The 59,742-nt window shown below is 41.4% G+C and overlaps 3 protein-coding genes across 3 annotated transcripts; 2 read left to right on the top strand and 1 right to left on the bottom strand.

Annotated features, from left to right (window-relative positions):
• Positions 1-11,171: 11,171 nt before the first annotated feature.
• Positions 11,172-23,778, top strand: LOC310911074 (embryonic protein UVS.2-like; the record flags this gene model as incomplete). The annotated part of the gene is made up of 11 exons (XM_083864252.1): positions 11,172-11,240; positions 11,400-11,424; positions 12,311-12,448; positions 13,743-13,860; positions 14,407-14,585; positions 18,218-18,299; positions 19,209-19,336; positions 21,036-21,151; positions 21,558-21,783; positions 22,878-22,996; positions 23,548-23,778. The coding sequence occupies 11 exons, from the start codon at positions 11,172-11,174 to the stop codon at positions 23,776-23,778; spliced, it is 1,431 nt and encodes a 476-aa protein (XP_083720378.1).
• A 4,474-nt stretch (positions 23,779-28,252) lies between these two features.
• Positions 28,253-40,522, top strand: ZFYVE19 (zinc finger FYVE-type containing 19). Its single transcript, XM_083863799.1, has 11 exons — positions 28,253-28,452; positions 28,995-29,116; positions 31,459-31,512; positions 32,011-32,171; positions 33,398-33,543; positions 34,438-34,552; positions 35,109-35,318; positions 35,811-35,890; positions 36,600-36,710; positions 38,123-38,265; positions 39,655-40,522. Exons 1-11 carry the CDS (start codon positions 28,399-28,401, stop codon positions 39,725-39,727), a joined length of 1,269 nt encoding a protein of 422 aa, XP_083719925.1. The 5' UTR covers positions 28,253-28,398; the 3' UTR covers positions 39,728-40,522.
• Positions 40,523-44,515: 3,993 nt separating this feature from the next.
• Positions 44,516-51,854, bottom strand: PPP1R14D (protein phosphatase 1 regulatory inhibitor subunit 14D). The gene is made up of 4 exons (XM_083864227.1): positions 51,408-51,854; positions 47,268-47,363; positions 47,050-47,082; positions 44,516-45,028 (listed from the first exon to the last, which is right to left on the bottom strand). Exons 1-4 carry the CDS (start codon positions 51,588-51,590, stop codon positions 44,960-44,962), a joined length of 381 nt encoding a protein of 126 aa, XP_083720353.1. The 5' UTR covers positions 51,591-51,854; the 3' UTR covers positions 44,516-44,959.
• Positions 51,855-59,742: the final 7,888 nt, after the last annotated feature.

Raw genomic sequence — 59,742 nt, 5'->3', positions numbered from 1 at the left:
GAAGCTGCTGGTTAGTCATGACTGGAGCTTTTAAAACTCCCCCAGACATCTCTGTTCCAGATGAAAAACATTTCCCTTACTTTAAGAAAATAAATTTGCTATTGGCCTTTTCAAGCATTCCAGGAACACCTAACAAACAAATTAGCCACAACTTTGCAAACACATAAGCGTTAGTTTTCCTCATGCTTCATCTTGGGAAAGGACTTGTGTGTTGAGAGACCTACCCTTACTTTGTTTGCCTTACAGACCTCTATAGCTGTCAGTACAGCAGCATTTGATTCTCTCTTTCCTAACTTCACCTCTACAGCATCCCTGCAGGGTAGGGAGGTACTTGCTGCACTGGGTAGCCAGATACTGGAGAACATTCCAACTCCAGCAGAATTAATAAAATAATTAATAAAATAAATTGATTGATAAGTATTATTATTAATAATATTAAAATAAATTAATAAGAATTAATTAATAAGAATAATTAATAAGATAATTTATAGAATTCTCTTTGGCATGAAGTTCAGCTGAAGGCACAAAGGTCACCAAACCAAGGGAAGCCATATACCTACAGCAGTCAGTTGCCTAAACACTACCCTACGCTGGAATTTGAACAAGGTATCAGCTGCCACAAAAAACGTTTGTGACAGAGCAAGGAGCATCACTGAGCCTCCTACATCCTAGACTGGCAACAGCCTAATTCAGGAACTGATTCCTTTTAAGGAGTTCCTATTCATTTTAAGACACCTTAAATCCTAATGGTAGAACAAGAAAAGCATAGACAGCCTTGTGATTGGCTGTATCATCCGATTCACAGTTGTAGAAAGGACCATTTAGAGGTCCACAGGTTTTCACCTGCCCTCTCCTGTGAAGGGCCCATGATTCTCAAGCTGAAGAATTTGGCATGCCAAAAGCTCATTTGCAGGAGGGGTTTTTCCCCTCTGCAAATTTCAGTGTTCACATGGCATTTTAGCATGAGGTGCAAAGTGTATAGGCATGTTTAAAAGCAAAAGAATGGCTCGGTGTTGCATGAAGTAAAGATAAGCTGCAGTTCCCCCTGGGCAGTAGGAAGTGTTTTTATCAGGAAATAGGAGAGATATCAAGAAAAGGAACGTGTAGAATGTAAAAAGAATGTATCAAGTGTAGAGAAGTAGTCAGCATATTCCTGAATGCCTTGTTAGGGGATGGTAACAATAGGAGATTTATTAATAGTTTCTGGAATTATTTATAGCTGGATTTTACATATTGCTTCGTGCATATAACACCTGGGTCTTCCCTATGGAAGGAAGAGATTTTGATGTTTCTGTGATAAAATAATGTGTTACCCTCCTCATATATCAAGCACATTTTGTGACCATATATCCCTCTTATTGGGAAAGTTCTTATCTAAAATCTATTTCAAATCTCTGTTAAAGATCCTTCTGTACAAAGAAGGAGCACTTACCCATTACTTTGTAGAGCTGTAATCAGTCTGCCCACTTTTCTGAATGCAAATGTTTTTTGCTCAGTTCTGTAAAATCCTGAACTCCAAACATCATCTCAGCTTATTGTGTCATTATTTTTTGTTCTTTTTTGTGTTTCTTTATAGTTCTTTGAAACAGTGTTGTTAAATGAGGCAAGCTGTTTAATGCCTGTGACAGACCCTCTCCCAACCTGTTACATGACAAGAAAATAAATACACTGAAGATGATATAAGGAGTCACTGAACTATCGGCATGATCTGCTTGTTCTCAGAGCACCAAGAAAGAACGGGTTTCTATTTCATTATGGGAGGAGGTGTTTCATGAGGCTTCTATTAAATGGACAAAGCACTTCCACCAACAGATGATGGCATCTTCTAGTGAGATTTTGTACCAAATGGGTTGTAAAAAAAAAGAGCACATTTTTGGTAACCAAGGATTCTTACAGCCTGATTTTTCACCTAGATCTTATATCATGCACATCCCTGCACACATTAGGTAGAAAATGTTACAACCTGCAAGGATGGCATAAATGATAAAGAAGAGCCATTGTAGAAGCATAACTGTAATGGTTGCACCTCCTGCTCATTAGATAATAGTAGGAGCAGGAGCATTCAGATATTAAATTTAGGACTTCATCATTGAAGTTATACAAAATTCTCACTCATTTCCACAGGATTTTTCTTTTGTTTCAGTACAATAAGAATACATCAGATACCCGATTTATTTTACTCTCAAACTGGAGAAGAATTTTATTTTGTATGAAGACAAAATTATTTCTAATTAGAATTCATATTTTTTGAGAATGAAAAAGATACTAATATTAGTTTATATTTAAAATACAATAAAGGTAAACAGCATTGTTCATGTAGTATATGGTTAGCTTTGAATCACTGAGAAAAATAAACTAACAAGATTTGGAATCACTTCATACCAAATAAACTGTGAAAGCATCTATATTTATAGGTTTCCAAAATTAAAATTCAAATGAGATTAATTGCAAAATCCAGCCTAAGAAGTGACTGAAAGCTGAATTTCATCAAAAGCCATGTGTTTGGCAATAAAAGCAGGTTTTGATAATTTTAACGAGGGAAAAAAAGGCTGAAATAAGCAAGTTTGAACTTTTGGCTTCATTTAAACAAAGCTGCTGTATTTCATATGCCTTTAGTTATAGAGCATGAAGGCAGTTTAATTTTTATGTAGGCTTCTTGCAATAGAAAACTGTTTCTGCCAAAATGCCAGGATACATAACTGGATTCACATATGGACTTCACAGATTTCAGGAATCTTCAGAATCATTTTTACTTTGAACTCATGCCAAAGACTTGGAACTGTACAGACAGCAAAGCTCTGCTAGTAGATTCTGCTGACATTTGGAATCACTAGTGATTTTTTCTCAGGATGTCAGAAAAGGCTTTTGATAATAATTCATCCCTGTCATGAACAATAAAATTCAGATGATCGTTTCTCTCTTTACAGGGTATTTTTTACTTGTTTAAGTATTTTTTTTCCACCTACACAGACAGTAAATTCTTTTACAGGAAGGAGACACTGACATGATAATGCTTGCAGAGTTATGGTGTTTCCTATAACCTGTGCTTCTGGCCAACATCTTCTAATGAATTTATCATCCATTGTGGGATCTCCCCTCTTCAGAGTAAAGTTTCTTCTCAATGTTGACAACAGGGATGAAAAATCAACTAGCTGCCTTCAAGCCTAGAATCTGTGGTCCAGAAAGAATACTAGTGGCACTAAACTGAGATACACTTTTATTCCAGCATAAATTGTACCTCACAGTGTTAAGACATAATGAAATATTGACTTGATTAACCTTCTGCTGAGTTTCTGTGTTTCTTTTTAGTAAGTGGAATTTTCCTTTCCTCTGTACTTTTAGAGATTAATGAGAGATTAACATCAGTGGTTTGTTTCTCTGCTGGGCACTTTGTGAACTTTCCTAAGATCTACGGGTGTACTTTGTGCTGTAACTAAGTCCAGATCTGCTTGTCCACTGCAGCTTTAGCCAACTATCTCTGTCCTGCCCTCTTACTCCCTCTCCCAGGTCATCTTTCCAACCTGACCACTGATCCACATTGCCTTGCATTAGATCTATATTAATGTTCCAAGACACCCTTTGGAATAGTGACAGTGTTGTTGAACTGTAACATTGGGAAACAGGCAGAGACCATCTACCTGGGAATCTATAGCAAAAAGAAAAATGACAGTGTCACCACATTGACACAGTATCTGCCAGAGATGCTTCACTTCTCACACAGGCACACTTTGTGTCGTTTTAAAAACTACCCCACATTCAACAGCTTCTGCTCAAAACAAGTTTCCACCGAGAGCAGCTGACAATACACATTAATATTGATAGGAAAGTCCAATCACTAGGCAAAAAAAAAATTCTAAAACATCCCCTAAACAGCATCCTCAGAGGCAAGTCTGTTCAAGCTGCCTATCCTGTCAGGCTAGGGCAGATGTCAGTACCTGGAATGGTGTCTAGGGTGTTGAACACTTCAAACCAGCTATATGTAATCCCAGAATGACTAGTCATAAACAAAGAATAGTGTTACACATTCCCTTATGTGGTGTCATATGCAATCCATGTGTAGTTTCTGCAATTTACAGTCCATACAGGTATTGCAAGCTGCCACAGGTGACTGACACTCTTCCTATGGGTTAGGGTTAGAGCAAGTCCCAGTCTTCAGATGATAAATGAGCTCCAGAGGACTGTCTTTCATTCTGTAGGTGCTGGTCTCACTTTAGTAAGACCGAGGCTCCTGGATAATTACCTGAATCGAAAGCCACATGAACAAGGGAGTAATTTACCATTCATTAAACTGTGCACTGGGGATGCTGTATGGACAGGAATGATGGGGGTACACATATTGAAAAAAATGCCTGGCAGTACATTAGTCAAAGGATGCACTCTCGTGTATTTCTGAATATTTGATTGGAGTTGCACACAAAGTGGGTGACAACAATGCTTCAGAGCTGATGATATAATACATAACCATCATTTTGACAGGAATCCAGTTCCATCTCAGACCCATCTCACAGCAGTGGATTAGAGGGGGTGGGGGAAGGACATTCATACCTTGGCTTTACCACAAAACCAAACAAGAAGTATTTTGCACAGACTGTTTAAATGCTTGTTACAGATTTCATACACTCTTAAAAAAAAAACCCTTGCAGAGGAAATATTTGTTATGTTTGTTTGGTTTAGGTGCTTGCAAGAGACACTGCCCCTATGCAAAACTCTGTGCTTCAGCCTTTATGTACTTAGGCTTTTTTGCCTGTATATGGGGATTAGCACATACAGTTAATCCTTTTTCTGAGCCTAGTGAAATGTGGTGGGACCATTACTGCCATGAAAGGGATCTTTCATCTCCTTCATACTATTCTCCACTAATGGGCTGTGCCTTGATAATTATAGCTCTGAAAGGAAAAAAAAATGACCTCAGTTTGCCTATTGTAGAGCTACCATGGAGATAGGACACCAGCATTGCCCTGGAGATAAAAGCACAGGCAAGTTATGGATTCTAGTAACTGTTGAAAAATATATGAGTTATAAAGCAAAATGCTAAAGGTCTCAGTTCTCCACTGCAGCAGGGAAAGTGCTAAATTTGCATAGCAGAACTGCATAAAATGCTGGGGCAATCCCACAGCTGTCAGAAAGCACAGGTTCAGATACAGTAGACTCAGATTCTGTCACCTTATTTTTCTGTTCCTTCTTTCCTTGCTTTAATTTTACTGTTCATGAGGTACCCGGTTCTTCAGCTGACAGAGACACAATGTAACCTTACACAGTAGTTTCAGCTCCTTTTAATCTCCAGGCGAAAGACAGTGACCAACTGAATATTTTTTCCCTAGTACAAGAACATTGGCATCTAAAATATCTGACTTAAATATCAACCAGCACTAAGATACTACAGCAGGTTCTCAGATTTCCCTCTTTCTGGTTTGACCTTAATTTCTGTGAGATGAGATAAAAGCACCCAGATGACTTGTAAGTGCTTACAAGAGAATGCTTGAAAACTGTTCCTTTGCCAAATATCGAAATATCAGGAATGAGTAGCAATCCACATAGAGAATGAGGACATGGGACTCAGTTCTCATTCTACTACTGAGAGACCCTGGATATGCTTTTCCAGGAGTCTGAATTTCGTTATTGATGAAATACAGCTACTCACCACATTTTTCAGTGTAATGTTTTAATATAGTTTCATAATTATTGGATGAGACATGCTAAGAAAGTTCTGAGCATTATTATCCGCTTGTAAATTTTTTGATGTTTTTTAGCCTAGCAGTGTAGTCCCAAAACATGTACTGTTCTACAAATACTCAGAGAAACTGAACCTATTCGATTTCTGAAGTATCAACCCAACAGACTTATGAAAGAAATGTTTGCTTTCTCCCAGGTGCTCAATGCTTACCTAGTAAGAAATTTCATCTGAAAGTGATCTCTTGTGTATGAAACCATTTTTCTTTCTTGGCCTGAAAGTTGCTATGGAAATGCATGTACATGTATATATGTTTGTGTGTTTTTATGAAGTCCAAATTCTGGTTGCAGAGAGAGAAATGAACACTTGTAATATAAACCTTTAAAAAGACTCCCAAAATCAAAGAAGTTAGACAAAAGACAACTAAAGGAATAAAAACTTGAAAATGGCAACAAAATATCATTATCTGAGATGGAAATAAGAAGCGTGCTAGACATTGTAAAAATACAACAATGATGCTTGGACATAGGAAGCAGTGTAAGTAAAGAATGGAAGATCTGAATAGTGAAAATAAAAAGCAGTGTAAATTCTGACAAATAGCATCATGTAACATGGGTAAATGAGAATTAAAACAAAACAAAAATCAAAGTTGATGGAATCAGTAGATAAGCAAGTAGTAGAGGAAAAGATGAGGTTACTCCAGCAAAGCTGTGCATCCCTTAGGCTGATGTGCTACAGAGCAGAACACGGATGTTTCTGATAAAACATTCCTTACAGGAGCTGATCTGAGAAAAATATCGTATTTAGAAAGGATGTCTCAGAGGAAATATCACTGCTTACAAGAAAGGGTTTTAGCACAAATCAGTGCAGTAAGTAGTAACAACTTACTAGGAGCAGATGATGTTCACCCAGGAGTTCAGAGGCAGCTCACATATGAAACTGCTCAGCTGCTGAGTGAGCTCAGTAAGTGCTGCTTAAATCACCACAGTGCCAGAGCTACAGGAAAGTGCTATCAAACTTTTAAAAGGATGCAGGATCAGCAATTGCATTTCCTCTATACTGTATCTTTGGCCTAGTCTTGGTCTCTTTCCTGGACCTTGGATCTATGTTGTGTCCTTGTCTTTAGTCTTGTCTGTGCCTTCAGCTTCTGGGTGCAACTCACATCAAACAGGCTGTGCTCTCCTAGGGAGCCCCCCTTATAGAGTAGCCCTTTTCTAGCTATTCCCGTCTAGGCCATTTGTCTTGGTTTTCTTTCAAGGCAAATCAGGAAAGGGGTAAAGACCTATGCTGTGTTGTTAACGTGGAGCTAGAACAGAGTAGGAGCATTATTTGGGTTCTGTAGTAAAAGCTCCTAGTAGGATTCATCAATGAAACAAATCTTGAGATTGAGAATCTTTTAGAGAAAATGGTTCCGTTAAATGGCCCATTTTCCTAATGGGCCATCAAAGCACCTCAGAAACACATTGTGGCATTTGCATGCATAATCTGTAAGTATCTGGGGGAGGTGTGTAGTCACACGGTGCAGAAGCTAAACCAAAGTTTTGAGATGGTTTAGGCTAAAACTGATGCATCACTTCTCAGCACAGCTTACAGGACAGATTCTTCATGCCCGTAACATTTTCTGCAGGAAGCAGTTAATGGTCCCAGCTGAGACAGGGATCAAAGGAGCGAACAGGCTGTGAGTGGTGATGGGACATTCCTGACTGTTTCTGGAAATGTGATCCACTTGCACAAACAGCAAACCACTAGAGAGCAGCAGTAAATCAGGACTTCTCTATGTGTCTGAACATAAAACAGTGCTTTAGTGTGATGTTTGCAGTTGGACACTGGTCTCAGACCAGGTTTTACCTAAACCAGAGAAGCTACAGACCAGCCAGTTCCATCTGGCTCAGTCCTTGGTACATAGGTACTCAAATACTGAAAACAACCTTTGTAGCTTGTCTCCAGGAACTCAACTTTTCCCATGCATAAAGTTCAAAAGTTATAGTAAAGTTCTCTTCAGCCTACAGCTACTGCAAATCAGAGAAAACTGACTGTGCTGTAAATGCTTCAGCTGATTCTTGTCTCTAGGCATCATCTTGGGTTAAGGCTCACTCACCCCTGGAGTTATCTCCAGTGCAAAGTCTTTGGACTTGCACCTCTCCTTTCTAACATTATGGTATCATTCTGAAACTGGAAAAATAAAAGACAAGTGGTGGTAAAATAGGAGAGATCACACTGCTGCAGGAGGTCTGGGAGGAACAGAGTCTGCACACATGTGGTTTTAAACTGATTTCAACATAGTTCAGTATTGACACTGGTGATTCTTTCTTGTAAAGAATAAATCTTTTAAATAAAAACATACCTTAAATGTGGAAATATGTTAATATATGCGGTGGAATTAAATGCTGTAACATACACCTCAACTGACTAATTATATTAAAACTAGCATTCAAAGGTTTTTTGTATCAAGTCCATGCTTTGCTCAAAACCTTTTCTATGAAAGGTTTGTTTTTGCTGCCTGGTAACTGGGACAAAGTAAGGACCAGGGAAGAGATTAAAATTTTATTTTTGTGATTCTGACCTTTTCTGCAAAAGCCAAAACACTTTCTCATTTGATCAAGGTCAATGATTTAATTATTCTAAACTGATTAACTGACTGACAACTCAAAAGCAGGAAAGCTCATTTTCTTCCCTCAATCAGTTAATGAGGCATGAATTGCACACTTTCACTAATCCTAGCATCCTGAAAGACATAATATCTGTAAGCAGTTAACTCTTAAATATCATAATTTTAAACACAATGGAACTTTCATGTTTGTTTTTATTTTTTAACTCTTTACAGCCTGTTATATAGTGTAGTATAATAGCTTCATTTAATGACTATGAAGTTATTTTAAAATGACCTTCCGCAGAATCTGACTTCTCCCTAGATGCAGAGTTGCTCAAAACAGCCTTAAAAAGAATTGTCATGTAGTAAGTGAAATGTTTTCTATAATTGTTACTTTAAAACTTAGGATTTTTTTATGTAGTAAAAACAATTGTCCTCTTTAAACGTGTAGTGATATCTCTGATTCCTCCTCAAAAAGTAATAAACTTCCTAAGGTGAATACACAGTTGAGTTATGCCAACTGTTTGTTCACTAGAAATTGCCAGCATAACCTTTGAGTGAATAGCTGGGAACTGAATTTTAATGTGATATTCCACAGGATGCTTAGACAATCACATGGCCATTCACCCTCCTGAATTTTGTTTCCCTTCACAGGAAGGGAAGCCTTCATACGTTGGTTCACTCTAATGCTTTAGACAGGGAAAATGCCCCTGTACTTTCTCAACATGGAAAAAAAAAATGGCAAATACTATACTTAATGGCTGTGATGATACCAGTTACTGATACAGAACCCTCTACTTAAACATCTACAGGTGTTTGTGTTTTCTAACTTTGTCATTTAACATTTTGCCAAGAACAATTTGGATTACATGGTGAAAGAAGTGCCCATTCTCTGTCATGGAATAAAGGTGAAACTAAGTAAGCATCCCCAAAAATGTGAGAAACATAATATTAAAATTTCTAACAAATAGCAGTGATAAAATATGTGGCAGAACAAGGACAGTGTGGCTAAGAATGAGAACTTCCAAATGCAATGTAAGAAAAGGCGTGTGGGAGAAGTAAAGCAAGTTACAGCTGTGCAGTCAAATTATTTGGATAGATAATGAAACCAAGACCTTAACAGTATTCTGGTAGAATATCAAAGCAGATAATGTAGACAAGCAGCATAAAAAAAGAAATTTGCATCTATGAGACAACTCCTGATAATATGTTATCAGGTAATACAATATTTTGGTCTATAAATTAGCCTTGAAAAAAACCCAGTTGTTTCTGGCAGTCAGGAAAACTAATTAAACCATGGGATAAATCTCTTGATTTGAGGTTGGTTTTTTTTTTTTTTTATCCTCCCATGGGATGAATGTGCAAAACTGTATGGCAGAACTTCAAAGGGCTCTCCCATCCCTGCTTGCTGCACACCTGGAGTGACCCAGCTGCAGGCTCTCCACAGTGATCTGGTCTTGTTCTCTTGCTTTTATTGCCTAATAACTTCTGCTCTCTCCTCTGTCATTTTGTGATGTGTAGCAGCAGAAATATGTTCCTATGATTCTCTCTGTCTCTCTTTTAAGCCTGATCTTGAATAGACACTGATGTTGCTTGGAATTGTACTGGAGGAGCTCTGGTTAATGATATAACAAACTAATGAAGACTTCTGAACTTCATCCTCTGATCAGCCAAAGAAAAAAGGGTCCTTTTTATCTGCACCTCATTATTTTTCTACATGGAGATGATAAATGCAGATAAATGGTGGAAGTCATAGAAACGTAGAATGTTTTAGAAAGTTGAGGAGCAAACTCAGTTTATTAGTAGGGTAAAATGAAAATATTAGTAGCAAAGCTTTACATAATATCAGCTAAAATTTTCCTAGCAAAGTACTCCTTAAAAAAAAAGGACCAGCGCATATATCTCTCTGGAAAGGCACTTGCCATCTTGATTTGCTGTGAACTACATAGGTTCCTAAAAATATTGTCTTTGTGGGAAATGTCAAAGGTTTTCTTGCTCGTTTTTTAAAGATCTAATAGAGTGAATCTACGATTTTCTATAGCTTGTCAGTATTTGTGCAGGGGCTGAAGCTGGGAGAAGGAAACAGGATCTGCCTGCCTATGGTGATGTTCATGAGGCTTGCACATGAATATTCTAATTCTTTGGCTTACTCTTACAGTGTGAGTTTTCTAGGATTCAGCCTGCTTTTCTAGTCTTGTTTCTATTCATGGACATCAAAGGAAGGAGGGCTTCCCAGAAGCTGGGAAGCTAAAAACTCTGTGACCTGATGGTTTCATGTATTTGCAGACTCCAGAAAGACACACAATTTCTGTCAGCAATTATTAGATTGCAAGATACCATGTTGATAAAACAATTTCTGTCAACAATCAGATTCATCTCTGACTCCAACAGATTTTTAGTGCTCCTGGCCAGAAATGGTTGGCTGGGAGCTGTGCACAGAGGGGACAGGCAGCTAGATGGGCTCTGCAGAGCAGGGTGTCTCCTGGCAGCAAGCTGAGGAGTTACTATTACAGGTAATCAGTGTGGATGGATCAAAGAGTTCCCTGAGATGGGTTTTGCTGTAAACAGACTGCTGCCGGATATCCTGTCCCTTGGTCAGCAGCGAGGGGACCTGCAGCAGCTCATGGCTTCTTCTTAGAATTAAAGATGAGTCACTTTAAGGTTACTGAATTTTCTTTCCTATTGCTCCACTTCCTCTGTTTTCTAAAGATAAATAAGAAATGAGAGCCTGGAAATTCTCTTGAGAGGTCCTGCAGCTTGTTTGTTTTGTGAAAATACTTCTTGTTATCTAATTTTGTTACGCTTGTTAACAACAGGAGCAGCTTTCCCATAAAACCTGCTCCAAGTAAACTAACCACAGTTTTGAGAACTGAGCTGCACAGCAAAGAAGATCATCTCGGAAATTTGAAGATGAAATACTTTCTTCTGCCAACTCATTTAGCATTTCTCTGTAGCTTTGCACTAAGTAAACCTGTCCAGGTGTGTCCCTGTTCTGAGATGTTGAGAATTTACATTGCTGCTGCTGAGTTGCTCTATCTTAAAATTAATTAGAAACTCTTACTGCTGTGATTCCACTTGATAGAAGTTTTCTGTATGGAGATGAGCATGTACTAAAACATATGTGCTTTTTTTTTCCAGATAGCTACAAGAAAGAATGACTTAGGTGAGTTTGATTGTAATTATTATATAAATAACTACAGTTTTTGGTGGAGCTACATCTGTATACCTCAATATCATGATTTGATATATTTTTCTCTTTGAATTTTTTTCCACCATCAGTGGAAGGTAATTCACAGAACTCAAATGTGTTTTAAAGTCACATTCAGTGTGATTTTTTATGCTCTTGCAATAAAGAAATTAAGAAGAATTATTGAACAATTGCTACATGAAATCTTCTTTTTCATTTGTAGCCCTAGCAAATCAGAATATTTTTCACTTTGTTTTCTTTCTTATGTAATATATGGTACTTTCCTGTCTGCTACACCCAAGAATTCTACAATTTTTTTGCCTAATAACAAATAGCTTTTAGTCTAGTCTATGAGAAATGTATTCCCAGTATTTTAGAGTCAGAACTGAGGAGCACATCACCATGTCTTATGTCAAATTAATAGATTGCACACATTCAATATGCATGATAAAAGTAATAATTTATTTTGCATGACTAATCCTGTTTTTAGAGGTCAGAGGTCAGTTATGATTTTTTCTTCAATTCCACAAGCTCTAATGAAGAGAATGATGACTTATAACACTTAGCATTCTCCTCTAAAAGCTCTCAAAGCTTCTTAAGCTAAAGTTTATTTAGTCTCAACTTTGATTACAGCAGCACTATGACATTTGTATTAATACTAAACTTTTGTATCCAGGAAGCAAGGCAGACCTAACCAGCCTTAGCATACTAATCCTTCCTCACATTATTAGGAAATGAACTTCAGTGAAAGAAATTTCCAAAGATGCAAAATCTTGGTTAGTGTTTACCTCCCATCTCCCTTTCTGCACACGTATTTTCCTTTTCAGTGTCTTGTATGTTCTTTATTTTCTGCACCTGCCAGGCAGTGAAATGGCTGTGTATGAAGGAGACATCCTCTTGAGAAGAGGGCGACGCAGTGCAATTAACTGTGAGAGTTGTTTATGGCCCAAGTCACAGGATGGACTAGTCAAGGTTCCAGTTAACATCTCTTCTGATTTCTGTGAGTGCATGCAAATGGATGCTCTAAAGTTAGCCTTGATTTTCCAGTTCCTATACTACCTGTTATTTTATGTTTTTCTGGCATGCACCAAAAGCAACCTTTGCACAAGTGAGAATTTATTGACACGTCTCTTTTTCTATCCTGTTAACCTCATGGAAGTTTGGCTAAGACTACGAACAGATCACACTAAAATATGTGGTTACTTGGGCCAATAGCCAGGTAATTAATTTCAAACATTAGCTTGTTCCTGTTAGCTACAATGTACTTTGATATTTAGCAAGTATATTAGAAGAAGCATGATTTGTTCACATTATGAATGTATTTTTTGGTCAAAATTACCACTAGGAACATGTTTTTGAACTCAATAATTTTCTTTCAAATCTCTCATAGTAATATTCCCACACTAGAACCCCTGTAAAGGCAAAAATAGAGGAAAAATACTTTGAGATATTTTTTCCTTTGTTGATTCCCTCTAGTCAGTCAATAGCTTTGTCCTGTGCAAAAGGCTGCAGGAGTGAATTCCCTACAGACACTTCTTCAAAGGTCTTAATTTCAGTGAAAATGGCATGGAAGTAAAATACAGCCTGATCCTGATTCCTGTTCCTCAGGGAAAGGAACTGAGGAAAGCTCAATCTCTCTGTTATCTAGGCTGCTTCTCTGCCCAGGTACCTCCAGAACTGCAGTATATGCTCTTGTGGATAGGTGAGGTTATTCCCTCTATCTCCCTCTCTCCAATGTTTGAATATTAGGAAATTGAGATACATGTGAGTTGTAGATGATTCATAACTGAGGAAGCCAAATGTTCCAAAATAGATAAACACTCTGATCTTTATTTGGTACCAAACACAGTGATCTTCAGAGCCTTGACTGTCTCAAGTGATTCCAAGGGGGCTGTGGCAGGCATTTGCTCTTTCTGAAAAACAAAATAGGGTTTTGGTGCTTAGCTACAATCAGCTGGCTCATTTGGGATACTTTAATCAAACTATTTGTATCTGCTCATTTGAAACTGCTTCATTTCTTCTGTTTTGTCTAATAGAAGGAACAATGTCAATCTTTTGCTTTCCGTCAGCTGTCGCCTAAATAATATGCATATGGGATAGCTGTAATTGTTATACTTCCCCATTAAAGTCCAATCACTTTGAAGATCCCTGAATGTTTAGTGCCCCCTTTTTACTATATTTGTATGATAAAGAGCTAATGAGTGCTGTGAGGTTTTGAAAGAATGCGCCCCATCAAAGCACCTTGGGTTTTGATTAACCAAGAAAGATTTCTCCTGCCCCCCTTCTCTTTCTAGCAATAACAGAGAGGTCTTGGATTGCTGATGCTTTGCAAGAGATCTCCACACTGACCTGTGTGCAATTTGTAAATCGCACTACAGAAACAGACTATGTTTATGTTGAACGAGGGCAGAGGTAAGCTTCCTGTCTCCTGAGAGTGGCAGCACTCAAAAGGTCTTTCAGATTCCTTTCTGGTTTGTTCTGGATTTAAGTAATTGTATCTTTTTTTTCATCCTAGAAGTAAAGATTTAGAGAGAAGGTGCAATTTTTCCTTTTTCTTTAGATATAGTGGTCGTTACATCAGCTAATAGGCTGCAGGAATAAATGTGTGTGTGGATTTAAAGATAATTTAGTGTAATTCAAACTAAGAAATTTTCCTTTATTGTTGTAAAAATTTTAATAAGTATAATTGTTTCAGGTTCTTTGCTTAACACTTTATACTGCTTTGCCTTAGTTTGATATAGCAAATTTGCTGGTTTAAAAATTGCCATTCTCATCACAAAGGCTTTATTTCCCTCCCATCTGGCACCTTTCAGAAGTCTAACTGTCTCATGCCAGTGACTATTTGCATGTCCCCTGCTGTGGCTGGATATCTAGAGAACCTTGGTGACATAATTAATACATCTATATATTTGTATTTGCTAAATGTGCTCCTTTTGGTTATTGATTGCTTATTCTTAGCTGCTGGTCTTACTTTGGAAAGATTGGAGGACGCCAAGCAGTAGGCCTGGTGAAAAATGGTTGCATGGATAAAGGAGCAATTCAGCATGAAATGAACCATGCACTGGGTTTCATCCATGAACAGGCACGGAGTGATCGGGACAGGTTTGTCAAGATTATGTGGGAACACATCGTGGCAGGTATGTCCACTAAATCTTAAGAGAAAATATATGCTTACAGTTAAAGGAGAATGTTTCTCCTGTGAACAAGAACGCAAATAAAGAACCATGATTAATGCTGCCTGAATTGCAGCAGCAGCAGCACATTCAGTGTGATGGAATTTCTTGTTTAGTGTTTGCACTAAGGGGATTTCTGTGGCTACAGCTATGGCAGTGTGAAAGATGCAACCTAAAAGTAGCTCTATATTCTTATTTTGATTGCCATCTTGAGCCCAGGCCCCAAATACTAGGATCATCAGGATTACAAAATGCTTCAAAGACTTGGCTAGGAGGCGAGACTATGGGACCTTTAACTGAGGGGAGTAAAGTGTGACATTCAAGATCATGTTGGGGAATCACACAACAATTCTATCCCAGGAAAGCCATGGAAATAGGGGAAGGCAGCCAGTAGATATCTTGGCAGTGAGTGAAGTGCACATATCCTAAAATGTGTATGAACAAGGGGCTCAAAGTGGAGGCATTGGAAACACATGCAACCATTAGCATTTCCAAATACTGGGACCTCATTTGATGTGAGAGAAAAGAGTGAAATTATTTCCTCCTTGTGAGCAGGATTGTATACACATGAAAAGAAGGAGCCATGGGGAACAATCAGGAGTGGTAATTCTGTAGAGGAAAAACAAGTGGATACTCTTTACGGAAAGGAATGCAGAATGAATAGTTTGGGCATGTGCCCATGAACTGTGTGCTGAGTACATGCACTCATCATATACAAGAGCTCCAGGCTCTAGGGAGGAAAGGGTAGAGAGAATGGCAAGGGATCTAAGGGAAAGTGAGAAAGTGGTAAATAGAAGGAAAACACCAAAAGAACGTATGCAGGGAGTCACTTGTCTGACAGCTGTTAGAGAGCTGAGTAATCCATAACGATTGTAAAAACACAGTAGTCTATTTAGTTCATTATAGAAAATAATAGTAAATGAGGCTGGACAATTGAATACCAAATTCTATTAAGTCTCTTCAACAAATAAGATACTCAACTACTCAATATCATGCACAGCTAAAAATACATCCATCTTTTTTCTCCAGATGGAACTTGATTGTTTTTATTGCAAATTCCTAACACACTGTTCTCCAAACTTTCTTCATCTATTCCCATGATATCATAAGTAAATTCCATTTGTGTTGTTCTTTATTGAGGTTTCAGCTCTAGTGTTAAGGTGTAATTTTTGCTGTGAGTTTGCCATTGTACAACAAGGGTGTGCCACATTTGAAATGTCAGCAAAGGATGTGCTAGGAAAGAGAAGTTGAAAACATGAAGTTATATACATTAAACACACATAGTCTTACACTGGTTTTGCAAAGGGAATTCCACAAGTTCAGATGTTGTAATTCCTGAAGGATACAGATGTAACCAAGCTCTGATTCAGGTACTGTATCATGAAATGATAAATGAGGGGGAAGAGGTAAAGAGGACAAGGCTATGCTAAAGGAGATGAGGTGTATCATTGGTGTTTTGAGTGTTCACCATGGGTGGAGAATGAGATGATTGGTGTGGCAAGTGAGATGGAATGCAGAGTGTGCAGCTCAAGCACTGTAGGGAAAAATGCAAAGATATCCAGGGAAAAGGAAATGGAGAAAGACCTATGTTCATGAGGACTGTAATGTTAAAACTTGCTGCTGTCAATGATGATGGCAGAGTTCCTGCTGACCTTGGTGGTGCAGAAGTAGACCTCAAGACCTTTTCCAGCATCTCAGCTCTCTCACACAAGCTGTTTGTCTCCTGCCAGGACTTTCATATTGTGAATGTTTTCTGGGTTTTGTTTTTATCCAGGAATTTACCTTGGAAGCCATCCTACTTCTTTGTTTTGACAAAATGCAGCCTGATCGGTTGCTGTCCACTTAGCTACTTGAAACTCAGCTTGTTTTTCCTACATTCTGGGAAAAAGAATATATTCAGAGTCTTAACCATAGTTTCCTTTTCAGCTCTTCTGAGTCATTGCACTTATATTCTGGCAGAAGTAGATTATTTTTTCTTTTTTGAGAGTGGAAAAGATGGGTAAGTCCCCAAACATGTGCAGGTCCTAGACAGCCAGATCTCTTTGGCATGTGATAAGGTAGGTAGTAGCGTAGGTAGTAGTTTGCTGGCAGCACCTCGGTCCAGCCAGGATACTGTCACTTTTCCTTTATTTAAGCAAACTAATTCAGCAAAGCACTTCTGTGCCAAACAGTAGCCATATGCTTCAATGTTTCACCACATTTAAACTGTGTTCTCTGTTCATCACCTCAAAAAAAGCTGCACACTTGCTGATATTTCTTTCTGAAGCCAGTACAGCAGATAAGAGGGACTGAGATTAAAACAGAGTCAGGAAGGCCTATGCTGTTGAGAAACAGTTAAGCCTTAACTGAGTTTTACAGCTATGAAAAGCTCCCAATTCATGTTTATCCCCGAATTTTCCATTAGCTGGGATTTCAAATCTTCATTTTGCATATCTTAGCCCTCAGCCCAGGACCAGTGCTGAAGGACATTACTGGCTGAGATTTGCTCTGGTTGCAAGCCTGCCAGCTGAGTTGTATAGATCTCAACTTTGAACTCAAGTCTAACTTTGAACTCTTGTCCAGATGGTCTGTGGTTTACAAACCACATTTGTAGTTACAATAATGAAGGTACAGAACTGGAAAGGAGTGCTCAGTGGATAGGGCTTTAGTCCTAATGCCAGGCTGGCTACATTCAACTGCCTGCTCTGACAGTGCTTGTTTGCCTGTCTCACCGTGGAGAAGAGACCCAGCATTTAATTCATATTCACGATCTCCAGTCAGTGGGAAAAAGAAGTGCCTTCTTCACATGAAACTCCCTCCAACTGTGTCTCTCTTTCTTTCCCTCTCCTCTGACTATCCTGGAAGCCTTGAGGAATAGCTTCTGTGCCTAACTTGGAGAAATAAAGCAAGGTGACATGAAATCCAGTCTCTGTCCCTGTATCAGTGTAACACCTTCTTAACTCATATTGGCTTTTTAAGACTTAACAGATGAAATATGATAAGAGGCTCAGCAGCTGTTCTGACAGAATTTGTTTTTCTGCTTCATGTGAGTTATATCACTTCACTCTAGACACTGGTGATGTGTATGACCAGAGACAAAGCCAGAACATGTCTGGTAGCATGGGCTCTGGGGCAAGTAAAAAGGAAAACATATTCCTTTCTTTTGTGGCATTATATCCCTGTGGTGGAAGGACTCAGCAAGACATCACCATAGCTCTAAATTTTTCATCTAGGTGGTCAGCCAGATCTCCCTCTCAAGGTATGGATTCAGCTTTGGGGACATATGTTGGATGCTTATAGTAATCAAAATAATGCATTGACATGAATTTGGAGACACCCTAATGAAAATGAACAGATGAATACTTTTGCTTGAAGAGTAGAATGTATTAATTGATTATATCAAAACTTATTTGATTAACTTTACATTCTGAAACCTACTAGACTGTAAAAATGGGTTCCCACAGATTTCAAAAATCTCTGGTGGTTTTGATAGATCCAAGATCTCATGAGAACACGTATTAATATCCTATGTTACTCTCCAGATTATGACAGCAGGCAGTGTACTGTTAGAGCAGTAATAATTGTTCTGACTGAAATGTTGCTTTCCTACCTTACAGGGGAACAAGGGAACTTTGGAAAAATGAATTCCAAAAACCTGGGCCTCCCCTATGACTACTCTTCAGTGATGCACTATGGCGCGTAAGTTGGTTGTGGAGATATCTTTCCAAAGAAGCAAAAGCTTTCAGATCTTCTGCTCAGATCTAGGAAGAAGAAGTTGCTCTGTGCTGGCAGAGACTTTTGCTGTTCATATAAAATTGAGTGCATGGACATAATTAAGGGTGAGCATACTTCCTTTGTCAGCAGGATTCCTGGAAAACAAGAGTTGATATGGATAGAAACAAAACATAGGACAACATATTCTTCCAGTGTACTCTTACCTCTTGCTAATGGCCTCTGACATGGCTGTGGCTCAAAGTCTAACTCTACTGAATCATTGATCTAAACCAGTTCTGAAGTTTAAATTATTTTGTAAACATAGTAACAGCTGATCATAGACAACAACATTCAAATATAGAGGCAAGAAAGATGGATTTTTTTAATATCATTGAGATGTTGTGTGCTGCCTTACGTTAATCTGGGAACACTGTCTAAGGCTGCATTTTAGTCCATAATGTACAAGCTTGTATCATGTATCTTCTCCTTTATTTCCACACGCAAATAACAATTTCTGAACAAAACCATGAAATAAAACTGGACTAGCAGAAGGCAGGAAATTGCGATAGCAAATAGGCTATTAGTAACAGAGAGAACTATTTCTGTTCCTCTGCCTCAGGAACCAAGAAGGTGGGATTCAGTCCATTTTGCTGGACATTGCTAGAAGGCCTTTTCACTCAGGACAGAGCAGCTTTTTCTGCTTGCTTGCTTTGACCTGCTGAACACCAAATATCTGCCATGCTGGTCCTCTTCAGGGAAGGCCACTGGGTCTCTGAGAAGCTTCTTGTCCATTTCCATTAAAATTTATGTGGTACATGAAAAATGATTATGCAGTTAGAGAACTTCCCTGTCTACAAAAAGCACTCTAGGAATGTGATTTCCTTATTTCTACAGGTATGATTTCTCCAGCACTCCAGGAAAACCAACTATTGTACCAGTTCCTGACCCCTCTATACCTATTGGGCAGAGAGAAGGGCTGAGTAACTTGGATGTAGCTAAAATCAACAAGCTCTACAAGTGCAGTAAGTGCTGTAGATAGAAGGCACATGAATACAGCTGATGTCTGGAGGCACTGGCAGACATCCCCCAAAGGAATGAAGCCCACTGTCCTTTCATTACATCTCTCTCACCCTACAACAGGAAACAGAACTGCCCCTGTGCCAAACTGCTGCCTTCTTGGAAAGGACTATTTACTTTCAATAATTCACTCTCATTTTGAGTTATCCTCACCTAAACCCTGCTCTTTGAGATAAGCATAATCCATCAGAGAACTCATGGTTGCTACCTCTGTCAAAATCTCATTTCAGGAAAGCTCTGAAGGTTGCAAAGCATGTAAGCTCTCCTCAGCCATGAGTATAGCTTAGAGTCGTGCATCAGTAGTGCCAGCAGATTTGTGATTTCTCTTAATTACAAAATGACTGCAGGGCTGTAAGTATGGGTGCCTTTCAGCCAGATCAGAACACCTTTGAGGAGAAAACCATGGGCATTGTGTATAGATATCTACTTTCTTGCCACATCCATTTCTTAATTCATCCCTGTGGTACCCTAGAAATACCTAGCATTTGTCTGTACAGAGGAACATCAGCCAAGATGCACAATACAGGTACAACATCATGCTCCTGCACTGCACAGGTTTTGCTTCAACTCCCAGGACGAAGGCTAATTGATTTATACGGTATTTGACTTTTCTGAGATGTTATTCAATTAGTTTCCACCAAAACAGCAAGAAGCATTAACAAGACCTAAATATTAGTGTACTAAATTCTGTTCTTGTGTTAGAACTCAGTTAACTAATTAGAATTTAGAAGGAATCAGCATTCATTCAGTTGGATTGTTAGGTGCAGAAATCATTGCTGAGAGGGGTTCCTCCAAATTCGCAACTGCACATAAGACAATTTTACAATTTATGTGACTCAAAAATAGTGATAAAAAGTATTTAGTAATATTTATTTTTGACAGCGAGGCTGGGAATTAATCACACTTCAATACCATTACTGTGTCATTTTATTGTTAGATCTGTATGTTTTGTAAGAAAAGGACTAATTTTTTTAAAAAAGAGAGAAACTTGGGGACTAAAAAACCCATTAAAAGTCTGGTTGTCTCAGGAAAAGTAGGAAACAAGAGAAAAATGTCATAAATTCCTATGAGCAGATGTCATATAGTCATATTTTGTAATTTGGGGAGTTACATAAAATGGAAAAAATGAAGATGTGGAAAGACAAAAGACAGATGAGATCAGATTTTATATACCAGTCACTAGGTCTGTAGGTTGACTTCAGTGCTCTCTGTTACTGTTTTCCCTCAGTGACTACCTCTCTTTTCTTTGACAAAATATTGTTTTCAAACTTTATTTTTGTGCACACTTATGAATATACACAATTGCTGATGGAAATTGATGTACTGCTGTCATTGAAAGTACTTCTGTGATTGAAGTTAAGGAAGTTCACGGAAGATCCAGGCCTTTTTTAGTAAACTAAAATATGTGAGTGAAGCCCTATTGTCTTTAAAAAAAAATTGTAGCTGAAACAGGTAAGTACTTTAACTACCTTTACTTCACTTGCAGGTTTTCAATAACATTTACACCAGGAACAGCAATACAGTTGTAAGCATTACAATTAATCTATACAAGCTTGACTGCTGTAAATGAGACTTGTCAGGCGTTATGGGAATATTTCTGTGCAGTTTTCATTCTCTTCAACACTGTTTGGTTCTTCCTTTCAGACTGCTGTAGCTCTGTGTTGCCTAAACCCAAAGGCTCCTTCTCTTCTGTCAATTACCCATCCCCGTACCCGAACAATAGCAACTGTCTGTGGTTGATCCGCATCCGTCGAAGTAAGGTAATTTTATTAGGAGAAAAAAGGCTACACAGTATTATTTTGTTACCATAAGTAACCCCTGGGAGTCAGTTCATGGGTCAAGATATTTATTTTGTTATGCAGTAAATGAAAGTCTCAACGATTTTCGTAAGAATTAAAACTATTAGAGAGATTATTTCACTTGATTTTTATCCAGTTCAGATTGGATGGCTTTTTAAAGACAAGCAGTAGTAAAACATTAGTCTCTGGTATTTCAGTAATAGGACAGCTAGGTGAAATTCTGTGTTCTTTTTATATAGAAAGTAAGGTTTCAGTAATACATGAAGAGTAAAATCAGTATGAAGGTTCACTTGATATTCAGGTAGATGGTTTGAGACTTTCCCGGTGTATAACAATAAACCCAACTTTTGCTTTTTTGTTTCCCTAGATTTTCCTGCACTTTGAGGCTTTTGATCTCCAACGCTCCTCAGACTGTTCTTCTGACTATATAAAAATTTACAACGGGAACAGCAAGAGCTCCCCTGTCTTGCTGGACAAGTACTGTGGGAAGGGTCCACTGCCCTCCTTAGTGGCATCGGGATCGACAATGCTGGTAGAGTTTGCAAGTGATGAGAGCATTACAGCCACAGGGTTCAGAGCCTCCTACAACAGGGGTATGAACACTCTTTTACAAAGCTTGGAGAACAGCATTAGCAGTATTTGTACAGAAGAACTGAAAACTTTTACTATACACTACAGAGTAGATCTTTTTGCTGTCATTCTGCACACTTTCACAGCAATTGGAAATACAGAAGGCTAGGCAACAATGGGGTTGAAGGTTCACAGGAAACAGAAAATTGGATGTTGCACAAGTCTCATGTTAGTTATCCTGAGATCTCACTCACATTCTTCTGGGAGCCTCTGTTAGGCTTCTTCATATCTCCAGAACAATTTCTTTAAATAAAAACCATGCAATGAGTGAAATTAATAGGAGCAGTGCAGCCAAAGAGCACAAAGACTGCAGAATCAACAAGAGACCAATGAGATGCAAAGCCAGTATCTGGGCAAGACATTATTCAAGGTTTTGTGGGATTTTATTGTGCAGCAGGGGAGGTACTGACCTCGGGTACCTTACACTTTCTGACTTAAAAGCTTTCGTTATGTACACAAAACACAGTGCTTCCTGTAGTCGTGTGAGGGGTGTCTTTATTGCAAACACACAAATGCACTCTGAACTGCCAGACCAAATTCTGTGGTGCTGTGACATGCTGTCAGCAAGAAGGCAGTAGACCCAAGGTTGCCTTATTTCAACTGAAAATCCAAACTTCTTTAGAGCATAAATTGAAGAAGTCTTAGAAAACTGTTATATCTACTCTTTTTACTTTATTCAATGGAGTAATTTCTAGAAAGCACTAGATCTAGCTTGATAATGCAATCTTGAATACTTGAGCTGATTCTTTTCTGAAGGGCAGTTAGTGCCATCAGAATGCTATGCTAATATGGTAACAGTTGATTGGAAAGTCAGATACAGCTTTAAATAAAGTTTTTCTCTATCCTCCAAAGAATATTTATCAGACCTGTTTCTAGTTCCTTCAGTACAGCTGCTGATACAAATACTATGTGAAGAAATAAAGTACTTCAGCTGTAGATTCTCATGGTAGCACATTGTTTCTTGGTTTGAAGAAATAATACAATAGGTTGTAAGCAAGCTCATTTCTACTGACAAACGCTCTTGTTAATATATCTGGTTTTCTCCTTTATTCCCCAGTGCATTGTGGAGCCACTTTCAGAGATTCAAAGGGAGTGATTACCTCTCCAAACTACCCCAATAAATACCCCAAAAACCGAGCATGTTTCTGGGTCATCACTTCTCCAGTAGGATATAAGGTAAGGCAGAGATGAATTCATTTGTGGGTTTCATCACTGTTCTCTGATGAAACCTGCTTCCTTTGAAGAGTCACTTTTTCAGAAGACATTCTCAGAGTAAAAATCTGGAAGCAAAAATTCATTTTAAGAATTTATGCTGGATCTTGGTATCTGAGGTGCTCAGCACGGGAAAACCTTTATATGTGCAAGTGAACTCTTATGAATCCAGCCTGTACCACAAGGCTTTGTTCAAAATAATCCCTTGGTAAGAGCTCCCACTAGAAAACTGAAACATCACACAGGTGCTGTTTTTATATTTCTCTAGAGGAAAGAATGTGAAGCGTAGAAGATCAATCTTGTCCCTTGCTTCCTCTTCCAATCCAAATACTGATGAACTAAGCAAATAATTTGCTACTAATTTGCATTGCCATATGGGATCAGGATGTGGTGTGCACAGAATAAAAAAATGGTGCCTGAACACAAGGAGTTTAGAGTATTTGTCATTGTAAAAAGATGGGTAAGAGAAAAGGCTGCAACTTGGAAACAAAGTGCTTTGGTTGTATTTTCTCCAGATATCTCTCAAAATGTTATCCTTTGAGCTGGAATATAGTGACAGATGCATCTATGACTACTTGCTCATACACGATGGAAGCCACCCTGCATCACCTGCAGTTGGTCCTTATTGTGGGACACAGAAGGTTGCAGACTTTACTTCCACGGGGAACTTTGTGCTGGTTGAATTCCACAGTGATTTAGTGTGGGAGTTGCCTGGATTTGTGATGAGTTATACATTTGCTAGGTAAGTACAATACAGATGGGGTTTGAAAAACACAGAATGAGAATAAGACTCCAGCTAGCCACCAAGATGCCACCAATTTCAGGGGAAAAAAAAAATACAGCCTGATACCTTTAATAAGCATGAAGTTTGACATCTTAGTCTTACATCTAGAGTGGTGTAATTTCCATGGTGAATCAAGGACGGAAATGTTCCTACCCATGGGATGCTTCTGTCTGAGACTGTATGCTTTTTATTATAATATTCTCATTTCTGGTGTTGCATGGCCAAACACAATAGCAGAGCTGAAACAATGTAGGCAGATTTTTCAAGAACTTCTAGTGGTAGAAACTGTGCCCATAAAAAAATTCAGAATATGGCTACGTAGCATCTTTAACCTGTATTCTAAATGTTATTACCCAACTTTATTGTGCATTCCAACATGCATACAAAAACTCTTCAGACACATTTATTTATGTTTTGAAGCCAAGATCATGTAAACAGTTCATACAGGCACCAGAGTTTAGCCTGGAAATCACCACTTGACACTGAATAAGTGCTGTCATAGTTCACTATGACATACAGTACCTCAAGTCAAATATTTGCAATACTCCTCTGTGAGATGAACTAGGTCAGAAAACAGATTTAATTAAAGGAACTAAAGTTAAGAGTGGCAGGAACAAGCAGTGAGGGAAAGGGAACAGAGTAGAGCACCTGTTGTCACTTTGCTGTGGCCCGATTAAGGTATGGAAATTGTCCATAAGGTGTCAAAAATATATTTTTTTAAATGAGGCCTGAAAATTTAATGGAAAGACCATTGAATGGTCTCTTTGGAGAGCATTTTAGATGTGAAGTACCTTGTCTGTAGAATGAAATCCTCCTCCTCCAAGGAGATAGCTGGAGTGGATAAAGAAATCATCATTGTAAACACCTAACACTTCGCCTTGACTTGATATATGGAGAATTAAATGCTAGTGCCAAACTAGGAGATGCCAAAACAAAATGAATAATTAAAGATTTTGCTGGAATTATGTCTTTGTGAAGGAGAGCATGTAGAAATTGCCAGTTTACTTTCCTGGTGCAGCCAAGAAAATTTTGAATTATGATGATTTTGTAGCAGCAGGGGTGGGATTTAAGATCTGTAATGTTTTGCTTTTAAAGCACCCACAGAAGAATTTTCACCCACAGAAGAACGATAATTGATAAGTTGTGGACATCAGGGTTTAGAGCTTGCTTGCATCATGATGGGAAAGTGCATGCACAGCAGGGAGCAAATATTTGTATTCCTTACAAGCTCCAATCTTCTGGCTATAAAAAGTATTCCTTCATTTAATTTGGCTCACTATTTAGATTGGCATATTTTTGGAGAATATAACCATTTCATCAGCATGACAGAAAATTAACATTCTATTTTTAAGCTCAGCTTCAGACTGTAAAAATGCTAATTCTTCTCCTTGAGTCAGAGGACTTTGATGGAGATGCAAAAGTAGCAACCCTGTGACAACTCTCATTTTGTAACAAATACAATGTTTTAAACAGACAGTGCTAAACAGCTGTTTAAACAGACAATGGTCTGTTTTAAACAGGTCCCTGTCTTAAACAGACAATGCCAAACAGCTTTGTAACTTGAGTATTACCTTAGATTCCCCTTCCTTAGTCTGATGTGGAGCTCTACATATGTGCAATGTTTTAGAGGTTCACCCATATTTGTTAAAAGAGCATGAACAGCACGTTCCAAAAGCAATATACCATATGCAGGAATACTGGTCTTGCAATTGGTCCCTAGAAGCATGGTCTTAAGTAGGACATTGCCCATGTGTAAATACACTCATATTCTGACCTATATGAAGGAAGAGTAACCAGCTAGTAGACACAACGGACAGTATAGTCAAAAGTTTTGAGTTTAAATACCACAATAGGAGGATTTCCAGAAGTTCTAATTGAAGTTCAGCAGTCACAACACACTTATGAAATCCAAAATGTAAGGATTTAACCTTAAACACAGATATCTACCAGGTATCTGCCTAGTGTGAATATATGCATTCCCGTAGAGGTACATAACTCAGGACAGTAACAGGTTTTACCTTAACTGCATACAAAACCAGATGTTTGTAAAAAGAGACCCACTCCCACAAGCCTCTGTGTGTGTAAAAAATAAGAGTGTTTGTGTCCAAATATTCCTTTTTTACCTGATTTGAGACTGTTCTGGTTCCTACCTGGGAGGCAAATCAGAGCCTTTGAGTGCTATGCTTTTGTAGTCTGTAAGAACCACAACAGAGATTTGTCAATTGTTGCTGCAAGAAAAAAAAAAAAAAAAAAAAAAAAAAAAAAAAAAAAAAAAAAAAAAAAAAAAAACAAAAAAAACAAAAACCACCACCAGCCTGGAATAAAGCATTACAGAAGCACACAAAAATGTACTACTCATAGGTCTATTTTTGTGTTTAATTTAAAACACATTTTCCTTACATAAATAAATAACCGTGGCTGAGATGATGCTTGCATGACTACAAGCCCGGTTATTGAATCATAGAATATTTTGGGTTGAAAGGGACACGTAAACGTCACCTAGTCCAAAACCCTGCAATAAGCAGTCATCTTCAACTATACCAAGTTGCTCAGAGCCCCATCCAACCTGACTTTGAATGTTTCCACAGGTGGGCATGCGCCATCTCTCTGGGCAACTTGTTAGTGTCTCACCATCCACATATAAAAATGTGTTCCTTATATCTAGTCTAAATCAAGTCTCTTTTAGCTTCAAACCATTGTCCCTTCGCCTATCAAACAGGCCCTGCTAAAATTCTTGTTCCCATCTCATATAAGCCCCTTGTAAGTACTGAAAGGCTGCAATAAGGTCTCCCTGACTCCCTCAACATGTCCTCATAGGAAAGGTGCTCCAGCTCCCTGCCTGTCTTTGTGGTCCTCTTCTGGACGTGTTCCAACAGATCCTTGTCTTTTCTGTCCTGAGGACTCGAGACCTGGGTGCAGCACTCCAGGTGGGAGCTCCCCAGAGCAGAATAGCTATAACAATGTATCACGGAGCATGTACAACTCACTGTGCAATAACTGAGTTTGGCAAGAATACGACATACAAACCAAAGCCCATTTAATCTCTCCTGCACTTTAAATGGAAATTGAAAACCTTACAGGCTAAGTCGTCACATAGGATTTTATAACAGAGTTCGCTCTACCATGGGAAACGTCCGCAGGCAAAAAAAGAGATATAAAGGAAATGTGCTGCTGCTCTGCTGCCAAATGGCTTTCGGTTCAGGAGCTGGAGAACCGCGGGGGCTGGGCCCCCTCTGGCGGACACCTGCAGGGAACGGGAATGGAAATGGGAGCTGTAGCGCTTCTGCAGACAGGTGGGAGGGAGACATCTCCCCTCCTGCCCTGCCCTGGCTCCCAGCTCCATGCGGCAGAGGAGCCCAGGCGTTTCTCTGCAGGGACGCTCAGTTTCCTTAACGTGATCCCTCTGCTGGCGCTGCTCCATGGATGGGAAGCTTTCCTTGGGTTGCTGCTTGTATTTTCTCCAAATTCCTCCTGTCAATCGGTAGATTGCACTGTAACATCAAGATTGAAATCTCCTGTTCCTGTTCTAGCTCAATTGCAAGACAACGAAGCCTTTGGAGTTTGTATTTGTCTCGATTCCCTGTTTAATGCCTACAATACCTGAAATGTCTGGGTGGTCTCTAATACAATTGCAGGAGAGGTGCAAAGTGTAACTTCCAGTTGTCTTTCTAATGTTTTGTTCCATAAAAAAACCCTAACCAAACAAAACCCCCACAAGCAAACAAATGCCAAAAATGAAATATTGAAAGATTGAGAGAGAATCCCCCATTTTTTTCCCTTTAAATTTAATTTCCTTTATTTTTTTTCCTTTAAATTTATTCAGATATTAATGAGTTTCACTTCCTTTAATAAGTCAGTCAGTTTCCTAATTTAATTCTGTAGGTCTTTACAACGTGGGGTTATATATTAAACTGGAAAGAATGCACAATGTGCCTGCAAACCCAGGCGGCCAACAGGATGACTCATTTGCACTCCGTGACTCTTTTTACAAACACTGCAGGACACTCCTGAGGGCAGGCGATCAACCCTGGCAGAAGAATGGGCTGGGGACAACTGGAGTTTTGCAGTTCAGCTCATTCTTGCTCTTCTGAGCCACGATCTCATCACAGGTTTAGGGAAAAAAAAAAAAAAAAAAAAAAAAAAAAAAACACCTCATAGTAGCTTGAGCTACTATGTTGGTCTTAGAGAATACACTTTTTGTCTTTTTAACACCCAATGAACAGCCAATGCACCAGACTGCATGTACCACAATGCATCGCGCGGCGATGGTGGCCCAGCCGGCCCGGCACTGCGACCGTGTGGAACCCTGGGCAGTGTAGTTTATTCGCGGAGAGCCGCCCGGCGTCTTAAAGCGGGGAGGGCAGGGCAAGGGACTACAACTCCCGCAGGGCCGTGCGTCGCCAGCTCTGAGTTGAGGGGACGGGACCCGGGGTGGTGTCCGCGCCTCCCGGCTTGTGACAGCCCCGCTCGCCGCCGATCGTTGGGCCTGAGGCAGCCGCAGCCCCGGGGAGGCGATGGAGCTTGGCATAGCGGGGCTGCAGCGCCGTGCCTGAGCCTGGGCGCGGGCCGGGGCGGTAGCGCCATGGACAGCCGCTGCTATGGGTGCGCCTCCAAGTTCTCTGTCTTCAAGAAAGAGGCAAGTCCGGCTGCGGGGAGTCAGGAGCGGACGGTCCCGCAGTGCGAGGGTCTGAGAAGGGAGCCGGGAGCTGCTTCGCCCGGCGCCGAGGCGCGCTTCATGCTTCCCGGCCAGCATCCTGCTGCTGTTGTCCTGCTTACTGAGCTCTCGTGGTGCTTAATTCCGATATGTCTTCAAATATGGGAAATTACTGACACCCTCCCCCCCCCCCCCCAAACAAACAAACAAACAAACAGGTCATTGAATGCCATCCCTCTAATCCAGCATTTTGTTGTGGTCTCAGACAATTCACACACACATTTCACTATAGTGTGGGGTGACTCAGCTCCCAGCAGGAGTTGTGTGCTGGTGCTCCAAGGCTCTTGAGTCTCCCTATCTTCAGCAGCAGCTGGTGAAACAGTTCTGTCACGAAAAAATCAGCATAACCGCAGCATTATTTTGTGTGAGGCTCGGCACGGGCGCTGTGCCCACAAGCCCCCAGTGGGGGTGTGTGGTGGCGAGGTGGTGAAGCCCTGTCCTGCCCCTCTCTCCTGTCTCTGCAGTGTGGCTGCAAGAACTGCGGACGGTCCTTCTGCTCGGCCTGCCGGAGCTTCACCGCTGTTGTTCCCCGCTGTGGAAACACTCAGCAGAAGGTGTGCAAGCAGTGCCATGGAAAACTGACTGGGTAAGACGGGAGCAGCTTAACTAGATGGGCTGAGGTTAAGCTACACTGTGTTTTTGCCCAGAAGTCTACACCTCTTTAACAGTTCAGGCAGTCATCTCAGATGTGTATAGTTGAGTAGCCTGACGATAGTCAAAGTGTTTTTACTTCTGTGGGCAAACAATGACATAAATCCTCTTTGTTGAGGTATCTCTGCTATGTTGGCCTGAAGACATTAAGTTTTGTAGCCTAAAATCAATTTTTTTTTTTATTTTAAAAGAAAACAAAGTTATTTGCAAACATAACCAGTAGACCTCCTGTTGGAAACAAAACATGTAATTCAGTAGCAGCAGGATTATACATTTGAACAAGCAACACAGGAACAGAGGTGTACAACAGAATCCTTCTGTCAACCAGTTCTTCCATGTCCTTTTTCTCTTGCATTTCTTGTTTCTTTTCCTCACTTTTCCCCTGTAGCAAGTGATTTTCACCAGCAAGGGAGGAATTTTCTGGCTCTACAGGTGTCTAAAGAAGAAGAACCTCCTTAGTGAAGTTCTTCATCTTCATGGGCTGCTGAAAACAGTGAAAGACAGTATTCTTTTCAGTTTTGAAATTTTCTGATTTCCCTTCACAACTTCAAAGCCATTAAGAAAACAGGGTTGCCTGTCTTGACGTTTCTTCTGGGGCTTTTTTTTCTCATAATTTTAATATCAACACTAGAGAGCTACAGCAGAAGAACAATCTTCTCTGACTGGGTAGCAGGTAGATTATAGAATGATAGAATGGCTTGGGTTTGGAAGGGACATTAAAGATCACATAGTTCCAGTCCCTGTGCTGTGAGCAGAGACACCTTCCACTAGACCAGGTTGTTCAGAGCTCCATCCAACTTGACCTTGAACACTTCCAGGGATGGGGCACCCATAACTTCTCTGGGAAACCTGTTCCAGTGTTTCACCACTCTCCAAGAATTTTTTTTCTAGTATCTAATCTAAACATGCACTCTTTCCATTTAAAACCATTCCCCCTTGTCCCATCACTACGTGCCCTTCTAAAAAAGTCCTTCTCCGTCATTCCTGGAAGTTTCCTTCAGGTACTGGAAGGCTGCAGTTAGGTCACCCTGGAGCCATCTCTTTTCCAGGCTGAATAATCCCAGTTCTGTCAGCCTTTCCTCACAGTAGAGGTTTTCTATCCCTTAAATCAATTTGGTGGCCTCCTCTGGACTTGCTCCAACACGTTCATGTCCCTCCTGTGCTGAGGACCCCAGAGCTGGATGCAGCACTGCAGGTGAGGTCCCATGAGAGAGGAACAGAGGGGCAGAATCCCCCCCTTGCCCTGCTGCCCACATTGCTTTGGATACAGCCCAGGCACAGTTGGCTTTCTGGGCTGTGAGTGCACATTGCTGGGTCATGTCCAGCCTCTCATCCACCAGCACTCCCAGGTCCTTTTTGCAGAGCTGCTCTTGATCTGTTTCTTCCCCAGCCTGTGTTGATACCAGGAGTTGCCCCAACCCAAGTGCAGCACCTTGCACTTTGTCTTGTTTAACCTCATGAGATTCCCGAGGGCCCACTTTTTGAGCTTGTCAAGGTCACTCTGGATGGCATCCTGCCCTGCAGGTAATATACATAGGCTGCAGTTCTGTAAGCTGCATATGTTGTAGTTCTTCATGCAAATAGCTTTCAGAATTGAAGCCTTAGAACTTTGGAAAGTGTTCTAAGAATGTTGCATTCAGTCATTACTATATGGGCCTTAGCTGTGATTTCTAAGAACAAATTAAATATTCTGACTCACTTACATAAGTGTCTAATTTAGTCCCTCAACCTAAACACAGCAAAGTAGAAGGGTTATACATGTTTGTGATGTGCAGTGTTCAGGTGTTCTGGAAGATGTTATATAATAACTTGAATAATGCTTTGTTTTATTTGTACATTATATAATTTTGTGTTTGTTGCATGCCCCAGCTCCTTCCAGAGTGTCCTGCTGCATGGAAGCTAATTACCCTGAGAGTCTTACCTAAGTACTCCCTCCCTGCTCTCTGAACTGGGAGGTGCAGACTGTGGGAGGCAAGGGTATTTCAGCCCCACCTCCTTTAGGTCACTGGTGACTGTAATAAATCACATTGTGTCCAGATGCAAAACAACTGGACGAAAGGACAGAAATGAAGGCTCCTGCTGTTCTGGGCAACTATATTATCTTAATCCCTTGCATAAGCTGATTCCTCTCAGTATTAATGAGGTTAAGAAAGGGGCTGTAGCAAGAGGTCAAGAAACACCTCTTGATTCCTCTTGAGTTGGGAGACTAGATGATGGTCAAGTATTGTCAAGTATTCACAGTATGTTGAGTTCAGAGAAATTGTTTTTGTCTTTCAGAGAAGGATCTCAAAGCAGTTCAGCAAAATGGTCACCACCAGAAAACTACAAAAAGTGAGTTGCACTTGCCAAGCAACTCTTTCTACTGCAGACAAGCTTTTTAGACCCTCCTCTTCCCCTATGGAAACCAGCAAAAATGGGACTTGTGGTGTGGGCATTTGCTTGTTCAGAGTTAGATTAAGTATGGAGCTTTTGTTTTGCTGTTTGGGTTGTTAGTTTGCTTGGAGGGATGGGTAGTCTTTTGAACAGATTCCTGAACAGCCACCTGCCTGCAATTATCAGTGGCTGATCAGAGTTGGCTTGGAAACAGGAACCTTGAGGTGAAATGTTCCCTGTCTCCTGGGAAGGCTGCCAGGTGTGCTGTTCTTGTGAGCTAAGATTTTCCTTACTCTTAGGAGTACTTTATTGTGCTGATATTGGAGAGAGTGGTTTCTTTCTGTTCTGCCCTGGCATTCTTCAGATAGCCTGTTGGGTTCACAGGGGATGTTTTCTTATCTCCAGGTTAAAACCCTTGTTCTCAATTGTCACGTATTTTTTCCATTCTTGTTACAGGCGTGTAGCAGCTTTTGAGGCTAAACAAAACCAGCCAAAAGACCAACAGAAGGCAGCTGCAAAACTCCCAGGTCAAGCAGGCTGCAGATACCAGGGGCTCTCAAAGGAGGATAGAGCTATTGCAGAGAGACTGGAGAGGCTCAGGGAGGAAAGGAAACCAAGTAAGTTTTAGAGAATCTCATAAATACCTTGAGTGGGAGCACTTCTATTTGTGAAACAAGGGACCTGGAGGGAGAGGGAAGTGCTGTGCTTTAAGAGGCTGTGATATTATGGGGGTGAAGGCTTAAAAGAGGACAGAGCATCCAAGTTCTGCTGCCACAATGGCCAGCTTCTACAATCATTTTAGATCAATGTTCCAGTTTCATTTTGATTCTAGGGGTTTCTCTTGAAAGTACTACTTAGTTTTGGAGCAGTGTATTACCTGTAAAATCACTTTCTCATTTTCCATTTTTTGGGGTAGAAACTTGTGTCAAACCCATTTGGAGTAGAATGAAATGAAAGTCTTTGGCCAAACTATTTTGAAGAAGTTTTCTTGTGGGTTGTTGTCTTGGGCAACAGCAGTTCCAGTCCTCGTGGGACTATGTTCCGACCAGCCTTGTCTCACAGAGAAAGAAAAGGATTTTCATCCCAGTCCACAGCTGTCAGGTTGTGGGATTGCTTTGAGGTGCTTGCATGAAAATAAACTATTTTAAATGTTATTTGTGGTCTCTAAAAGAAAAAGAACACTCTTCAGAATAATTACCTGGTTATCATAGAATCATCGAGTCCGACTGTTAACCCAGCGCTGCCAATTCCACCACCCATATCCCATAACCATATCCCAAAGTGCCACATCTACACATCTTTTGATTACTTCCAAGGATGGTAACTCAGCCACTTCCCTGGGCAGCCTTTTCCAGTGCTTGACAACCCTTTCTGTGAAGCAATTTTTCCTAATATCCAATCTAAATCTCCCCTGAAATAACTTGCAGCCTTTGCCTTGTCTGTTATGTGACAGGGGAGAGTTTCAGTCTAATAAGGCTGGGATTGCGTTAGGAGATGTGGGACCAATGGACTGAACTGCCTAAAAGACACTAATTTCTCTGCCTGTCCCTAGAATCCCAAGTCAGCTGATTTCCAGATGACATCACTCTAATACTTATGTTACAGCTAGGAGATAAACTGTGAAGGAGGCAAGGGCTTGGAAGAAAGGGATAGCAGTTAGCATCAGAGTAGTCTCTGAGTCACTGCAGTATGACTCCTCATTTACATCAGGGCTGGGTGAGGTTTTTGCTCAGGTCTTCAGAGTCTGATTCCAGAAAGAAATACAGTTTTTAAGGAAAAAAAAAATTAGCTTTTTATTTTCAGTAACAGAATAATCTCCTCCCTTGGGTTATTGTAACTGCAGAGTCCATCCCTACTCAGGCTGAGATTGAAGCGAGGCTGGCAGCTCTGAAGGAGGATGGCCGAGGACCTGTTCCATCCACAAAGGAAATGGAGGACCGCTTGGCTGTCCTGCAGGGGAGAGATCCTCCTTCCCAAGCTCCCAGACCTGTAAGCTCCCTCAACTCTTTAGTCAGCAATTTATTCTGAGCTGACACAGTAACTGGTGTCACAGCACGCTAACCATTCTTCCTTCTTCAGCTTTTTTGTGTCCAGGTAGCTTCCTTCAGGAATCTCTGTTTCCTGATTGTGTCGTTGCTCCAGAAGCAAATCACCAGTCTTTACCAATTCACTGCTTCAATTTGAATGCAACGTGTTCCTTTATGCCAAATGTAGTTCGTGTGTATATTTTTAACAATAAATGCTAAGGTTTTTTACTCTCAACTCATTTATGTACCTGAGTGGTCATAGTTTTTCAGAGCTGTTTGTGTTGGAGGCTTATCAGCCCTATCTTCTAATTACATCTTCTAGTTGTTACTGCATACCTGCTGGGCAGAATCATGTTAATTTTTCCAGAAATGGAAGCCCAGCATGATTTGTCTGAGGTTGCAGAGGAATCAGTTGGATATATGCCTTGAAAGCCTATAGGAATGGTCATGTCCCCCAGGATACCATTTCTTTATGGTTCTTTCAGCTCCATGCCCAGCTGTTATCATAGGTCTCTGTGGGGCTGCTGGCTGGCACCGTTGAGAATGGCACTTTGTTTACACTGGAGGTAGTGGCAGAGCTGGGAGCTGAAACCCAGCAGCATATGTTCCTACACATTCAGCACCCCTTTGCCTTGTTTAGGTGACTGCTCTTAAAGGTGTGTGCATGCAGCACCTCTGAAAATGAAACCCTTACAAATCTTACACCCATAACTGTAAACTGAGATTCTCAATGTCAGTGGAGGCATCTTTGTATGCTGCTCCCATCTAGGGTGATCTCGGTTGCCAAAATGCTCCTTTGATTGAGTATGCCACTTTCCTCTCATTTGCCTTTTCCCACACTCCCCTGGTTTCTTAGGTACACCAACCTCCCGATACCCGAAGTCTGGTCCAGCAGACAGATGACCTGATAACTCAGCTGTCTGAGGAGGTTGCCATTGATGAGCATTACAGACCAAGAGTTCAGCCTCAAGGTATCTGTTTTGGCTTCTAAAGATCTGTTTATGTCTAATAATGCATGTGCTACGCTGAGAAGGGAATTTGGGCCTCCCTATGTAACTTAAGAGGTGAGCTGAGTGTCCAGTTTATCTATATCTTCCCTTTATAATCCCCCACACTGACCAAGAACAGCCATCTGCTCCACACTGGGTCTCGGTGTCTTTGCTTGGAGATGGTTCCTTTTTGTCAGGGTTGTATTATTCAGATTCTCTGTTTCTCTAAAGCAGCTCCTCCCTGGGGAGGAGCTGTTGCTACTCCTAATGCACCTGTGCACTGTTACAAAATATCAGAATCTGGCATACCATTATCTTGCTGGCTGCGTTGCTTTCTCTGTAATCTCACTGGAGGCCACAGATCAGCTCATTTTCTTCTCTTCATGTACAGTAAGGGTTCTACTGGCATGCCTTTTCCTCTTGTTATCCAGTTCCATGGAGAGCAGCAAGCTGCTCTCATAGCATTATTTGTCATGTTTTCTGTGCCCAAGGAACATTGCTGCTGAGTCACCAATGTGTTCTGTGTGTCCGTCTGCAGCTGTTAGTAGCCAAAATTTGAATGATCTCAATCGGGAAAGTGAAGATTGTGTTTGCCCTGCAAATCTGCACCCAAAACAGCTAGAGGAAGAGAAGAATAAACTTCTGGCAGAGGCTGCTGCTGAGCTGCGGGAAGAGAACACTAGGCAGGAAAAGATCCTACAGGTTGCCAAGAGACTGGCAGCACTCAAAGGCGAGGACCCAGAGAAAGGTGGGTAGCAGATGAGAATACAGTGTCAAGAGAGGAATCAACTTGCTATCACAGAGTAAATTCTTTATTAGTGTTTTTCTATTTAATTCCTCCATTCTGCAAGAAACAGAGTGAGATTTAGTTCTGTCTGCAAAGTTGTACAGGTTGAGTTTGTCATGAAATCAATATTAAAGATCTAAATTGAGGGTAAAGGCTGGGGCTGTAAGGTCGGACTGCTTTGTCTTGCACCCTTCTTTGGAATAATTCTAGCATGCTCTGGTGAGGTTAACAAAACTTTTAAAACCAAAACTCTGGTTTTGGTGAGGATCTTCTTCTCTCTTCCAAGTATTACAAAATAGACAATGATGTCCTTTTTGGAGAATCTGCACCTTGAAAGGTCAGAGCCAGAATTCCACAGCCAGCTCACATCACAAAGAATTGTCTCTGCTACATTAGTGGGCACAAGGCTTGAGGCAGGTGTGAGTTACAGTCTCACATTTCTTGCTCCTACAGTTACACTGGAAACCTATAAGCTCCCTGACAGTGATGAGGAAGTGGCTGAGGAGGAGGCCATTTGCAGAGTGCTGAAACAGGTCAGAAATGGCAGCTGTGCCCTTGTTTTTCTTCCTCTTGGTTGTCCCTCGTGTGTGTGTTACCTGGTGAGCATAAAAAGGGTGTGTTTTTGTTCCTGGAAGAGTTTCATTTCTTACTTTCCTAGTGCTTTTCCAATACTAGCCCCCAAGGGCTGTTCAACTATTTGACAGGCAATTAACAACAACATTTCTAGTCTGTCACATTGTCTTTGTTATTCATGCTTAGTGTCTCTTGTGGTCTGTGTGTGTCTCCTGTATAACCACACTTTGCTGGTACTTCTTCACTTCTTGTTCTGTGTTTTTCTCCAGCCAGTTAGAACTGGATGATGGGATGTGTGCTGTGTAGCTCTGCTTACACCTACAGTTCTCCCTAAAATGTCTCTGAATTGTCTTGCAGGCAGACCCGAGCTTAAGTTTGTCTGATATGTGACCTCTGTATGATTGGCATGATGATGAGGGTATGCTAACTGCACGGCAAAGCAGAGAGTGTGAGCTGCAGGCCCCTGCTGCTGCTGCAGACTGTCCACAATGGACACACAGTGTTCCAAGTGCAGAGCGAGCTTACATCTGTCTGGGTAACACCAGCTGCATTCAGACTTGTCATCTCCTATTACTGCATGAGAGCAACAAGTGCAGGAGGTTTAGGGCCTAGAATGAGGCTCCCAGTTGTGTTTGAAACAAGAGTCTTTTTGCTTTGTGTTGTTACCAGCTCACAGAGGAAGCAGCCCTGGATGAAGCAAGTGGATTCAACATTCCCCCAGATCAGACCACCCAACCAGGACACTCACAACAGAACCTGTGTAAGAAAGCAAAGCAAAAGGTCAGTGAACTGGTCAGGATCTCTTGAATTGATGTCTCAAACGTTCCAGGGTGTCAGGAGAGTAGAGTACAGTTCTACAGTCGAAGTTTGTTATATCCTAGGCTTGATGCAGAAAAAAAAATTAACCAACCAGTTTCTCTGGAGCAAACAATCCAAGCAGCTTCTGCAAGGCTGACCAGCTCTGAGCTCAGCTGTGAATCATCCTTGTATTTGTAAAAGGAATTGTTCCTTGGAATACAATTCCTTTCAGGCTGGGTTTGTGTTGAATGTTACAATGTCATATAGACCAAGAGAAGTTGGTAGACACCTCACAATATGAATATTAGAGAATTATACATATATATGTATTATTAGGTCAACAAAGCCATGGTCTAGTACAATACAGTCTGAACCAGAGTAAATGGGAGGTCTACCAGTGCTTTCAGCATGTGCAGAATAGAACCTCTAGATAGTATTCTACTGTTTGTGTTCTCAGATAATGTCAGAGGAAGGAATAAGTAGGAGGATATCCTATGCTTAGAGTGTATTCTGACCTACTATGGAAATATATACATGATCTCTAATGTATATGACAAGAATTAAATGCACCTGTGACTCACAGGCACATGTCAGGCCTGCTCCCAGTGGAAGAAATGATATAATAGTAAGCATTATCAAAACCATCCATCTCAGGTATGACACCTTGCATTTCTGGGATTACTGATGCAAAAGATAGTGTTAGAAAAAGATTGTGTCAGGAAGCTGCCTTTGCCAGTGTCTGGCACTATGTCTCAGTGTATTTTCAGTTCCACAAGAGTTCTCTGTAAGGGAGAAGGGAAACCATACTTGACTGTATGGATATATTTAGATTATGATTTCAGATAATCTTTTTGTCCCAGTCTCAGGTACAAATGAACAGCAGGGGCCTTTTGAAAAAGCAGTTTCTTTGTCCCACAGTTTTCTTTCTACAACAGAGAGAAAACAACATCCCCACCTCCGCATTCCTTTCCCTTCCCACATAGCTCCTTTCAGCTAAACTGTTTGATCTCTTGCTTTTACAGCAGGAATTGTTTGTCACATGGTATTGTTGTGGTGCCTGCCAGAATATCTGGGCTTTGTGCCCTCAACACAGCCCACACAATGTGGGGGGTATGTCACTGCAGACACTAAACGAGGCTGAATACCTGTTTACCTTCCAAGCAATACAGACTCAAACCCAAATTCTAGCAAGTACCTTGGGTTTTTGTTTAATAAACTAGATGCATTATGGAGCCTGTCCCTGTCCTTTGGGAAAGTTAATCTCACAGATTTATGATCAACAGAGAGGAAACTCTGGACCATGCAACAGGTCACTGTGGCCATCATGCATTACAGTTAAAGTCCTTTATTGTCTGTGCTGGGGGGACTTATCTCTTGTTTTCTATGTGAATTAGAGCCACAGTCCAGCTACCACAGCTCTTGCAAGGGCAGATGATAGTGATGAGGATGAGTTACCCTGGTGCTGCATCTGCAACGAAGATGCCACTTTGCGCTGCCATGGCTGTGATGGGGACCTCTACTGCCAGCGCTGTTTTTGGTGAGTCTCACAATTCCTCTGGGTCTGAGAGGTGGGTCAAAGGTAACCTTGGCCCCTTTGGTATGTTTTTCTCATTGGGCAGAAAAACGGACAGTAGGAGGCAAGATTTGAGGAATTCAGATTTGAGCTAAATGCTAATTGTTAGAGAAATATTTTGTGTGATCAGTACTTGTCCCAGGCTTCAGGGACTAAACTGGTCCTAGGCAGAAATGCTTCAGTGGATGTTTGGGCACATTGTCTGAGTGTTCTTTGGAGCAGCTGATGTGCTGCATTACGTGGGATGGGATAAATGAGACTATTGTTCAGTGACTCCTATGGCTTGTTAATGCCATTGATGGATGACCTGGGCTGGATTCCCTTAAAGAGGGAGATCAGATAGTATGAATTCCTGAGGGTTTTCTTAGGTTAAGACTTTGCAATCCTAAACGATATTAAAAAATTCTTTGTTGAAATACGTATGTGTGAGCTTTTTTTCACCAGTCAGGCCTTGTAGCAGCTGTAGTCTTGATTCTTAAACATGTGTAGCTTGATTTTTGACGAAACTTTCCTGTCTCAGATTTGGAGGGTTAATTCCTTTGACTACAAAAGCTATTCCTAACAGGTTGTGTGACTTCTCTTTTTTCATGCCTCAAAAGTATTGCATAGCTGGCTCAGTTCTCAGATTAGTACTGGATGACATTAAGACAGCAGGTTGTTAAAAATGTGGTTGGGATGCTTTTGTACATATTCTCTCATTTCCTGCAAGTGTATTTGTAGGGAAGTGCAAGTGCAATGGGGAGAAACCATATGAAAATGTTCAGAAAACATGACTGGTAGTGTTTGATTATTAAAAACAAAGCATACAAACAAAAGTATCTGACAGCAAACAACAGTAAAAGCAGATTTAACAGTCTGGCAGGTAAATGTATCAGCCACACGCTGTGGATGCAGGCTTGTATCTTACTCAACACTGCCTGCTCCTGAGCATGGTTAAGACAGCTGCCAATACACTGCATTATTTTCAGTTATTTTCCAGAGTTTTCTGGAGGAGACTGTCATTTTGTATGTTGTCACAGTTGCTAATGTCCCTAGAATCACAGACACAGCACTGAAAATGAGCCATTAGTTACATGAATCTCTTCAAGAGGGAAAGAAACAGAAGGACCTGTTGTCATTTTCAAATCCAGCTGACAAGGATGAGCAGACCTTCCCATAAAGCACCTCAGAAATTTCTGTTACAAGCAAATATCTGAAGTAGTTAGTCCACATGGCTGCCAGTTAGGTCCTCACAGCCAACCCTTGGGATAAATTTCTGGCTAAGGGCTGCTGTGAGATATCTTGTGCAGTGGCTTAGGGTGAGTTCCTGGCCTGGGTATTTACTTCTGACTGCACTTTGTATTTGCTTCTTAGGGAAGGCCATGAGGAGTTTGACCTGAAGGACCACCACACCTCCCGCTATCATCTTCCTTGCAAACAGAAGTGATCACACTCTTTTGTGGGCAGAAAAGGAACTGGAGAATGGGAAAACAGAGGAGCCGGCCACATGGAAGAATCCAAGTGGATTTGCAGCCAAAACGGGTGATGTTTTGGACAGTTCAAGGATGTGCTGTAATCTGAGAGAGGCTTGGAGGGTGTGTGAATTTGTCTTCACAAATACACCTGAGAAGTGCAGGGTTTGCTGTGCATGCTTGGGGATAAATGAGGACTTGATGTGAGGAGGTGGATACAAGTCCGTAAATACAGGTGGTAAAACAATGTGGGTCGCAGTAAAAGATGTGTGTTCAAGGCAGTACTGACTGCCTGATAAATAACTTCCTGTTTTTACTAACAGCTTATACACTGATTCAACAGGCAGCAAAGCACTATGCACTGAAAAAAATGCATTGTGATCACTTGTGTGATGAGAACTTTAAATCATAATAAAAGTTATCTACAGAGGCCTGTGGTTAAAGTCTCCTGAATATGCCTGATAGCCCTTTACAAAGTGTTGCTTTCTTATAATGGCATGTTAGTCCTAGTGTCAAGTGGCTTAGGGAAAGAAATGAAGAATAGTGAAATCATCAAAAACGTTTCTGTGGCATGAGTGGAAAAGATGCAGGGCAGTGTTGCTCACTGACTTGAAAGAAAGGATCCTTTGAAAAGGTGATCTGCTACTGATACAGTGTTGTGGCGTGCAGTGGCTGTGCCAAGGTCATGTCATCTGTATGAGCAATGTGTTAGTCTGAAAGAGTTGTCTGTTAGTCTGAAAGCAGGATTTGACTTTGTTTATTATGTGATTCCCTGGTAGGGTAAAGATGTTACCTGTGTGACGCTCTTTCTCTGGTTACATATCCCTCCTGGGAGACAATCCAGATGCAAGTGGTGCTTGCCCATGCCCAGAACACCCAGAATTGCTTCAAATACCCAACTAAACTGACTGTAAACAGACTATTGTTCCATCAGGATGAGCTATTCCCAAATAATGTGACTTCTGAGAGGGCTCTCTAAGGTTGACAAATTCCAGTTGCAACAAAATAAAGAATTTGCCCTTGTCAGGGAATTTCCAATGAATCCTGCTTGTCTGGTTTGACACTGTCACTCCTACCTGTCTGCCTTGCCCCTGTGCTTAAGGTCAGTGCCTCCGAGGTGAAGTGATGAAATAGTGTTTACCTGCACCTCTGGTCAGAGGACAGCAAATTAATTAAACCACTGTTGAAGGTGGGTTTCTGCTAACATGCTGCTCTGGATCAGGCTCTTCAACAGAAACCTGATTCAAACAATGTAGAATAGTAATACTTCAGGTTAACACACTAAAAACGGCAAACGTATGCAGCAGTGCCATCAAAACCTTTTCTTAAGAAGGGGTGGCAAAACCTGACTTGTATGGAGGACCTTTCTTCTGGCAGCCCTTGCTTCACCAGTGCCTGTCTCCTTGGGACAGGTAGATGGGAAAACTACTTGAGTTGTTCTGATGCAAGAGCTCACAAGTAACCATGTTACACAAAATTTAAGTAAGTTACAGCCCTGAGGAGCTTGCAGTCTTAAAAACGAAAACAAAATGCTGTTTTTTCTATATGTTATCATAGGAGTGACTCTTTTTCATTGCTATTTGACATGGGTGATTAGTCTGACAGTAAGATGGCCCAGTTCTGTCTGAGGTTAAATCCTTCATGTTTTACATATACAGGGGAAGGTGCAACTATTTGTTCTTATTTCTCATCTGAATTGATCCACTCCTTTGGCTTCAGCCTGTGTCTTCTCCAAGCAGTTAGTAGTAATTTTATTACTTGATTTACAGCTGCTGGTTTTTTTAAGATCTTAGTATGAGCTGGTATGATACTTGCCACATTTTGAATGCTTCATCAGCCATGATAAAACTTTGAGCTCCTTTGCAGTAGGCAGCCTCTGTCTTGTAAGCCCTGCCCTGTTCACATCAGTAGTAATGGAGCCGGTTGCAGCCGGAAGCAGTTTATTTAGATTCCCAGTTGGTTTCTGTGGGGCCATCCCAAGGAATCCAGAAATGCACCCAACCCATTACCTGAAATAGAACTTAGTCATACATGGAAGAGTCTCTTCAGTCATACAGACACCTGCTGCTGCTTTCCCTGCACCACTAATGGACATTTTTGTGGCTGCTGCACTTTCTGCATGTAATGGGCCATTTTAGTAGTAGCCCAGGCACTTTCCCCTGAAAAGCCATTCTCACTGTAGCTGTTGCCTCAGTGAACTCCATCTAGGAGGGGCAGAGGGGTATCCAGATGGGCTGTCTGCAGGAAACACACCTAGCTGAATCTGTGTTGTGAAAGAGGAATGCTGCATGACCTTTAAGTGGGCAGTGCACTGTTAGCTATCCTTGTCTTTGAAAAGGTGCTGGTAAACAAAGGTACTGGTAATCAATCAATTCCTGACAGGCCAGATCAACTTCAGTCATAGCTGTTCAAGGACAGAAAACAGCTTGGCATCTTCCAGAAAGAGATTCAATTTGTTTGCTTTTGTCTTTGTAGCATGAGGGAAAATGAGGTTTTCTTTCCCTCTCAAAATGTTTTGTATGTGAATTATCAAATGTAGACTCTACTCCAACAGAAATTCAAACTAGGAAAGCTCATGAATTTTCATACATTGAGTTATCTTGGTATAATCAAGACGGCAAAGTTCCTTTCAAGCAACATTCTTAGTATCTACATACTTATACTAGTGGTGGTGCTGAGAAACAGCAAAGTTAACTGGAAGATGTTTGTAAAAATTTTTTCGAGCACTGATTTTAATCTATCCTTGTGGTCTAGTGTGAGAACAGCCAAATGCAAGACAAACCAAGTGTGATTTACTACTGTTTAAGAACGAAACAAAAGAAGTTACTCTGATTGCCTTACATTGGTTTTTCTTTTGCACCAGTGAGCTGAGAAATCATCTTCCACTGGCCACAGGTTGCCTTGCTCCCCTAATCTCACTGTACTCAGTTGAAGTGCTCTCACATATCATTATGGATCAGAATTCCTTATGTATCAGAACCAACCCCACATGATAGGGTCTGCAGCTTACTCCTTTCCTACTACTTGCAGAATAAGCATACAGACAACTTCAGTCAAGCAGAGTTTTCAGATCCTGCTTTGTCTAACAATATCTACCTTAAAGTACAAACAAAAATTCTTTTTGCATCACTCTGTATTGAGGAAATACAGAACAATGCCCAGGGGGGAGAAAATATTTCTCTTGGACCAGAGGAGATGCATGTCTTTGTGCTGTTGCAGCTCAGCAGAATAAAAACAAACCCTGTTGGTGGAGTATGTAAGTAATCTGAACTCCTGTACTACTGTGCTGTAGCTAATTGCATCTCTAGTTTAGGGCACTCTGCTCATGGCCTGTTCACCTAGATCTTCCACCTGAATTTCTGTTTGATCCCAGTCTGTTTTTAACTGTGCTTATAGGTTTTTGTCAATATGCTACTCTCCTTTCTCAGGGGGTGTGTTATGTGAGTCTTAGCAGGTGTCATCCATAAGCAATGCTGGATCTGCAACCATTGTAGGTCTAGATTCAATTTTTTTGTTGTTATTTTACTTATAAAGTTGAGATTTCATGAGGGTAGGCATGTCCCACTAACCCCTTTTTAAGCCAAAAATGCCACATTCCCAGGACTCCCATAGATAGATATTGGACCTGATAAAGAAAGACCATTTCTCCAGCCTAGTGGGTAAGACTTAGAACATCTTGGAGCAGCCTTAGAACAAGACATGAGGTCCATGGCTTGTCAACTTCCAGTCAGATACAAGAACAGCTTGTGAATGGAAACAGGCCCTTACATCACAGTTGTTACTGCAGCTTGGATTTTGTCCTCTCAGAGGACACAACCCATGTTTTTTTCACTGACACCTGGAAAATAGGAGGGAAGAACAAGATAATAGTCATTACTCTGCTACTGATAAAGATGGAAAAACTAATGCATTTAAGATCAAGAACTCTTGTTTGTCAGCTAACCTGCATGTCCCTCTGGGTCCATCGCTGGTCCCTTCTGCCCTGGCTCACCAAACAAACAGAAGATGTACTCAAAAGCTGGCCTTGAACATTCTGCTCCATAGGAGTCCATCTGGATGTGACTCAGACTCATCTCTAGTGTTTATGTGGCACACATCAGCATAGAGACAGGACATAATGTGAGAGTGCTCTGCCTAAGCAATCAGCCTCCATTTGCTGTCTTATTTCTTAGTCACATGTGTCAAGTTACTGACTTGCTGAGAGGCTGGATGTAGTTTCCTCTGTATTTTTCCAGGCAAACAGTAGTTGTAGCCAGAAGAGTTTCTGCAGCAAGGTACTGTGCTCTACTTCACTGCTCATTTGTAAGACCTACCTGTCTGCAAGAACTCATTCTGAGATGCTCCCTGAAGGGAAGTTGGGAGCAGGTATTTTTTCACTTCAGCTTTTCTTTAGTATCTAAAGAGAGAGCAAGAGCAAGCAGTGCATGGCTGGTTTTCTCTGTTTTAATATAAAATAAGTCTTTTTCCAACATAATTTTAAACTAGGAGAAAAATCATTCCCAGACCTTGTCCCTTTAGAAAAGGCATCTAAATATTAAGTCTTAAATTCCACAAAAAGGAAAAAAAATAGCCATTAGCCTTAGCAGCTGTTTCACAAAGTTCCCCTTAGGTAGACCAGGTGCACTCAAATATTTTCCTTCCATCCTATCATATATATTTTCTGTCCAACCTTCATAAACAACAGAGGCTTAATTAAACTTACAAAGTACGTGCAATGCTATAGAGTCAGGCACAGCAGTAACAGGCAGGAGATCACAGTTGGGTCCAAACCAGACTGAAATGAGGTGCAGCTTAACAGTGGCTGATTTTCCATGTTGATGAACGAGTGATAACCAATGCCTTGTTTTCCTTGCAGTGGACGAAGAAAAGAAGTCTTGATGAGCTCCTGAGAATTGTATTCAGTGCTCCTTGGCCTGCATGGAAATTCCTAGAAGAATCTAAAGGAGAGGGACATCTTGTCCTGTTCCTCAGGTTAACACACTCCTTAAGAATCAGGAAAATCAGCTACAGTCTAGCTCCCTGCTGTGTGTGTAGATCTGGAAGGAGTGGAGACTTCAAACCATTGGTACAAAGTTCACAAACTTGGTGTTGTTTCTCAATAATAATAAGTCCTAAACATATTCACAAGTTCTGTTGCTGATCCTGGTTTTTTTGAGGAAGATACATGTTTCCTTTTAACCAAAGCTGGGTGTTCCATGTAAGCAAGGTCATTTCTTCTGAGGATTGGTGACTCTCCGGAGACCTCTCAATCGGCTGAGCAATTCCGTAATGAAGTCCTGTGATAAGAATTGGTTGAAGAAGGATGTTGTATTAATTCCAGTGCTTACCAGCCCAAAGAGTATTGTGGCGTTTCCATCATTCCCACATTCACCCTTGTATTGAGCAGAAACCAGAATTTTGATGTATATTGAGCAAACCTATCTTTTAGCTTAGGAAAGAAGACCTTGTGGTGGATGAGAAGGGTCTAAAAGCTCCTCTAGTTTCCTTCCCGTGTCTCCCTTTGGAACAGCCATGTTTGCTTTCTCCTCAGGAGCTAGCCTGACCCACATCATCCCAGACACCTGCTTTTCCCACCATGAGATGACCTCAGGATGCTGTTGTTCTCTTTTAGGTTCCACTGCTTCCTGTTGCCACCATAACCTCCTGCCTACTCCTGCTGCCCTCCCAATCTAGGGCAAAGCAAGCTATCCCTCTTGTTGAACCAGTCAAGCTCCATGTTGTGAATTGCAAACCATCCTGGAACTGTGCCACTTCTACAAGGAAGTGGCTGGTAGAGAAGAGGTGGAGCAAAACATGTAGGACTAATGATAATGTTGAGCAGGGGTTGAGGAGAGGCAGAGCAGATAGATGAGCAGTTAATGGAGACAAACCCTGACTACTTTGCTGACACAGCCAAGGACTATGAACTAAACTGGCCTATCTGGTTGTTCCAAGCAGAAGATAATGTAACTAATGCAAACTTTGCCCTCTGCATGGCAAGTAACATCATCATAAAGAAGTGTGCAGCTTTTCTTACCCAAAGACATAGCTACATGTTCTTGTACTTAGGCAAGGTCACTGGAAGTATTGCAGCTTGTTACCATTTGTCCTGTGTGGAAGCCTAGTGTCCTCACCTGAGTGATCAGAGGTTGCTACAATATGTTCTGGAAGTAAATGCCTAGGATCATACATTTCTTTTCAGTCAGTCCTTTCAGTTTCTTGACTGCTTTCTGCAGTTAGATTGCTGTGATCTTTCAAGGGGACTGGATTCAAGATCCCCAGGGTGAAAGTATGTGTTTTTGCCAATAGGGCAGCAGTATCTGTATTCAGCAGGTACTGTGCTGTCCACAAGACACTTTCATAGCTTATGACTTAGCAAAGCAAACTCTCTTCAGTTATTACTCTGGGAATGTGGGATTCTTGCCTCAGATCTGACATTCAGACACTCTGAAAACTTGAATATTGCCAGCTTTGCTGAAACCTCTGCTAGGAGAGTATCTGTGATGATTGCTACAGTCCAGTTTAATTTCAGTTAATTAATAAATTCAGATATTGATTGTGATTCAGTGATTGAATTTCAGTCATGCATTCATTTCATTTTCTGTATGTTCATCACTGCACAGCCACATGGGCTCAATAACGTGGAGTCTGATGGATGATGTGCAAGCAGAATGTTCACATGCAGTCCATGTGGCTGAAGCAGTGATGGGGACTACATTTTGCAGAGGTGTGCAGTGCAGCAAAGGCAATCCCTGTGTGGTGCATGCACACAGTATTGCCTCCAATCAGCTGGGCATTGTGGGATTTCACTGTCTAATTCAAAGTCAAAACTTGTAAAGTTACACAGGAAAAAAAAATCCATGTGTAAAACTAACCTGCATGGCCAATGCTCTGCCCAGTCCAACCTAAGGGCCATTCTACATTCTTATCCTCATAACCCTAGAGTGTTTTAAGCTAAGAATGTGTTTAGTTAACAGTGTGAAAAAATGGTTATGTAAGCTATGTCACTGGCTATGGCTTTTCTACACTGAGGATCAAATAGCAACTCAGACTGATCAGCTTAGGATGTCCAAAACAAGAACTTCCACTGAGTGTGAAGTGTAATTCCTTACTTGCTCCAGTGCTCTGCCTTCAGCTCATCCATCTGCATTTATATGTAATTTTATAATCACAGAATAAAGTGGCAAACACCTCCCATTATGATTGAACAAATCTGCAGCACAGTAGAGTCTTGGCTACTCAGCCAAGCAGCAGCAAAGACACTGTAACAAAATAGTATAACATGTTTACATATAAATTTATATGGTGCTTCACTCACCTCTGTGGGGCTGGAGCACTCATGGAGGATTTCCTAAAAAAACAAGGAACTGTCATTTTAGTATTTTATGAGTTGATCTAATTCTCCCCTCCCTACAAAAATGAAGGCACAAGAAAGCATCATGCAACACTACAGACACCTATTCTCTATCCCACATGCCACTAGTCTTTATGAAGAAAACTTCACTAACTTAAAGTTATGAAGTCCCTCTATCTGACCTGTAGTTTTAATTTCTGTTCTTCATTAGGGACCTCCAGGAGATCTTCAAGATCAATTTGTGGTTCAGGAGCTGCTGCCTCTGTTTCCTCCCTTAGCTAAAAAGGAAAAAGACCACCAGAGTTAATTAACCTTCAAACGTCTAAGAACCGTAGAGGCCGTCTTTAAAGAACTAAGCAGCTGAGTTACAATAAAACTATGCTACAAAGTTGAGGTCAAGATATAAATAATCTCAAAAAAGGGAGGTTCTTATAATGAGGGCATGGCTTCCAGCACCTTTGTGGTGTCTTTTAAAGCCACACATCCTGGCGTACACATTCCTCATCTTTTCCAACCACTACACTGCTCAGGGATCATCACCCATCACGGAAGACCATTTCAAGGACATCAAACTGCAATGCCATGTACACCAGCCTGTGACACCCTTCCTCTATGGAGAGCACACCAAACAGAACTCCAACAGACTTAATCTTAGAGAGGCATAAATAATAGAAGATTTTAGGGGTTTATACTAAGGCTTTTTGCAGTAATGGAGAGAAAAATAATTATGCTGTTGGAAGACCTAACAATATTTTGCCAGCTTTCTCTAATAGAGAGGAGAGGAATATAATAGTCTCCTTTAATGTAAGAGGGACCCCAAGTTTTGGTGACTGGTGTAATAATCTTGTACTGCATAGGAGTGTTAGTTGGAAACATTTGTAAACTTGGTCACAGACACATTTTAGCTTCACAAATCTTTGCAGGGAAAGCAGACTGTGTTTTTCTAGTGTATTTGCAAAATGAATCTTTCACAGCACAACACTAGCAATATTTTGGCATAGTAATCAGTAGAACAAAGACACTGGGTGAACAGTACCTGATTGCCAGGTTGTGGCATTTATGGATGTGTATATAAAACATTAAACAATTAAGGCAATACTTACAGGAAAAAAACCTTCTCCTGAGTAGTCACTGATACCAAGCCAGAGAGGAAGTAGAAAGCCTTTACTTAGCTTTGATATACAGCAGACTTAAGAATAAATAATAAACCAGAGTTAAATATATTGCACTGTGACCCCCACAGTATTTCTTCTTAAAAGTAATAGTTTTCATGTGACTTTTTAGAAAACAGGTGTTGATCCAGTCTGACTTTGGTTAAGAAGCTAAGTTGGCTGGGAGGGTGAGATAGGGTAGGAAACCCTTGTGGTTTTTAGTCCTAATGTGGATGATGTTCTGGCTTCCGTACGCAAGGAATCATCTTGAAAATCACAGTGTCGTAGTTTTGTTGCAAAAAAGCCTCATGACACTAAACATCATAGCATTCCCTGTATCAGGAGGTGATGTTTGAACTAACCTTGCTGGCATTTGAATCTCTGGAAGACACCCAGGAAGACACCAAGGGCAGGTGGAACGAAGTAAGAGGTAACAGAGACAATTGTAATGGAAGTTGATGAATACAAGGAAGCCCAAAGAAGGAGGGCAGCTAAATAGTCTTGTCACAATACATAGAGGAGAGAGTAGGATGACCTGCTGGGCATCTCTGTGATTACAAATAATTTACTGTGGCACATGTATGTATTTCAAGAGATCCCATTAACTGTCTCTGACCTGGCACAGCACTATGTTATGTAGTTCCTTGTAGCAAATATCTTATTCTGGCCTGAATACATCAGGAAGCAGAGAAATCTGTCGTGCTGAAGAGATATTAGCAAGGGCAATCCACTGGCAATCTGTTCCTGCAAGGGCATGGGTGGGTTTCTCACTTGTGCCTGCTGGGATTTTGCAGTAGGGAAAAAGAATCCCCTTTGGGCAGCTACTCTGATGGCAGTAAACAGCTCTTAATTCTCTGGAAAACAGAAGTGATAACATAAACTGACTTGTTTTTCTGCCACCTTTACAAGTGTAAACATCTGTCTCTGTACACTTCATCAAGTAAGAGCAGCACATGGAGAACTCCGTCTTGGGTCATGTTACTCGTCATACCAAGTGCTTCTTGTCTGTCTCAGAAAAAAAGTGCCAAAAATTTCACTCTCTAAAACTGCAGTAGTTCTCCAAAGGGCAACACGTTGTGTTAATCAAAGCAGCAGCCATTCTCCTTGCTGATCTCTAGCAAACCTCAGCAGTCAGGAAAAGGACTCTCTGAACTGAGCTACAAACTCCAGGAACAGTCCCTTAAATGCCAGTGCAGGCATGGTTGGGAAGCAATATTGTCATTGCCACTCTTTTGAACAGCCTTCACTCACCAGGACTGCCAAGCTAGCATTTTGCAGACACACTGATTTTTGCCTGTCTGACTGGGTCTGTTGATAACTTCTGCTCTCATGTACACTGTATAATGTTTCATAATGCATTATCAAGAGGCCTAAGGTACAGCTGAGAATTTATTGCTAACATTTTTATAAGCTATAGAAAACAACTGGAAAATCACAACTAACTTAAAGAGATTAGTGATTTTTACTAAGCGAACTATGTTTGGGAAATCTAAAAAAGTTAGTTAACATAACAGAAGCAGTAATATACTCATTTTCAGAGGAGCCATGTATTTGCAGCAGAAGAAAGGATCTTTTTCTCCATATTTGTTTTCTGCCTGTTCTTTGCGTAAGTCATAAATTATACCAGAAAATAATTGGTTTTATCTCCCAACATGGCATGAGAATCTGGCGCATTCCCACAAATATCAAATAGGAAACAATCACACAGAAAATTATTATAATAATGATTATAATAATAAAAAACAACAGCAACAACAATAATAAGGACAGACTTAGAAGCCGTTCCTGAAGTCTGGGTCTTCAGCTGTGGAGGTGACATCGCTCTATAGCTCTCAGGCCCAGAAAATCAGCCTGGGTAGGCAAAAATTTCTCTGTACCATCATGGCAAGTAGCGTGAAACCCACCATTCCTGGCCTGTTCTAACATGTCCACTTCACTGTTGATTGCAATTCGAAACCGCTGATGCTCAGAGTGGAAGACTCTAAGCAATCATCTGCTCTTATTTCCTTGTATCTCGAAAGTGTGCTTAACACTGCACTGGGCTGCAAATACAGAATACAGGACAGAAAGGGCCTGGCAGTTCATTTAGTCCGTCCCCATCCAGGATATGAATAAGTGGTTTTACACAATTTGTTAAACCTATCTGTGTCATCTGTTGAAGATGGAGATTCTCTGTGGGTCAAGAAAGGTGTGTTCTCTTACTGTATCAGCCACTGCTCTAGAGAGAAAAGCAACACCCTTAGTCAAGCTATTTAAAGGGGTTTAAGATCATGATGTACAATGGGGGGAAACCTTTCATCTTTTACTGTACCATACTCCAAAGGATTACCTCAAACAGAAGAGCACTATTGCTTCTGAAGGCACCCAGTGTAAGTGCCATGCATCTAAGGACAATGTATGAATAGAAGTGATAGTACAGGGTTCAAATTTCAATATACCAGGCAGTGCTGGAATTTGAATACCAGTAACGTGAGAAAATGCAACAGCTGAAGCAAAGATCTGGATGTGGGCACTCCTGGATCTTTCCTAATGGGACAGCTCTCAGGCAGGGAGGAAGAATTTGGGAGGGACTGTTCCTGGTGCAAAGAGAAGCTCAGGCAAGGGAGACAGCTCTGGGGATTGTTGAAGATGAAGGCATAAGATCTTTACATTTGAGCAAAGAGTTCTTTCCCCATTCTTCCCTGTTGCCAGTAGTGTGTCCAGACTCTGCAGTTACAGACACAACACATTCCAAAGTGTCTCATTCAAACAGCAGGTAGGGCCTCACCGTTGTGTCAAAGAAGAACAGGGATACACACTGATCACTCTAACCCAGCTGGCTTGGATACTTCTCACTGCAAAGCCACTCACCACATGAAGTTCAGCAACAAGCATCATCCTGGGTTTACACATCTCTCTAGGTTGTGCTACTCATGCTGAGCAATATCTACACCCCCTCAGTGGGTGCAACACCAGGCAGTTCAAAACTAGTTGGATTGCACCAGTGCAAGCTTCCCTGCCTGCCAACACACCAGTCAGAGTGCTGCAGAGAGAACATGGAGATATGTACTGGAAGCTGAAGACAAGGAACTATTTCCAGTGAAGCAGAGAAGCAAACTTCTGTGCCAGCACACAGGGCCTCTAGACCCATTCACCTGACAAGCAAGTGGCTGATTTGCCCCAGCTACTCACCCGGCACTGGTAGAGCTCCTGCAGCTGGGCATTGATCCATTCCTCCAGGTCCAGCCAGCGCTGTAGGTCTTTGCGGTTGTACTTTATGGTCAGCTTGCCCAGTTTCCTGTGTGATGATTCCTCCCCAGGTTTCTCTGGCGTCTGGAAAGTCACCCGGGGCAGTGCACTGGAGTTGCTGGCCATCCTCACCGCCTCCTCCTCTGACAGCAGGAACTCGCCTTTCTCTGGGCTCCCTCACACCTTTTCTGTCTCCTTTAACCAAAGCCTCTCTGCAACCAGTGTCTCCCAGCACAAGCTAGTTACAGGCACCAAAGGTGGGAGGCATTGGCCATCCTAGGGAGAGAGTTAGGGGTGGCCACAGGGCTGAGGCAGCAGCCAGGCTCTGCAGGCAGAGTTACAGCTGCAGACTCTTGGGTTTCACCATCAGATGTGCTGACAGGAGCAGGGAGGCAGGCAGAGTTGTTGTAATAACATCTGTTGTTAAAAGAAGCCAAGTGAACCAGGGAATTGATGAACCACGTTTGTTAATATTTAACACAAGTCAGCTCCAAGAGGTGGGGAAGAAGGAGGTTTTAAATTACTGTTTTCCTACAGGCATAACTTGCATGTGCAATTCCAGAGGACTGATCCATACATAATGCATTGAATCCCGCTGCAGTTCATAATCAGTAAACTGCCTGCAGCTACAGGGTTTTGCTCCCTTTGAGATGGTATATTTGGCATTTTCCAGCTAAAGCACTGGACCCAGCACAGATAAGAAGTGGTCTGGAATCAGGCAGCTCATCCATTATTTTACAGCAGTAGGTCAGGAAATGACACTGCAACCCAAAGCTGGGCTCAGCAGTTCCATTTTTTTTGTTCTATATTCTTCTCTAAAGGTAACTCCAGCTCTTTCAAAAATTTCTGTAGAAATCCCAGTGACATTAATTTGAAATTATTTGAGCGAGGAAATTCTGGGATAAAAGAAAGCATCTGTGCTTGTATTAAGAAAAGAAGTACAGTATTTGATGAGATGACACTGCAGGGGAAGACCTCACTAGGGATACAGCACCATCTCCTTCTCACAGGAAAGTATTCATGGTAAACAGGTTCACCTGCTGAGGCATCATAAATGGCTATCAGACTATATATTATCAATGCTTGCTTACAGTTCCTTCCCAGCTGGTTAAAGGTCTGCAGCATTATTGCCCTATACCATTTAGAAGACTATGTGTGAGACGTGCTGTTCTTTTCAGAGAAACAGGAATCAGGCTGGTAGTGATTACAGGGTGCCAGGACACTGGGACACCTGTGTCCCTCCAGGTACTGACACACCTCTTTATTCATCTGTTCCCAGAGCCCTCTAGCAGCCTGCCCAGGGAGCTGCCCCACCACATGGACAAACCAACTGAGACCCTCCATCCTGAAGCAGATCGAACACCTCCAGCCTCATGATTCATGTGGAAAAAGCAAGGAAGCCTCTGCTGTCAGGAACCAAGGTATTTCCAGTTTGGAGGCCAAGAACTTGATAAGACAAAAGAAAAGCAACCAGCCTGTCTCCCACTGAAAGGTGCTGCCAGGCAGCATGAGGCAGTCTGCAGAGGGGCCAGTCCCCCGGCACAGTTCTGTCCTCAGAGGAATGGTGGTACAGCCATCCAGCAAAATCTTGTACACAGGGTGGTAGAAAAAAGAGCAGAGCCACTTCAGCCCTTCTTTTCATTCTTAATATGAGAAAAAACAAACAAACAAACAAAAAGCCACAACCCACCCCCCAATCCTTTTCAGATGGGAAATTCTGCAATTTCCTTTCACATACATGAAGAATAAAGTATTAAAAGATACCTGAAACTGATATTATCTCCTCTGTTTTTCTGACAGCCTAAACTTCTGCTCAGAAGACAACTGTTAGCTATTTAATTTTAGCAGCTTTACCCATTTTTCCTCACTGATTGGCTGTATCCCCCCTCCTAAAACTTCCTTATTTAGATCAAGGTTACACAGAAAAATCTGTGTTGAGAGGCTTGTAGCATACTAACTGAGTGCAGATTCTTCAGAGATTATTAATAGTGGAAACCTTGTAAAACCCACTGAAGAACTTAAAATGCCTTTAGAACTATTGACTTTTAAAAGGTTAATATGGCCTAAAATGGGCAGATATTCACAAGGTAAGTTTGGACCAAAGGACACACATTCAGGTGATAAATTCCTGTCTCAAAATAGAAGTACTCTATTTTGGTGTTCAAGGACTGACATATTTGAAAGGGGAAAAGAAGGGGAAAACTGTACTTCTTTGGTCCCAAGAATCTTCAGAGAATCTGGCATTAAGAGCAGAGAAAGAGGACCAGACTTAAAGGAGAAGCTGCTTGCTATCCCTAAGTAACTCCAAATACCTGCAGTGGCTGAAGGGCTGGCAGGGAAGCTCCTTCCTTCCATTCCCTGCGCTAACTCTTGTACTCTTGAGCAGTTTAGTTAATCTCTACACGAAAGGTACGGTTCGCCCTATTAATATTCTGCCAGCATAGTTGAATTTATGAAGTAGAGGGTCCAGAAGTCCCAGGAGAGCTGTGAAAATGAGGAAAAAGGGAACATAAGCTACTCTAGTGACTCTTCAGATAGCTTAAACCACTGTTGAGTTGTAACCTCACTTGAGCTGAGATGCCACATCTGAAAAGGTCACAGCCCTGTTGTGTGAGTAACAGACTCGCCCCACAGCCTACTACACATCCTTTGTACTCTAACAACAAAGTAATGAACAAGGGGCACAAGCCCTCCTGCTGCTCCATCAGTGCCACTTTACAGCTGAACAAGACGTTCAGAGGATGATGTCAGAGGCTCTCTCAAGAAAGATGTAATCCAAAATGAGCCAGATTACAGGATGTTCATCATAGTGCTTTGGTTTATTTCAGCTTAGTCATGAATTTGTTGTAATAAGAAGGTGGCAATATAGAAACAAATGTTTACTGATAAAGTAGGCCTTCTCCAGTAATAAATTGTTTTAGTCTATGATTAAAGCAAGAAGAGGAAGCAAAACCAGTGCAAGATCAGTCCTTGAGGGTGTGGTAGAAGTTCCTGCAGGCACAGGACTGGGTGCTTCATTCTGCGTAGGAGATCTTGTCCTTGAATGAGGCAGCATCTCCTACAGGCGCTCCAGCCACCTGCCAGTGCTGGTAAATGCCAGCTGCCACCAAAAAAGAAGCAGCTTCAAGACTTTCCTCACAGTGCCTCACACTCTATCCTGTTCTTTGCTTGCATCACAGCAGATTCACGTGGCCAAAGGGACAGAAAGATATTCACCATTTTGTTTGGATAGAATCTCAGAGATCTCAGGCATGGCTGGGGGATGAAATCTTATTTTCAATCTAGTTATCTCTCCCTATAGCCTCAGGCATAAAACCTGGACCAAAATTTCTGGAGTGAACACACATACTTGAGCAACTAAGTCATCTACTGAGACAACCTGTTTTTTCACAAGAGCTGTGCACATGTAAACTCCCATGGATCTCCTGCTGCAGCTGCTTGTGATCATGTCCTCTGCAAATCTGCGTATCATGTTGATGAATAAAGGGAGCTTAAACATGGCCAGCACTTTTGAATTGTTAGACTGAAAGAAACACTGTGCTTCAGTTTCTGTTTGTGTGACCTGGGGTTGCTGATCCTCCAGGCCTACCCTAAAAGTGAGGTGCCTCTGAAAGGAGGGCAGGATTAAGTACTGTGGAGCTGGACTTTTATGACTGTCTATGGTGCCAGAGAGGGCCACCAAACCAAGATGAGCATAGGCATCACAGTACCAAACAGCTGTGACATTGATCCATGCAGCAGAGCATCCAAGGGCATGAGTCAGATCCAGTTACACTTCTCTGTTCTTGAAACTAGTAATCTCCATCCCACACCTGTGACCTAAGCTGGTGCTTCTCTTTCTTCCTGAGCTGATGACTGTGGTGTGTGCTTAATAATTCAGCAGGACACCAGCTCATCTTTCCACAGAACCAGGCTGGCCCCTTTCCCTTGAGTCCCAGCCTAGTGAGGAACATTTCCCTTCAAGACAGCAGAAGCCACTCTCCACCTGGTTTAGAAAATAATCACTTTCCCTGTGGTTGCAAATGTGATAGCACAAATTAAACCAGAGATGCCAGCAGAGGTGACTGTATCAATACTACAGTGACACCACAAGGTAAAGAGGTTCTGTTCCTTCCTGGGAACAGGAATAGGCAGAGAAAAAAATGTTGTGCAATAAGACAGTGTAGCCAGGACTGGAGCTTTTAAAAATCCAGATCCCTAAGTGAGCAACCCCAGTACACCCAGCATCTTAATATGTCCATCGTCCACTTTCTTTATTTTTCAATGTCTCCACGGGAGCATGGAAACAAAAAAGGCTGCATCATTGCCCCAGAGTTCTAGCAAGTAGAGGGAGAATGCATCATCTCTCACCCTCAGCTTCTGGAGACCTAGGGAAGGAGACCAGGATATCCAGCTCATATAATCCCCAGCTTCACCTGAGAAGTACTACCACTTCCCATCAGCACAGGCTGAGAAGCCTCTACGTTCTTCAGACAGGTGTCAGTGATCAGCCTTACTCCTTTCTCCTGACAGGCTCACCTTTCACAAGGCACTGAAAGGGCACTGGGAAGAAATAATGACAAGTGCCAGAAGAAAACATTTCCCAGTTTGACTGACTGACCCAAAATTGCACTATTTGGTACTGTCTCAGAGAATAGAGAGGTCTCAGCAATAAACAGGTCAGGCGAGCTGCCCACCTGCCCTTCCTCCAGCCTCTGTTACTGGCAGTCAAGTGAAGCATAAAGGATAATATCTCATCAGCAGTTTAGAAGGGTAAATAGTTGTAGAAGAAATAGTTGTACCTACTCCAGTTTTCCTTGTCTGTGTCCATCCACAGACATCCTGGAAGTGGCAGGTTGAGTAAGCATCTCCACTTAGGAAGAAGACCCCCTTCCCATTGAATACTTAGGTGAAGCTGACAACATGAATGAGATGCCAAAATAATTGTTTGGAGATCTTTGAAAACCTGCCCGTGTTGTTTGTTGCTATCCCTCTTTGTCTTTTGCTCTCCCTCATTACTCTGCTGTTTCCCTAGAGGAAGACATCTGAGGCACTGATAGCATGATCAGTGTTTCCATGTAGCATGGAAGTTTCAGCAAGTCTTTGAATGGTGGAGTTGGAGACAAGAAAAGCACTGGCTGAATAGTTGAAGGAGATCTTCCTTGTTTTCCAGCCTGTTCTCAACATTTTAGGCTTGCAGAGGCTGTACAGCTCTTGCACCAAGAAGTTTATTATGAAGTTTATTACCCCCTTGAAAGGGTACCATTCCATTTGCAGAGACTGTACTGCTCACACCTGCAGGGAAATTACCATCTAGAAGCAGAGGGGGAGCAGACTTTCCCCAGAGGTACTGGCAGCTGGCCTGGAGGTGTTGAAAGAAGATTTCTGGGGATGCATTTGGTGTAGGAAGTAATGGAGGACAGTCTATAGGGAACCCTATGGCAAATCCTGTTTCACTCACAGGTGCTATGAAGAACAGATCAAGTTGTCTGTGAGGACTGCAGTGGAAAGTCTAAGTTTTTTCTGGTTCCTGCAAATTGAAGGTTCTTTGCTTCACATTTCCATATCCATCTCCCTGCAAAAGCCTAGCACAAACAGGACAAAAATGCAAATACTTTATTTTGGTGTAACCAGTCTAGACACTGTTTCCACTTCTTTCTTTCCCAGTGCTCCTGCCCTTACAGGTTTACCTTGACCAGCAACATTAAAATAAAAACCAGTGCCATGAAACCCTAGACAAAAACATCCCCAAAGAAACAATATACCCTCATTGTAACTCCCTTCCCCAAAGCTACCTGGATGCAATGGGAATGGCTCTCAGGAGGACTCAGCAACCTGTCATCCTTTCTCCTGCTTTGTTCCACCGGACCAGTGGTTAGTCACAGCCTGATGAGATCCCTTCCTGTCTCCTTCCTTTGCCACATCTTTGTGCTGTCACTTGCATCCGGGTCTCACCCCTAAACCACACCAGGAGGTTTAACCTGAGGCAAATACCACAAAACAAACAAGCAAACCTGTCTCCCAAGCGTTAATTACACATGGAGCAGTTCCCAGGTAAAACACAGCAGAATGGATTTGTCTGCCGCAGCCGGTGGGACAGGCTGCTGTGAGGAAGTCATTGCGGATGGTGATGCCATCGAGCTGGGCTGCACAGCGGGGCAAAGGGGAAAATTAATAAAGACTTCCTTATTTTTCTGCCTGTTGGAGTCACTTCCTCCTGGAAGGTGGAATGCAGCTTCCAAAGGTGCTGTGGACTCAAGAGCAATCACCCAGAAAGAAGGCAGGTGATGGAGATTCCTGCACTGCATTTGTTACAAGGCATGTGTGTCTAAAATCTCTTAATCTTAGTCAAATATTAAACCATGGTGTGGTTTACCCCCTGAGTCATCCTCAGAATGGTTATTTCCAGACTGAGAGCAGACACTTCAAAGACAGACAAAAGTTAACAATGACTCACTGTTTCAAGACCCCTTAAAAATACTCCCAACTTATAAAATCACACACCCTACTTTCCCTTTGTACTAACATGAATAATACATGTCTCAGCTGAAGCCGTGGGCATTTATCCATTTTGCAGAAGATGAGAGCTGTAGTGGGATTTTGGGGTTAGCAGAGCAAAAACTGAGTTACTGATTTGGAAGAGTTGCTTCCACAGAGAGGGGTTCCTAGTAGAAGTCCTCAATCTTGAGCCCAGTCTCAATGAAAAATTTAATTACTTAATTCCTCTGGAATAAACTGGGCATATTTAGAAACTGTACTACTGTTACTGAATATACTGAATAAAACTAAGTATAAAGTGACTATAAAGACAGGGTGAGCAGCAGAAAACCTTGCAGCAGAATTTAGCACAGCCTTCTGCGAAGAGTAAAAGCCAATAAAAACGCCTATTCTGAAGGCTAGACTTCATCCTTTTATGAAGGAGCTCGTCCTTTCATAAATATATTTTTTGAAGTGGGGGGAGACAGTAGAGATGCTAATCAATGAATCCTCCTAGCTCTGTGTTTGTAGGAATTACATTACTCCTATATTGTTTGGCACAAGCAGAAGAGACATCACGTCCTTTGGGTTTGCAGGACATCCATGTCAGATTTTATAACACAACACTACTGCTGAAGTAGATTAAATTATTGCCAGTGAGACAAAAATACCAAACTGCAGTATTCAGGCACAATTCTGCCAGATCCAAACACAGTCACTGGTTTGCCACGGGGCCAACTGCTCCCTGAGCTCCCTGCTCCTGTGTCAGAGAACTGCACTGAGCCTTACCCAGCTCCACTCTGAAGGCTTTGAATATTTATGCAGGAAAAATCTATTCCAGGTTAAACACAAGAAAGAGCTCCCAGCATCTCAGGCAGTGCAGAATAGAAGGAGACAACCTTGTTGCCATTTTTATTACTCCTGCATATATTTAGATCTTCAAATACAACAAAACAAGAAAGATCAGCTCCTCTTTTACTGCTTGCATGGTCTGCAGGCAGGTCCAAAAGATCTAGTTTGTAAATGGAGTGGGAAACACCCATGCCTCTTCTGACAAAAATTCATAAAGCCAATGAGGAAAGCAAACATCTCTTTGCTCTGCAGAGATACATGTTTTCTCCTACCAATTTTCAGGGTTTTGTTTGTATACCTTACCACTGCCAGATAGAAGCAATTTCCTTTTCCCAAGAGATGTCAGTACTATACATATGTTAACATCAGGCCATAGGAAGTCATGAGAGGTATGGAAAAATAGTATTCCCACAATATTATCTTCTGCTGATACTTGTGACAGCCAGGAGGTAGGAAACATGTCTCTAAGGAGTCTCAAGAAATCCTGTAAGGATACACAAGGCTGGAGGTACAGAAAGAAATAGCAAGACTTGAAATGCTGGACACCAGAAGGGTTTCCCAATCCACAAAGCCACCTGCTGTTTGATCCATAGCTACTGCTCACCACCTCTTTCTGAAGACATACCAAGAAATGCCATCTCAGATTTGCTGTTTATATTTTAGGTGATGAAATATTTCATTATAAATAATATCCAAGCAAATTACCAACACTCCCAGCTTTCCTGAGGACAATGACAGAGGGATAAGAGCAGTTTGCACAGGGGTTTTAGGACTGTTTACAGATGGAAGGGGTGGATGATACAGGTGTATATGTTGAACAGAGGAATTTGATCATGGATCTGTGAGTAGGAGCATAAAGGGGGAAAATACATGGACAGGGAGCCTTTGCTTTCTTGTGGCCCCAAACAGCAGGGGCCCTATAATTGGACCACACCTAATCTATACGAGATTGAGAACAACAAAATGCTGC

The sequence above is a fragment of the Zosterops lateralis genome (assembly GCF_965231275.1).
Source record: "Zosterops lateralis genome assembly, chromosome: 6".
NCBI lineage: Eukaryota > Metazoa > Chordata > Aves > Passeriformes > Zosteropidae > Zosterops > Zosterops lateralis.
This window is presented reverse-complemented; position numbering and strand designations above follow the sequence as displayed.

Excerpts from the sequence above, each read along its gene's own strand:
- PPP1R14D (XM_083864227.1), bottom strand. The coding sequence starts at position 51,590 with ATGGCCAGCAACTCCAGTGCACTGCCCCGGGTGACTTTCCAGACGCCA. Across the intron at positions 47,364-51,407 it reads AGGAGCTCTACCAGTGCCGG|CTAAGGGAGGAAACAGAGGC; the intron begins GTGAGTAGCTGG and ends TTTCCTTTTTAG. Across the intron at positions 45,029-47,049 it reads AGTGCTCCAGCCCCACAGAG|GACTTCATTACGGAATTGCT; the intron begins GTGAGTGAAGCA and ends TTCTTATCACAG.
- ZFYVE19 (XM_083863799.1), top strand. The coding sequence starts at position 28,399 with ATGGACAGCCGCTGCTATGGGTGCGCCTCCAAGTTCTCTGTCTTCAAG. Across the intron at positions 34,553-35,108 it reads ACCAAGAGTTCAGCCTCAAG|CTGTTAGTAGCCAAAATTTG; the intron begins GTATCTGTTTTG and ends GTCCGTCTGCAG. Across the intron at positions 38,266-39,654 it reads TACTGCCAGCGCTGTTTTTG|GGAAGGCCATGAGGAGTTTG; the intron begins GTGAGTCTCACA and ends TTTGCTTCTTAG.